The sequence below is a fragment of the Elaeis guineensis genome, chromosome 3, assembly GCF_000442705.2.
Source record: "Elaeis guineensis isolate ETL-2024a chromosome 3, EG11, whole genome shotgun sequence".
Classification (NCBI taxonomy): Eukaryota; Viridiplantae; Streptophyta; class Magnoliopsida; order Arecales; family Arecaceae; genus Elaeis; species Elaeis guineensis.
This window is the reverse complement of record NC_025995.2, coordinates 2619888-2691976: the sequence shown is the minus strand read 5'-3', so window position 1 is coordinate 2691976 and position 72089 is coordinate 2619888. Positions and strand designations below refer to the sequence as shown.

At 37.9% G+C, this 72089-nt stretch overlaps 3 protein-coding genes and 1 pseudogene across 8 annotated transcripts; 2 read left to right on the top strand and 2 right to left on the bottom strand.

Annotated features, from left to right (window-relative positions):
- The first annotated feature begins 20333 nt into the window (after positions 1-20333).
- Positions 20334-38133, top strand: LOC105042378 (uncharacterized ATP-dependent helicase C29A10.10c). 5 transcript variants are annotated; one of them, XM_010919555.4, is made up of 10 exons: positions 20334-20447; positions 22167-22234; positions 22405-22558; positions 23133-24692; positions 25458-25646; positions 33635-33730; positions 33910-34078; positions 34632-34764; positions 34852-36618; positions 36747-38133. In XM_010919555.4, exons 4-10 carry the CDS (start codon positions 23300-23302, stop codon positions 37155-37157), a joined length of 4158 nt encoding a protein of 1385 aa, XP_010917857.1. In that variant the 5' UTR covers positions 20334-20447; positions 22167-22234; positions 22405-22558; positions 23133-23299; the 3' UTR covers positions 37158-38133. The 5 variants fall into 5 exon arrangements, with proteins under 5 accessions (XP_010917857.1, XP_073109644.1, XP_073109645.1 ...); XM_073253543.1 differs by lacking the exon at positions 22405-22558; XM_010919554.4 differs by lacking the exon at positions 22167-22234 and having other exon boundaries at positions 20345-20447.
- Positions 28488-30260, bottom strand: LOC140856003 (uncharacterized; annotated as a pseudogene).
- A 3126-nt stretch (positions 38134-41259) lies between the features above and the next one.
- LOC105042379 (binding partner of ACD11 1) lies at positions 41260-49565 on the top strand. Its single transcript, XM_010919556.4, has 8 exons — positions 41260-41371; positions 41503-41606; positions 41780-41855; positions 43311-43379; positions 43473-43535; positions 43651-43988; positions 44850-44973; positions 49315-49565. Exons 1-8 carry the CDS (start codon positions 41366-41368, stop codon positions 49333-49335), a joined length of 801 nt encoding a protein of 266 aa, XP_010917858.1. The 5' UTR covers positions 41260-41365; the 3' UTR covers positions 49336-49565.
- Positions 49566-52771: 3206 nt separating this feature from the next.
- Positions 52772-63244, bottom strand: LOC105042381 (granule-bound starch synthase 2, chloroplastic/amyloplastic). Of its 2 annotated transcripts, XM_010919557.4 has the most exons (9): positions 62692-63242; positions 61970-62245; positions 60336-60888; positions 60086-60150; positions 59719-59796; positions 59530-59640; positions 59338-59382; positions 56131-56304; positions 52772-54068 (listed from the first exon to the last, which is right to left on the bottom strand). In XM_010919557.4, exons 1-9 carry the CDS (start codon positions 62836-62838, stop codon positions 53112-53114), a joined length of 2406 nt encoding a protein of 801 aa, XP_010917859.1. In that variant the 5' UTR covers positions 62839-63242; the 3' UTR covers positions 52772-53111. The 2 variants fall into 2 exon arrangements, with proteins under 2 accessions (XP_010917859.1, XP_073109643.1); XM_073253542.1 differs by lacking the exon at positions 59530-59640 and having other exon boundaries at positions 62692-63244.
- Positions 63245-72089: the final 8845 nt, after the last annotated feature.

Sequence of the window (72089 nt, the reverse complement as noted above, 5' to 3'; positions counted from 1 at the left end):
GGGGATCAGAATTATCTTAGGAGAAACTTTTTCAGGAAGTTTAAATAAATTGGAAGCAAAGCTATTATCTATTGAGATGAGGGTCCTGCATCAGATTGTAACAAAACTCTTCTTTCCTAGGAGTGGTAGGCAAGATCTACTATCTGACAGAGACGTATGTGTCATGTTTCATATCATCACTCAGACCCCCCTAAACCTCCCTTCACTTATGATAGAGGCCATGAGAGAAACTTTGAACAGATCCAAGGCACACTTGCCTTATGGTATGGCCCTTACTAGAGTATTTAGGAGGTTTGGAGTTAGCTGTGAGGGGGAGACACCTACCAAGCTCTCACATGTGGACACTTTCAACCAACACAGCCTGCACCGAATGGAAATTATAAAGACTATTGGTGGTTGGATCAAGGGCTCTGAAGAAAGAGCTGAGGAGAGAGCTGAGGAAAGAGCTGAAGACAGAACTGAAGGCAGAGTAGAAGAAGAAGGTCCATCTTCTCCTGTACATGACTTCAGGGAAGCATCACCAGATACCCAGTTCATTTCTGATACTGAGGCTGAACCTTCTGAGTTTACTAGGATGCCCACACCAGTGTATCAGCCAGAGAGCAGAGCACCTCATTCAGAGTTCAGACTGGCTGACGATCAGATCGAGCATATATCTCAGCGTGTGGCTTCTTTGCTGTCTAGCCAGTGGGGTAGTACTTCTTTTGCACCTGGAGCTACCTCTTCTGATCAGACCCTCCACTGTGTTTCAGATGATATCAGATCAGTCCATCAGGATCCAGCAGCTTGAGGACACAGTTTGGAGACTTACTGACAGAGTTCTTGACTTGCAGGGGCAAGTCCTTGCATTGGCCCATCCCCAGCCACAGGAGTCTACTATTGAGGTCACAGACCTCACTGCAGAGGCTGGCAGGCTCAGAGGAGCACTAGAAGGTAGATATGAATTACTGAGGAAAGAGATCCGAGGATCGAGTGAGCATGCTACCACCCAGTTCACTGCTCTACTTCAATCTGTTTTCAGAGCACTGAACGTACTTGATTCTATTAGACTCACCCTTTCTGTTCAGTCCCTAGCATCTCAGCGTTCTCAGCCACCCAGTTCATCTCGCTCTCCTGCTCGTGGCAGAGGCAGACGGGGTAGAGGACGCACTTCTGATCCATCATCTCCTCACCCTATATCTGATGACTCCGATCATTGACTTATCTTGATCTTTACTAGATCCTAGGTGTTAGTGTCTTGTTCTAGGATCTATACCTTGGGGCCATGTATTGACATTTAGCTGGTTAAATTTTATGTATTGAGACAATTATGATATTAATGGAATCATCTTTTACCTATATTTCTACCTCTTTGTAATGATATCGATCATATTTTGGTTATATATTTTCTTCTTGTAGAAATATTGTCTTCTCCTTGTTGTTGTTTGCTGTTGATAATTGCTATACTAAGGGGGAGCAAACATCTGTGAAAAACTCTAAAGGGGAAGAAATTAAAGAATATTTTAGAAAAAGGAAGAGTTAACTATGTTTGATGATGTCAAAAAGGGGGAGAAATTAAACAAAAACAAAAATTGAAATTAATTAAAAAAAGGCAAAACCCTAAATTATGAGAAAAAGGGGGAGAAATTAAAGAAAAACAAAGATTGAAAGATTAAACCAAACTTGAGAAATTAAACAAAAAAAAAAAAAAAATTGAAATTAAAAAAGGCAAAACCCTAAATTATGAGAAAAAGGGGGAGAAATTAAAGAAAAACAAAGATTGAAAGATTAAACCAAACTGGAGAAATTAAACAAAAACAAGAATTGAAAGATTAAACCAAACTTGAGAAATTAAACAAAAATTGAAAGATTAAAAAAAAATATATTGGAAAACAAATATTGGAGAAATTAAACAAAACTTTGAGAAATTTGGTATCGAAATTTGGTGTCAGACAGAACTTAAACAAAAAGCCATCCATCAAAAGCAAAATCATAAGTACAATGCAAATAAGTATTTTTTTTTTATGCTCTGATATATTTCAAAATTCAAACTTGCTCTGATACATCTTTTGAAATTTTATTTACCTTGATACAACTTAAGAAATTTGATTTACTCTGATACACCCTAAAATTTCTTTTAACTTGCTCTGATACATGATAAAATTTGATCTGATACAGTGTGAAAGTTTCTCTGATATATTATAACATTTGCTCTGATACAGTGTGAAATTTTCTCTGACATTTGCTCTAATACAGTGTGAAATTTTCTCAGATATATTATAAAATTTTTTTGCTCTGATACATTGTAAAATCTTTTATGATATCATTGTAAAAATTATTTTTCTTGCTCTGATACATTGCAAAAGTTATTTATCTTCTCTTGCTCTGATATATCTTAAACTCAAAATGATCTAATACCCTTTTCAAATCTTTAAGAAAATGGACAAACTATTTTTGCATTTATATTACATGCCAAAAGAATCATACTCTTTTCAAGCATATACACCTATAATGGATTCTTTTGAAATTAATGCATTAACATAAATATTTTTGTTCAAATATTTTGTCATCATCAAAAAGGGGGAGATTGTTGCTCCTAGATTGATTTTGATGATTACAAAGCAGATTGAAGGGATACAAATAATTTTAAAATAAAAAAGTCCTTATGCTCTTCAAGGGCAAAATCATAATTTCACTAAAATTCTGATTTGATAGTATCATTTGATAGAACAAATGATTTGTAAACTATTGATGAAAATTTCATTATATTTGGACTTATATTTTTGAAGTTATGAAGGTTTGAAGTGCATGAGTCGACTCATGAGTCAACTCATGGCACTGTGAGCTGATTGGCACGCAAAAAATTTTCATGGCACGCTAGTTTTCTGGCTTGGCATGACCTGTGAGTCGACTCATGAGTCGACCCACAAGGCATGAGTCGACTCATGAGTCGACCTCTGCTGATTTGAGTCGAAAAATCCAGAAATCAGACCTTCTGGTCTGTGCAACAGAAGTCGACTCATGAGTCGACTCCTGATGCATGAGTCGACTCATGAGTCGACCCCTGCGACGGGAAATATCAGCAACGGCTATTTTTTTGCCCGTTTTAATTGCCATTTATGCTTCCTAAAATTGCTCTAACGGCTCTTTATCTACCTAAATTATTTTCTCTTACTTCTAATGCTACAAAATGCTTAAAATGGTGAAAGAAATTGCAGTTTAAATAGCAGATCAAATTGGAGAGAAAAAGAAGAAGATCAATCGGCAGATCAAAAGAGAAGAACAGAAGAGAGGATCCGAAATTTGCACGAAAAAGCCTGAGATCAACGAAAAATCCAAAAAGAAAAAGAGAGAGGATCCACAATATACCAGAGAGAGTGTGAAAGAGAAAAGCAAGAGCTTTCAAGGAGAGAATCCTTCACGCCTATTGTTTCAACCTTGATCTAGAGATCGTTCAAAGCTTTCAAGAGATCTTCAATCATCAATCAACCTCTTCTCAAGCATTCAAGCGTTCATCCACTTTGAGAAAATTCGAAAAAGGGGTTCTTCATTTGAGTAAAGCTTTTATTGTTATATTCGCTCATTTAAGGAGCTGTTATTGTATTAATCTGTGCTCAAAATTTTCTAACTCTTTGTGAGTTTTTGTTCTTGTTTTTGGAGGATTTCCAAAACAAGGAAAGGTTGATCCGAACCTGAAATCGGAGTGTTTTGGGTTTATTGTACCCGAAAAACAAGTGATCTAGCTTGGGATAGCTAGTGTCGGAGTTTCCGACGTTTTGTATTCGGGTTGAATACAAAGGATAGTGGATTGAAATTCCCAAGTAGGATCTTGGGGAGTGGATGTAGGTGCAAGGTTAGCACCGAACCACTATAAATCCTTGTGTTTGTGGTGTGCTTTATCGCTTTATCTTATTTCTTTATTATATCCTTGCAATACTGCTTTAGGTAATTAATATTGATTTAAAGTATTTGTTTTGTTCTTCATAAGTAATCTGTTGGGCTTAAAATTTTTAGAAACCCAATTCACCCTCCCCTCTTGGGTTGCATAGCTGGGCAACAAATAAATTATATTTAATTTCAATTTTTTTAAATTAATAAATTATATATAGTTTCAAATCTCTTGATATATATTTTTTAGTATTAAATAAGATGAAAATATCAAAAATATTTGAAAACAATCAATTTTTGGAGATTTTAAGTTTTAAGAAATATAAAAATAAAAATTTGAGTTGATTTTGATTTCTATCTTTAAATGAATCAAGCAACAATAATGAAAATTATCCAGTTCAATTTTGATTCTGATCATGAACCAAACTCTTTGGGGGAGTTGGTCATTCTGATTTTTATTCCAATCTATTTCGATTTTGATTTCGATTTTGATTTCGATCACAAACCAAGCACCCCCTTAATATCTTCACAAAAAAATAAAGTTTTTCTTTTTTATTTTCTCTTAGATCCACTTCTCCAATTGATTTCATATCTTAAATATACTTGTTTGGTTAAAGGAGGTGTACTAGCGATTGAAGAGGTCAACTAGCAATTGAAAGTTAGATTTATCTGTTGGAAGTTTGTAGAAAAACTAACCATTAGGCTGTCATCATGGTCAAGTTGATTTGGATTAAGTAGAAGTTGACTTGTATAGATTTAGAGTCCATTTGAGAGAAGTAGGAGTCATCTCGATATCCATGCTAAAAAAATCACTCTCTATCTTTCTAAGAGAGTCGACACATAGTTAACTTGAGGTCGAATCCTCCACTACAAGACTTTCAAAATGCTTCTTCAAATACTTCAAATATTTTTCTAACTTTAGAATTTATTCTTCTAAGCTTCTCGATGCTTCTTTAAATATTCAATCTCATTGTGCTCTCTCTAAAATAAATTAACTACTTCAAAAACATAAAATCATTAGTATGATACTCAAATATTTTGTACTCATCAAAATCAATCCTTAGATCAATAGACATGATCAATGAATTTTGATGGTCTAGTTGATACTCAAAATTAATCATAATGCCATGATGGGTTTCATTGCAAGGGATCATGAGGAGAGGATACTATGTTCTATTGCCATATATCTTTAAGGTATTTTCTATTATTGAGCTTTTAGCTATGTTGGAAGGCCATGTTTGTTTTTAAGAATCCAGAGGCTGGTCATATTTGGTTAAAAAATGATTCATATTTGATTAGAAGGAAAATCAATAAAACTAATATCTTGGACTTACCAATTGTTTACACCACATCCTAACTAACAATGACCGGCCATATGGTAGCACCAAGATGTAGCAATGGTGAAGGGATCTTAAACTACGTACCCAAAATGGATAGGATGAGATGATAGCTTTCCATCCAAGAAACAATTATGCTAAGTGTTGGCTCAACACAAACTACATGATGCCTCATAAGCTGAGTAAAAAAAGAAGGCTAGGATAGGTTGAATAGTTGCCAAATATAGATTAAGTGAAGACCAACTATATCAAGCCTAAGATCGATCGGATATGGTGACTTATGGAGACTTCTCCATCAACCTAGTAGAGGGATTACGATAGAGTATGAGGCATGATGGTCATCAAAATATGAAAAATGGAGAGCAAGGCTTTAGTCACTGAAACCATCAAAGAAAGTGGGGACCAAATATGGACAAACGTCAACTCTAAAAGTAGATAGGAACCAAAAATTTTACAATATAATATATAAATACTAGAATGTAATAAGAAAAAAATTTTGGCTAATCAAATACTTGTCATTTCATTCATTTTATATTTATCCTACATTTATCTATACTTATCTACTTTATTTATCTTACTTTATCCTATCTTATATCTAGCTTGTAATTGATAGCATAGACATAGCCCTGACTACCACCTACCTTCTCCTTTATATAGAAAATGGTGTCTTGATGATAAAAATCCTTGACATTTAATGCATCGAGATCTATGCAACCAACGATTTATTCTCCAATTGGTTTCTAACATCGACGGCATACTCATGCACACGCCATTCCATCTTGTGGAGTTTCTAGTGCCAACACATCTATAATATATTTTTAAACTATATAATATTGCATCTGTATGTATAATATATAATATGCATTCCTCATTTCTATGTATTATTACTTTTTATGTAGTATAGTATTATTTTGGGAAAAAAATTTAATGTTGAATGTGGGTTTTGATTCTATGTTTTTTGATTTTTTATATAATAATATTTTGAGAAAAAAATAATTTTGAATGTGAGGTGATTTTTTATTTTTATATAATATTATTTTGATGGAAAAGTTAATATCAAATTTGGGATAAAGTTTGTATCTTTCATGCGAAAGAATGATTCACATTCTTTTGCATGCATCCATCATTGGATCACGTAATGGTTACTTCGAGATCTTTGCAGGTGAATGACTCAAGAAGTTAGTGCTTTGAGAGCTCTAGTGAGTTCCATCCAGTGATTGACATATTATGAAAGAAGATTAATCATTCTTTTGTGCGAAAGATACAATCTGAACCCTCAATTTTGGGGGTCCACCTTATGCATGCTTGTGCATGGGTTTTCAATTTCCCCCTCTAACCATTGTGACCAACAATCAAGGTTGTCTAAAAAAGACAACTGGTATTATATATAAGTATTTCAAAGTTAAAGATTGAAAAAATGAAACTTGGCCCATCCCAAACCTTCTGACCCTATTCTTTTTTAGCTTCGTTGCTACTTCTTCTAGTTGGTTCCTTCCCCTTTTCCACTCTCTTCCTGTACTACCAAAGCATTTCTCCCCCTGTTCCATTGGTTCATGTTAAATCATAGCTTTGGGAGTCCCCAATCATCGGCTCATTTTCAAATGAAGGCATGTCTCGATTAGGATGAGATAGATATGCTACTGAAATCGATCGAGATCGAAAAATGGACACCTGATCCTCACGCAGGGATGTTGTGCTGGTGCTGGAGCGACTTGCAAAACAAATCTTCAAATCGAAGGTAGTGGCTTCGGCTAGGATCCTTCGACACTTCAGTCAGAAAAGTAGAGAATAAGAGAGCAGCAAGGAATTCTCTGAGAGAGATTTGATTCAACTTATCTGGATCCTCAGGGCTCTGATTATTTATATAGAAGGATATCGAACAGTTGGATTGTTAACTATGAGATGGTACGATCTCAAGATTGTTGGATCGTTGGACATTCCAAACTGAGTGAGATAATTCAGCCCTCAATCATTCTCACGAGATCAGAGGAGGCGGTTGCATCAAATTTTATCTATTCAGGATAGACAGCTGTTACGCACGTTAAAGAGATAAGTCGGCTGAGCAACTCATACATAAGTTAGACCTCGAAGATACCTCGGCTCAGCATGGAGATGGACTACTTAGCTCATACAGTGGCCAGTGATCATGTTGATGATCTGAGAATTTGAGATTTCTTATAATATAGCGCTAATCTGAGGCTTTCATGATAGCCACCATAACACTACCTCCTACTTCTGAGTCTGAGAATCAGATGAAAGAAGTACTCCAAAAGTACCTTGATCTAATGCCATGCACTTTGCCTTCACGTCTGCCTTCTGCATTTAAAACATGTGACGTTAGCCTAACGTGATTGATATGGACAGGCATAACTAATGGGACCACTCAGATGATGGCTTCTTTAAGGTTATGGTAGCTTTTCATTTTCTTTCTCCTTTAAATTTATACTTTAAAGGCACAAGTAGCCACAGATCTTTTTTGTGCTAATTATTCATCGCAATTCCTTAAAGCAAGATAGATTCATAGTGCGTGAAGAGACTTGAGTAAATTCTGGCTCGTAGGAGACAGGTTGTGGTTTCGATTACTGAAATGAGACCCATGGTCAGGAAAGAAGAACATGCCGCCCCTATTGTTGAGCCCACGATCCTGCCATTGGAAGTCATGACACAGGATTCTCTAGGAGAAGGTCTAATCAATGGGGTGTCGATAGAAACGGTACCAAAAATGAGCATCGAGGGATGCTTCAAAAAAGACCCGACTGAGGTAGTATGGATGGAGAAGGTGGTTAACAATCCAGAGATGGATCTGGCGACGATGATGGAGATTGGGAGATCTCTGGAGATGGCGACTCTTGCTGGATGCTTTCTGGTATCTACTTCTCATACGGGACCCTCAAATTTGATTCCTCATGCTCCATCCACAAAAGAGAGCCTCCAATCTGCAATGTAGTATTTGATGAACCTCCTACTGCTAGTCGAGAGGTTGTTCTTTAATAGACAAAGAGGGAGAGGTGATCTACTCATGCTTTAAGATCTCTTGTACATGTGGATCAATGTCTAGCAAGCCTCGCCAGTTCCAACCTTAGTGTTCTGACAATGGAGAAAGAGGAGATTGGCTTATTGAAGTACAGGTTAGAGCACCTGGAGAAAGATAATGCTGAGCTGGTCAAGGAGCTCAGCTTTACAGAGGAGGCTCTTCAGGAGGTCCAGGAGTCGATTCTCCATTGGGACGAAAAACTATGGTAGGTCGAAAGACGAATTGAGACCCTCAAACAACAGAAATCTTATACCAACAAAAAGATTGAGGACCTCGAAGGGAGGATTAAAACCCTTGAAAGAAAGAGATCTGAGGCTGAGAGAAACTACTACCAGACCCGTGATGATCTGGAGCATCTGAGGAGGATACTTGGAGCAGAAAGAGGTTCTCTTTACTTTGAAACTCATTCTCGAAGGAGCCTCAGTGGTGGTCCGTGAGGGCCAGAACTTTTGAAGGGACAAGCTATGGAGAGAGAGCTCCTTGAGGAGATGGACGCTTTGCTGTCAAGGAAGTTCAGGCCGTTCAGGCCTCCCTAGAGCTGCTCTTGGGAGTCCAGAAGATCAGATCGGAGGTGGAGCACCTGAAGAAGAGGTTGGAAGAGAGAAAGGTAAATCATAAGCTTCTCTGGGGTAAATTTATAGATCAGGAGATTTTACTCAAACATGTTGAAAGCAGAAGAAAGTAACTGGAGAAGGAAGGGGCTAAAATCATAGCCCAAGCTTGCAAAGCGGCGTTCTTCACAGGCTTTGAGAAGTGCAAGTCCATTGCCCAGGTGCACCTTCCTCCTGACTTCATCAAGCATCTTCAAATCGATTGTCTAGAAGAAGATTTATAGGCGGTGTCGTTGGAAAACTTATCGAGGTTTATAATATCATCCCACTTTTCGGATGAGATGGACAAGATTGATGCAACCGTCCAGACCAAAAGTATCGACAGCACTCAAGAATACTAGCCTGCAGGCAACCGCCTCGGCAATCTCTCTGAAGAATGATTTATGCCCTCTTCTTTTTTATTTTCTATGATCCGAGGCTCCTAGCTTGTAATAGAATCTCCATAAGAATAGGTGTATCTCTTCTTTTGATGAATACAAATCATATTTTTAAATATGAGAATCAGATTTTTAACATATGCTCGGTCCCTGACTGTAACTATAGAATTTGATTAGAGTAATAGCCCAGACAAATACTTAGCCTGTGTTATGCTTTAAGCAAGGCTCGAGCCGAGCTGAAGTTAGGGCAAAAATTTGAGCTGGCCCTAGCTGTCGTTAGAATTGCAAATACAGTAGAGATTATAATCTTTATTTCGATCTGGGGTGAACTTCCATACATATTGTAATTGCAAATACAGTAGAGATTATAATCTTTATTCCGATCTGGGGTGAACTTCCATACCTATTGTACAGATTTTGAAAAGGCTGAAATTCAATTGCATCCGCATGAGAGTGATTGGTGCACGTCTGCACACATTTCTTCCAAAGTGGCATAAAGTGTGATTCATCTGTCATTGGCATTAACTACCATATCGACGGAAGTGATCATCTCCATTCGTAATTTCCACATGCGCGTATGCTAATCTTCTGTCGATGCACATCTTTTGCAATTAATGCATCGATGGGAGGCAGCTTTTAGAGGTCCCATTCCAGTCTGAGGTTATCTAAAATTTTCAGACAGAACGAGATGCGAACCTCGCCAAGTTCTGGTTATCTTTTCCTTCTATTGTGAGTTCTTCTATTCTTCACCTTTTTGCGGCTTTTCTGCATGAGTGAGAGAGAGAAAGAGAGATGGCCACTATGGAGCCTGACTTTGCTCCGTTGGACTTCAGATCAGAGTTGACAGAGCGGAATATAATCGTGCTGCATAAGCAATATTAAATACCTCCCGCATTCCAGCTTGAAGTCCCAGGACCAGACGATCGAGTCTGCCATCCACCTTTAGGGCGTATGGGCCTTTACGAGGAGTACTTTCAGGCTGAGCTGAGGCTTTCTCTCCATTATTTTTTTGCAACACTCCTCCAGTATTTTGAAATATCGCCATGTACGATTGTACCGAATGTGTGAAGACATATTTACGGCTTCACCGCGATATACGTGCTAGCCAGGATTGTGCTAAATATCGCATTCTTTTATTTTCTTTTCAGCCTCAAGTGGCACCCAAACTCATGCGGATGGTGGTGCATGACTCCATGGAAGAAGAAGAATGGCTTCCGCCTGATATTCCTGAGTATGCCTTCCATCATGCACGATTGGAAATTGAGGTTTCTCTTCTTCTCGCAAACGTCAGGTGAAGACTGGAATTTTACGATCTGGGATGAACCTTGAGAAGCTACACTGAAGGAACCTTCGACAAACGAGAGCCTGAAGCAGGAGATGGTAGCTCTACGAAGCTTCAAAATTCTAAAGTTGAAAGAGCTGTTATCGACTCAGGCACTGTTCAATATCGGTATCAGCCAAGCTGCTCCTCAAGATATGTGAGTCAGCTATCTTGATCTTAAATCTTCTAGCTCTATTCATCTTATAATTTAATTACCATGATGGGAGGCAGCTTTTAGAGGTCCCATTCCAGTCTGAGGTTATCTAAAATTTTCAGACAGAACGAGATGCGAACCTCGCCAAGTTCTGGTTATCTTTTCCTTCTATTGTGAGTTCTTCTATTCTTCACCTTTTTGCGGCTTTTCTGCATGAGTGAGAGAGAGAAAGAGAGATGGCCACTATGGAGCCTGACTTTGCTCCGTTGGACTTCAGATCAGAGTTGACAGAGCAGAATATAATCGTGCTGCATAAGCAATATTAAATACCTCCCGCATTCCAGCTTGAAGTCCCAGGACCAGACGATCGAGTCTGCCATCCACCTTTAGGGCGTATGGGCCTTTACGAGGAGTACTTTCAGGCTGAGCTGAGGCTTTCTCTCCATTATTTTTTTGCAACACTCCTCCAGTATTTTGAAATATCGCCATGTACGATTGTACCGAATGTGTGAAGACATATTTACGGCTTCACCGCGATATACGTGCTAGCCAGGATTGTGCTAAATATCGCATTCTTTTATTTTCTTTTCAGCCTCAAGTGGCACCCAAACTCATGCGGATGGTGGTGCATGACTCCATGGAAGAAGAAGAATGGCTTCCGCCTGATATTCCTGAGTATGCCTTCCATCATGCACGATTGGAAATTGAGGTTTCTCTTCTTCTCGCAAACGTCAGGTGAAGACTGGAATTTTACGATCTGGGATGAACCTTGAGAAGCTACACTGAAGGAACCTTCGACAAACGAGAGCCTGAAGCAGGAGATGGTAGCTCTACGAAGCTTCAAAATTCTAAAGTTGAAAGAGCTGTTATCGACTCAGGCACTGTTCAATATCGGTATCAGCCAAGCTGCTCCTCAAGATATGTGAGTCAGCTATCTTGATCTTAAATCTTCTAGCTCTATTCATCTTATAATTTAATTACCATGACTGCAAAGTTGGATGTTAGGAAGAGCTCGAGCCCACTAAAGGAGAAGTAAAAAATTCTATGAAAAAGAGGTGCCAAGTCTACCACCGGATGGAACCTCCAGACCAGAGTCGGAGATTCTGCACAACCAACTTTGGAGGCCAGAGAATCTGAATCTTCTCATCTGGAAGGCCATGAGATTACACAGGTGAGAAGCAGCTCGCCTACCACCTCAGCTACTGCAGGCGATTGGATGAGCCATGCAGATCAAGGTCTGGAGGAATTGATTCTGAGTTTTTCCACTCCTCTCAGCTTACTGACCCAACCAGCTTCACCCACAGTCAAATCTTCCTCGGATGAGGCACCAGCCAAGGTTGTCAGTACATCTAGAACTACGTCAGTCGGGCTGAAGCTTGAGGCCTCATTGCTGAAGGATCCCATGTTGGCGAGCGAGCTACTTTCTGGACTGCTCCTCCTTGCCGATGCGAACAAGCTGCTGGGTGTTCCTCGGAGGGAGATGAAGAGAGAAGCTATGGATTACCTCATCTAGGTATGTTGGGGCTTTTTCTTTTAGCACTTACTGTATGCTTATTCATTATTTATAAAATTTTTTTCACTTACCAGCTCGCCCATTACTTGAATGGGTACATCAAAAACTCCTACGAGCTGGCCAAAGAGGTGAAGAAGTCTAAGCTCAAAGTCAAGATGCTCAAAAGAGCAAAAGAGAGGGCCGAGAAGAAGGGTGGAGAAACCTCTATGAAAGCCGATGCCACCGAGAGAAGAGCTGAAGATGCTGAGGCGGTGTTAAGGAAGGCTGTTGAAAAGAATTCATGACTGCTAGATAAGACAATGGAGTTCGAGGCTCAGGCAAAGAGAAACACAGCCACTAGTGAGGAGAACTCTCGCCTGCAAAAAGAAATAAAAGAACTGAAGGCCTGATTGGGGGTGGAGGAGAAGCGAATAGTCGAGGCTGCTGCTAAGGCTATGGAGGACTTCTGAGCTTTAGAAGAATATGAGGAGAAAAGAGCAGAGTATTCCTTCGACACCTATGATGCTGGGAGGCAGTCTATCCAAATTTGAGTCGCTGCCAAATATCCGGGTCTAGATCTGAATTTCTTAAATGAAATTTGGGATCTTACTACAGCGGATGTCTCAGTGGCCGGCACCTCAGCTCCAGGCGCTACCCTATAATTTTTGTACTTTTTTTTCATATTTTAGGGTCATTGTAAGAAAATTTTGAAAGAAATAAAATGAGTAGAATTTTTTGTCATACTTTTGCTATGTAAGCTTACTCATACCGATCTGAGATAATTTAATTGGATGGTAATTTTATTCTGTTCCCTTAAATGCAGACGAGTATGGAGAATGACGATCGATAACTCTCCCGATAAGGCCATGTCTGAAAAATGACATGGGGCTTATAGAGATGCGCCACGTGACCACATTCTATTTTGTGAAGCATCGTAGAAATTTATTCCCACTCTGGAGAATGTGTGTCATTAACTGCTTGGCCATTAACTCCTGGGAAGCATCTATTGGTGGTTGACGTGCCTGCTAGCGCTTATAAATAAGGAGCTAGAGAGCAAAGAGATCTTCACTTCTCCTTCTATAGTAAGAAGTCCCCTTCTTCGTCTGTTGCCATGTCATCACCTTCGAATCTACCACCCTTGGAGTTAATTAAGAGATGAGTGAGAGAGCGGAATGCTATTACAAGCAATGCCCGTCGGAGGTACTTAGTCCTGAAAGGGAGAGAGCCAGACGGGCTGGTGCATCTACTTCTCATGGGGCTTTTTCTCCTTTGCCTCCTGCGATCAGGCTCCCCCCTCAGCTTGAGCACATCTCGCCCATAGTTTGGAAGTACTGCATGGCAAAGTTTCGAGATTCTATAGTGTTTAGGAGGAAAATGCTCGACATTGCGGCCGCCACCTTCATCCAAGACTTTGATGATTGTAAGGTCCATCTATTGAGGATAATGCCGTATCGAGAACTTCACGGCATACAGGCTGGCAGTACCGATGAAGAGATGGAGACCTCGATGGATGAAGATTGAATCACCTCACCCGGATGGTGAGGAGGTGAAGTCTTCGATGGACGAAGATCGAACCAGCTCACCTGGCCGATTCGATGCTCCATCAATTGTAGCGGGACATCCCTTCTCATCTTCTCCTCTTATTTTTCTCTCCTTCTTCTGCCATCCTCCTCTTCTTCTTCTACTATCCTCCTCTTCTTCTTATCTTTCTTATTTTTTTCTCTTGTTCGCAAGATGGTGCCTGGAGCAACCTGTCCTCTAAAGTGTTTGAAACACCAGCTTTTTCTTTGTAAAGTGTTTGGAGCACCGATTTTTTCTTTGTAAAGACTTTAGTGAATAAAAAGAACAGCTTTGTTTTGGAAGTCGTTGCTTCATTTTCAGCTTTAAATTTGTATCTGTGGATTTCGAATTTTGCTCGGCTTGTAGAGATCAGTACAAATAGGCACTCAGATCACTGTGAGAAAATATTTAGTACTCAGCTCAGCACGAATAAGATTATAGGTTGCTCAGTTTTAGCATAGATATACTTAGGACAACTTCAATTGAAGTGAATATATTTAGAGTAATTTAGAATAACTTGAATATAATCCGACTGTTTATGAGTCTGAGGCATCATAATAATTATCTCAATACTACCCCCTACTCCTGAGTCTGAGACAATGTCTCAGGCTGAAGGAGTATTTGTTGAGGTAATACCTTTGATCGTATGTTATCCATCTTTTATCCTTCTTCTAAAGAGGCTATGTGTGCCAGTGGTGAGCTTGTACCTATGGCATCTAGGGCTTTTCAGTGATGTTCTGAGGGTCTGATTAGTTATCCCTCTAGAGATTTCTTAAGAGTTTTCCTCCACTTCTCATGTGACTCGAACTCTGTAGGGGTCTGGTAAGTTAGCTCTACCTCGAAGTCACTGAAGTCTTCTCGAAAGTCTGGTAAGTTAGCCCTCCGGAGGTTTCCTAAGGGTCTCCCTCCGCTTCTTATTCGACTCGGGCTCTCCAAGGGTCTGATAAATTAGCCCCACCTCAAAGTCATCAAGTTATTTTCGAAGATCTGGTAAGTTAGCCCTCTGAAGGTTTTCTAAGAATCTTCCTCCGCTTCTCGTGCGACTCGGGCTCTGCAGGGATCTGATAAGTTAGCTCCATCTCGAAATCATCGAGATCTTCTTGAGGGTCTGGTAAGTTAGCCCTCGCGAGTGGCATTATGTACCTATGACGATCTTATACCTACGACATCTAGCACTTTTCATCTTCATGCGAGATGCAGTGTGTCAGCGATGAGCTTGTGCCTATGACATCTTGCACTCTCGACAGCCTTCTAAGGATCTGATTAGTTATCCCTTCAGAGATTTTCTAAGGATCTCCATCCACTTCTCATGTGACTCAGGCTCTGCAGGAGTCTGGTAAGTTAGCCCCATCTCGAAGTCATCGAGGTCTTCTCAAGGGTCTTGTAAGTTAGCCCTCCAAAGGTTCTCTAAGGGTCTCCCTCTGCTTCTCATGCGACTCGGGCTCTACAGGGATCTGGTAAGTTAGCTCCACCTAAAAATCATCGAGATATTCTCAAGGGTCTGATAAGTTAGCCCTCACGAGTGACATTGTGTGCCTGCGGCGATCTAGCACTTCTTGTCTTCACACAAGATGCAGTGTGTGCCAGTGGTAAGCTTGTGCCTATGGTATCTTGCATTCTCAGTGGCCTTTTGAAGGTTTGATTAGTTATCTCTCTGGATATTTTCTAAGTGTCTCCCTCTACTTCTCGTGTAACTCGGGCTCTGCAGGAGTCTAATAAGTTAGCCCCACCTCGAAGTTGCCAAGATCTTCTCGAGGTTCTATTACGTTAGCTCTCTAGTGGTTTCCTAAGGGTCTCCCTCCGCTTCTCGTGTGACTTGAGCTCTGTAGGGATCTGGTAAGTTAGCTCTGCCTCGAAGTCACCGAGATCTTCTTGAGGATCTGGTAAGTTAGTCTTTGCGAGTAGCATTGTGTGCCTGCGGCAATCTTGTGCCTACGGCATCTAGCATTTCTCATCTTTGCATGAGATGCAGTGTGTGCTAGCGACGAGCTTGTGTCTACAACATCTTGCACTCTCGATGATCTTTTGAGGATCCGATTAGTTATCCCTTCAGAGGTTTCCTGAGGATCTTCCTTCACTTCTTATGCGACTCGGGCTTTGCAGGGGTCTGATAAGTTAACCCCATCTCAAAGTCATCGAGATTTTCTCAAGGATCTGATAAGTTAGCCTCCAGAGGTTCCTTAAATGTCTCCCTCCACTTCTCGTGCGACTCGAGCTCTGTAGGGGTTTGTTAAGTTAGCCATGTCTCGAAGTTATTGAGGTCTTCTTAAGGATCTGATAAGTTAGCCCTCACGAGTGGCATTGTATGCCCGTGACGATCTTGTACCTACGATATCTAGCACTTCTCATCTTCATGCGAGATGCAGTGTGTGCTAGGACGAGCTTGTGCCTACGGTATCTTGCACTCTCGGTGGCTTTTTAAGGGTCTGATTAGCTATCCCTCTAGAGGTTCCCTAAGGATCTCTCTCCACTTCTCGTATGACTCGAGCTTTGCAGGAGTCTAGTAAGTTAGTCCCATCTCGAAGTCACCGAGGTCTTCTCGAGGGTCTGGTAAGTTAGTCCTTTTATTAGTTGACTGTAGTTATAGTTCGGGATCTTAAGTGGAAGAAGGAGACAACTCTTGAAGAATTTGGGTGCCCATCATGAATTGATGGCTCTACAAATTTTATTTTCATGAAAAATATTATTACATCATTAGTAATATATGCGGAGATCTGCTGAGCTCTATGGCCTAAAAATTGGAGTTCCGTCGAGCTACTTTAGCCGATAAGCTCCTGGGCGTACCACTTCATTCATTTGATAAGGACCTTCCTAGTTAGACGATAGCCTTCCTTCTAGCGCCTGCCTGATAGGCTATGAGATTTTGGTTCGCCATAGCATCAGATTATCAGCTTGGAACTCTTTAAGTCAATTGCCAAATCACCAGATCACCAGATCAAAGTTGATCATCAGGTGTAAAGATCTATATTTTTCTGTGAAAAATTAATTAGTCAGCATTTGGTTACCTCATCTAGATATGAGCTAATTTTTATCATCCGATTCGGATTCTCCTTCCTCAGCAGGATATTTAGAAAGTCCTCGATTGGTCAAAAACTTTCAAAGTTTAGAGGTCGGGATGATCGAAGACGACATTGTAAGCCAAGAGACTCCCCTGATCCAGACGACCCCTTAATAATCATGTGGATTTCTCCTCGGATGGGTCGTTCTTCTTCTGCCATTTGTCCTCCAACCTGCTGTTGTTCCTGCCATGCTGGTGTTTGCTGCAGCTGAGATTGAGGGAGAGGCTACTGAGGTAAAGGGAGTGGCTGCTGAACTCTCGGAGCTCAACACTGAGGGGCCACTCTTCGAACAAAATGATTCAGACACCCCTGTCTGAGAAGCCTTTCGATCTCATCACGAAACTGGTGGTAGTCTTTAGTATCGTAACCATGGTCACAATGATAAAAGTAGTATTTATTCGGATCTTGATGGCATTCCGACTTTGTTCTCATTAGTCAAGGCTAAAGTAACTCAAGCCCCACTTGTAACAACACATCTCTCCGAGGAACAGTCAGAGGCTTCTAGCTATCGTACAGTCAAAGAGGTGATGGTTACCGAACTCTTCTCAGAGGACTCCAAAATTGACGATTTCGATCCCCATTATTCTACCTCGGGGGTAAGGATCGGGAGTGCTGGCATCTTTTCTCTTCTCACCACGAATGGCGCTCCTTACTAGATCCCACCATAGCTGAACTAGTAGAAGTATCATTGACAAAGACTTCTTCCATACAGGCATACTTCTCCATACGAGCAAGCATATCCAGAAGATCCCGAGAATAAGTCTTAATGAACTACTTTTTTAAGTCGTTCTTCAGCAAATTGCTTATTATTGTGACGATCGCGGTCGACTGGTCCAGGTTTTGGACCTCCAGCATCACCACATTGAATCTATTTATGAAAGAGTAGATTGACTCGTCCTCCTTCTGTTTGATGATATGGAGGCAGTCGGACCGCTTCTACTGTCGTTGGTTGCTGATGAAATGATCGACAAAAGATTGATATAAGTCTTCAAAGGAATAGATAGATGCCGGCCTCAAACTCGAGTACCACTGTCGAGCAGTCCCCTTGAGGGTTGGAGGGAATGCTCGATAGAGGATTGCATATGATGTTTCCTGAAGGAGCATGGCAGCCTTAAAGGTCTCTACATGATCGATGGGATTGGTGGTCCTATCATAGACCTCCAACTGAGATAGTTTGAAGTACAAGGAGAGTAGTTCTTACACAATTCTCGAGACGAAGGGTGGCTAGTTGTTATACTCTTCGTAGGGCAGCATCGAGGAGCTATTATTATTAAGGGTCTTTTCTATTTTCTGACCCAACTGCTGGCCAAACTCCTGAAACCGCCTTTTAAAATCAATTTCACAGACAGTACCAATCTTGGAACACAGAGGAGATCGATGTTCGAGGGTTGATCATGGCCTGACTATGGGCTTGGAGATCACCACATGACCGACTGCTGGGTCCTAAGGTGACTTTAATGAGTTAGCCTCCTCTCCGAACTTTGAAGAGACGTCTGTGGCTCTGATTGAGGTAGTGGTTGTGGAACTGCAGTTAAAACAAGATTTTGTGGGGGCACCGCTGTGGAAAGTATAGGCGATACCATCGAGAAAACTGTATGATGCATAGGAACAGTCTGAGGAGGCTGTGACGCCACCTGAAAGGGCATGAGAAAGGCCTGGATCGTCTGGATTATGGTCGTTAGATGTTCAACTTGCTGGAAGAGCTGACCGAATTGGTCGGTCGTGACCGACGCTGGTTGGACTGGTTGAACCGATGGAGGGACGATCGGTTGAACTGGCGGAGAAATTTTCAGTGCCAGTGGTTGAACCTAATTGTCAGCTTGTCTGGTCGTTTGTCAGAAAGCGACGGTATTAAAAAATCGAGAAGATGTCCATCTTGGAGCCATGAATGCGAATGTAGACCGTTCCTCTATCTGTTGCTGCTGAAATTGATCGAGATCGGAAGATGGACACCTGATCCTCGTGCAGGAATACTGGTGCTGGAGCGATCTGCAAAATAAGTCTCCAAACTGGAGGTTGTAGCTCCGATGAGGATCCTTCGATGCTCAAATCAGAAAAATAAAGAACAAAGGAGCAGTAACAGATTCTCTGAAAGGGATCTGATTTGACTTACCTGAGTCCTCGGGGCTCTGATTATTTATGTAGAAGGATGTCGGACAGCTGGGTTGTTAGCTGTGAGATTGCACGATTTTGAGATTGTCAGATCGTTGGACATTCCAAACTGGGTGAGATAATTCAACCCTCAATCGCTCTCACGAGATCAAAAGAGACGGTTGCACCAAATCTTATCTATTGGGGATAGACAGCTGTTGCGTACGTTGAAGAAATAAATCGACTGAGCAGCTCATATACAGGTTAGACCTCGAGGATGCCTTAGCTCAGCATGGAGATGGACTCCTCAGCTCATACGGCGGTCAGCAGCCGTGTTGATGATCCAAGAACTTGAGATTCTTTGTGATATAGCGTTGATTTGAGACTCTCACGATAACCATTGTAATAGGTACAAAGTTGTGAGTCATTCATACCTTGCGAAAGCCTCTGCTTGGGAGGGCTTAGAAGGACCTAATAGGTTGGTGAGTTACGTCTCTCAGCATTGAAGTGCTTGGAGGGGCTTGTGGAGTCCTTAGGCCCTCAATCACTGGATTATCCTCGGATGACAATGTTTCCTATCCAAGATGGTTTTGTTGTTGAGTATTTTAGCTACGATAAAGACAAGAAAGGTTGTGAAGGTGGATTTTAGTAACTCGCACCTATCCCAAGTTTTGTTATCTCACATAAACAAAATGAGATGACCTGAATGCCCCCTCTTGACTTCAACCCTTGGATAGAATTATCCTCTTGACTCAAAAAAGAAGAAAAAGAAGAAGATAGATCCTTAAAGTCATCCTTACCATTGTGGTGTTGACTATCAAGTTTAAATTTAGTGACATCCAACAGAGGTCTATGTAAGGTGTCTTTATTATTGTGGTATTGACTATAAGTTTTAGATTTAGTGGTATCCAGGGGAGATGCATATTGAGTCCTTGTTTGATTGTTATTTCATCCTTGTTTTCATTCGTAAAACATGGACTTAAAACACGGCCCATCAAAACCTAAGGTCTGGGAGTTAACTTTGTAGAAACCCACATAAACAATTGGGAAAGTTCTAGGGGTCAAAAATTAATTTCCTATTTGCATAAGTATTTTTAATGCTCATCCTGAATTCTTTTGATAAATAAGCTCCCATTTAATAAGATCACAATAAATATTTTTAATGCTTATCCTGAATTCTTTTGATAAATTAACTCCTATTTAACAAGATGCACTCCTCGATCCGCTTTCTTATACGAGACAGTCAAAGGAGGGTTCGTCAAGACGAACAGGGAGGGTACGTGTAACCTGCTCACGTCACCAAGGGAGTAACGAATCCTCGGGTGTGATCTCGGCCGTTCATCAAGAGCACGTGCACTATCACGTGCCCCGGCGCCAGTTTTGGCTGCCGAGTAGTCTATAAATACCAGCGGATCCGGCCCTCTCTCTCCGCCCCATTGCGACTTCTGAGAAGAGAGGGCCAACGAGAGATCTCTACATTACTCGAAGACGGCCGCCTCGATCCCACCCTCATCGCTATTACCCTCTCTCTTCGTTCCATTTGGGTGAGATCTCTTCTCCTCGATCTCTTTTTTTTTTTCCTCTCTTGTAAACCCTAGATTCCGTTCTTTCTTAACCTTCGTGAAACCCTAAGTCTCCCCGATTTTTTTCTTGATACCTGGATGCTGTCTTTCTGATAAACCCTAGAATCGGCGTCAAAATTGGGTTTTTGTGGTTGATTTAGGAAGAGGGAGCCTCGTATCTGTTATCTGATCTCTGTGATCAGCCATGGGACTCGATGATCTCGTCGTCTGATGAGCAGGATAGAACGGGTGTTATCGGTCAGGAGTAAATTTGCCAGCTTGAAGTAAGAGCGTGAAAAGATGGGTAAATTATGTTTTTTTGTTGGATTGGATCGATTGTAGTGGTAGGTGTGGTTGATTTCTTGGATTTTAAGGGCGTCTAGTCATGGATGTACTGCGGAGTTGGAATGGTAGATTAAGGTGCTGATTAGTTCCATCGAACAGATCACGTGCATATTTTGTGGAGTTGGACTTATGCTATTATTTTGAGATTTAAATGGGTATTATTGGATAAAAGTAAATCTGCAATTTTTTCTAGAGAACCTTTCTTGTAGATGAGTAAGAGCCAAAAATGAATAAAAGAATTTGGATTTTTCGTGGAAGGCATGGATAGTTTCTTTGATTATGGTTATTTGCTCTTTCAGAGACATTTTTGATGGTTTTCGCGAGCTGAATGGTAGATTAATGTGGAGATTATTTTATTAAACAGATCTTGTGCGTGATTTGAGGGTGAGCCCTTGGCGCAATGGTAAGGTTGCTCCGTTGTGATCGGGAGGTCATGGGTTTAAAATATGGAAACAATCTCTCTGTATGCTTGAGTAGGTTGCATACATCTGATCCTCCCCGAAACACCACAATAGTGGGAGTGCAGTAGGCCATCCTTTTTGTTAGATCCTATGCATTATTTTAGATAAAATGTGGTAAGTCTGTGAGGTACTGAGCTAGTGATGAGTGATGTGTATGGTTTTGTGTCTTGTGCTGCTAAAACCAGTTTACATTTACGGAAAATGTTGGTTAGAAAATACATACTTCTACATTTGTTTTTGATTTCTAAAGTATAAACACCCAAAGATCATAAATATAACCCCTGTTGCATTTCTTTGTATTTTAAGTATTTATTGAGGTACTTGAATGCACATGTGTAAACAGTATTAAAAAGATTACTCGTCTCACTTAGTGGTCATTTTCCCCTGATAATTACAGGATCATGCTCAAGATACCACACTTGCTTCATAGCATGCTAGATATTGTTCTTATGTGCTGTTGATTTATCTTTGCAAGTGTGTTAGCATAAGCATGCTGTGATTTTAGGTCATAATGTTGACAAAATTGTGGGCTTCTCAACAAGTGATGCCTTGTTTGAGATGGATAGCTAGAGTTCTCATAATAGCAATGTCATCAAGTATTGCATATCATCATTAATTAAATGTCAAAAAGATTAAATGGCATTAGTGATTCATGTATCATACTTTGTGTCATCCTAAAGGAAACCTAGATTGACCACATTTATAGATATCTTTTGTGGTTGTGATGATAATTTATGGACTAGGTATGTCATATGACACCCGTGTATATGATGTAAAAATTAATGCTAAATGATAATTACAGTTATATGGAGTTATTTTTCTAAGCATTCTCTCAGTTTTTAAGTCTTTTCATAAGTACAATTGTACTGATAGTGGTATTTTCTTTTTAAATTAGGGTTTCAAGAGGGATCTGGTGGTGCGGAATGTTGTTTTTTTTTTGTGTCTACACTTATGATATAGGAGGTAGTGTATATATTACACATGCTTAGACGGGTCAACTTTCATCTTGAATGCTTTCCTTTTTACTCGTTCTTCAAATGCATCTCCACTTACACTTTGTTAGACATCACTGTTATTTATCGATGCAACTTATCTGAGGGGTGTGTATGTGTGTATCTTTTTCAATGAACCAGGAAGGGAATTTGATTCAGTTCTTTGAGAATAGAACTGTGAAATAAATGAGACATTCCTATTTCAGTGTTGAGATCCTCTGTTCATCAAATGAACCTGCTTGATTATAACTTATTGATCTATGAGGCAACTGACTCAAATGCCCTATCATCAAAGGTATTCTTTGCTTATTTTTGGGTACTGCTATGATGCTGCAAGAACTTAACAGTCTACTAATTTTCTGTTCCTGATTGATGTCTTGTCTTAGGTTTGTATAGTTAAAATTTGCCGGTATAATTTGCCAGTAGCTATACATATGACCTTGATAAAATAAAGAATCTGATAGAAGTGGATGGAATCCAAAAAATCTTGGCTGGCTGAAATTTGAGAGTGGTTTGTTTGTGTCCCTTCTCTGGCTTATGAGATGGGAGATGTGAAAATTAAGCCTATTGAATAACAATGCATGCAAGATGTGATAGTCCTTGCATTTTTTTTTTGTTCATTGATGAACTTGGTTTCAAATATATGTCCAGTTAAAATAGGATGTCAGAATTTTTTTATTATTACTACCTCATCCTATAGATGTGCATGTATTATGTTCTTACGGTGTCCATGCTTATGTTTTTGCACCTTTCTATCCACCTTTTGGTTCAAATACACAGCTTTAGATTTTGTTATGATGTTGCCTCTTATTTATTAAATTTCTTGTATACTTTTAGCATTTTGTAATTTTTATCGTTCTGAACTGAAGTTGCAGAAATCAATCACCTGGGAAGTCCAGTAGGAAGTTTTTTCCAGGTAATGGTCAATTGATCTATAGCATGGACATGACATAGATCTTTTCATCTGAAGGAAATTCAGGAAGATTATTGTGGATATTAAAATTGAATTGTCAATTTATATGCGTTTACACATGAAATGGGGTGTCGCGGAAGGCCATTATTTGACCTTAATGAACTCCCAACTGAAGAGGAAGATGAGAACGATAGTGTTGTCCTTCTCCAGCCCCAAAAGTCCATTCCTATTTCAAATCCTCGCACCTCAGGCTTTTTTCCACCATCAGATGGTTGTCAGAGGATAGTGAATAACCATGCATTCACACATGCTTCTTCGGGTTCAGGTTTTCAACCTTTTATAAGGAATAAAGACCAACAGAACTCAAAGGAGGGCTACAAACATAAGCCCGATGCCGATTATTTAAATAACCAAGCCTCCACATCAATGCCTACAATTCATTGCGAGGATAATAAAGTTTCAGCATTGGTGTCATTAGGTAATCAGGCTGCTCAAGCTGTTGAAAGGGAAGAAGGGGAATGGTCTGATATGGAGGGCAACGTTTATGTGGTTGAAAGCAATGCTAGCAATAAGCAAGAGGATGTTAATTCTGAAATGTCACAGATGCAAAGGACAACTGAAGAAAGTAAGGCTGTACCTATTAAGGCTGACGAGAATAGTTGCAGTGATTCTAGTCTCCTCGGACCTAGCAATAATGAAGTTGGAGTTGCTTCTAAAGATGCAAAGGTTCAAGGCCCCTTAGGATCAGAGAATAACAGAGCTTCAGACTGTAATTCTAAAGGAGATGTAGTGAGCGATGGCTTGCTAGAATCTTCTTCAATTGCAAAGCCCAAAGAGGTCAAAGGAGTTGAGGCCAATTATGCATTAAGATTTGTAAATAATCCTGCAAAGAGACCGAAGCTTGATGAGCATAAGGAGGCAATGTTAGGTAAGAAAAGGGCAAGGCAGACTGTTTTTATTAATGTGGAGGATGCTAAGCAAGCTGGTCCTATAAAATCTTCAACACCTCGGAGGCCAACTTCTTTTCCAACACCTATTATTACTCGTACTGTGAAAGACATGACTCGTGCTAGCCCTGCTGCTGTTGAAAGGGCTGTGGAAAGACAGAGTCAGCCAATGAACAGGGATCAGAAACAAGCTGATGTAGCAAGCAGTGAAGGAAGTAATCCTGTGGAGTCAAGTGACCAAAAAGCTGATTCTAATGGTGATGTTAATCCAGGATCAATATTTTGCTCTAAGAAGATGAATAACAATGAGTTTTCTTCAGAAGCTTGCCTTCCACCGATTCCAAGGCAGGGTTCATGGAAGCAGCCTGTAGACTCCAGGCAGTATAAGAATCCACCCGTTTCATCCCGAAAACCTTCTGTCACAGGTCAGAGCACTTCAGATCAAAAGTTGGGAACCAAAAAACATCTTACCTCTAAGAAGCAGACTTCCAACAATTTTCAATACCAAGATACATCAGTGGAACGGCTTCTAAGGGAGGTGACGAATGAGAAGTTTTGGCATCATCCAGGTTTGGGACATTCCTTTCTAATTGCAAGTTGTGGTATAGGTGTGTTTCTTTATATGTTAGTTTGCTAGCACCTGAATTCTTTTGGTGAATGATTCAAAATCCTGAATACATGTATCATGATAGGAGTAACATGTGCATATGATGAGAGGGAGACAGAGCTGAGGAGAGGGTCAGGATTTGAAGGTTTCATTTTATGAATTTATCGAATGAATTTGCTTAATGTGTAGAGTAGCAGCCACTCTTGTTTTGTAGCCAAGAGGTAGTTAAGTATATGGTGTGGTTTTGAATCCACCAATTTGCACAGATGTTTTTTGTGAGCAATACAAGGGATACTGCTTTTAAGGCCAGTTCAGTTGAAGAATCCTTGTGGGTAGAAAGAGATCTGTTTTCTTTTTGGGAGTTGATTAGACCTCAACCTGATATTTTGCTTAGATATTTGGCAGGACACTATCTGAAGCTATCTGAAGATAATAGTATATTTAATTATAAAACTAACCATTGAAATAGAGTTACTGTGCCTTCATTTATTGGTTCATAACTGTTTACTCACCAGATGTGTACACTTTGTCAAGATGCTTCAAGGACTCCTTAAACCCTGGTCATCCTAGCAGTTAGCCATAACTTTTACCTTAACTGAGGTTCTTCTGTGTGTTTTAGTTGCTAATCTTTGTGATGCCTCATCTTATACTTGCTCCTGCTTTATATTTTGTTGTCATTTGCATTGTATTGATCTTGAAGATAACACAAGCATCTGACAATTATCAGAGGAGACAGAGCTTCAGCGTGTGCCTGGACGCTTTGAGTCTGTCGAGGAGTATGTGAGAGTTTTTGAACCCTTGCTCTTCGAGGAATGCCGAGCACAGCTCTACAGCACCTATGAGGAGCTTACAGAGACTGTAGCTAGGGATGCACATATAATGGTTCGTGTAAAAATTGTGGAAAGACGAGAAAGAGGTAAAGACCTTGAGTTTGTTATTTTGAGGTTTATTATCCTTTTTAGAAGTAACACAGAATAGTAGCAAGCAGACAGTGGATTGTAGTATGAATTTGTAGATGTTAATCTACATAATAAAGTAATCAATATCAGCAATACACTTGTCACCTGATAAAAATGGTATTTGGCTTTCTTGCTATATATTTTGGTTGTTCCTAAGGTTCCTTGATTATTGTATGCATATCTGTAATGGTGCCTTGTATGACTTTTATGGTATTTATGCTTAGCAAAAGCACTTTCATTCTTTAGCTCACAGTTTTTTTTTTTTCATTAATTTTCTTATAATCTATAATAGTTTTTGTTGTGTTATGGACAAATTTGGAGACTTAAGATATTATGCATTTGATGCTGTTAAATGTGTAATTATCTAGTTCTTTGGTAGTTCAAAATCTTTACTCCTCACCTTTCATGTGATCTATGTTTGATAAATGAGCTTAGATAACAATTTTTTGGAATGTTGTTACCCATGTTTGATCCTTGACTACATGAAGCTTCTGAATGTTGATAAGTTAGCTCTACTAATTAATGAAGAAATAAATTTGGGGGGAGGGAATATTTTAGAGGTACTTTAATCTTTGTGAACAAGTGTTATCCAATGTATCAAGAGGAATTCTTTTATATAACATGAAAATATGGAAGATTATTTTTATAGGAATGAAACCATAAACAGTTTTTGCTGATATTTTCTTGTACTTTACTTTTGGAGGAGGGTCATGCCTTTTACAATTTTAAAGGGGAAGGAAAGGTAAAAGGTAGAAACGATAGGTTATGATGGTATTAAAATTATGGAATGTTGTTGATTACTATTCATTTGACTCAAGGTTTGCTGTACCGGTACCGGACGGTGTGCCGGTGCCGGATCGGTATGGTACGGTACCGGTATCGTACCGTATCGACACACGATACACCCAGATGTATCGGTCCGGTACTGATACATAAATTTTTTTTCGATTTTCAATTTTTTTTTGGATTTTTAAAGTTAATAATTGATAAATACAATCTCAATATGGCATTATATTGCACATTATTAACATATTTGGGTTCAATTTGGAGTTAGGTTGCGGTACAAAGATTCTTGATCCAAAATTTTAAACATATATTTATTTACATTATATTTCAACTATGTCATCTTAAAACTAAAGAAAAAATATATAAAATATGCATTAAAATGTATCTAAATATTTAAGTACAAAGCGCAATAACTGATATACGAACCTTAAGATGTACTCTGCATTTAATTTTTTGTCGAGTGTCTGTGACGTTCGTAGATGTCTGGATCATTAAAATAATCTGAAGGAACATCAGTCCAACCTTTTAGCCAAGCTGCACCGTACTCTCGAATATTCATCATCCCATAAGGCATCATCTCTGGATTGTAAGACATCTCAGACCTCTCGCTAAAATTCCGACTCTGAGAAGTATCCTCGAGATGATAGTACGATTGTGGAGGAGTCCATCCAAATATGCCAGTAGTAAAATCTGATCCGTAAGATGCTCCAGACTGCATAGGGTAGTAACCACTGGAAGATGATATCTCGGATGCACTATATGCATATGGATCATAAGGTGGTTGTGGATAATAGGATCCATAATGCGAGGATGATCCAGATACATCCATGGACCCTACACGTGCAAGATCGTCCGCAGCTGCATCATGTGCTGGACAACCTCTAGGAGCCCGTCGTCTATATGAAATCGGCTCCCCACGATCTCTACCGATTCGTCCACCATGATCCCTATCCTGTGTGACATGCATAAACTGAGACTCATCGATGAATCGAATATCACCCTGTGGCTGTCTCATAAACGGTGGTCTCCTGTTTTTCAGTTTCTCCCTGATCATCAGATCCATGGCTACTACTACGAGTATCATCATCACTCTCCCTGGTGTCCGTATCTGAACCAAATAGCTCCTGTACTCTCGAGAGTGGTGCACGTACAACTGTCTTTTCTTTTTTTCCCTTTGTGTCCCTCTGTGACTGAGTTTCCTATGATTGGAAGGATGGATGCCTTCTTGTTGGCTGTCGGGAGGATCGTCTATACATCTCTCGCTCGAATCTCTGGAAAGATGTATCAGATAGCAAGTCGTGTGATGAATGAGTCCCTTGTGTCTCCTCAGACTGTGGCTGATCAGCTGGAATCCTATGTGGAATATTTTTTTCTGTCCATTGTCCTGGATCCACCCTGATCTCCCTCGCCACCACACTGGCTGATCGTGGAGGAGATCTTGGCTCATCAAGCTCTGGCTCCTGCTGCTGACCTGCAAGCCATCCGATGATCGGATTGTCATCCTCGTCGGCATAATCATCCAGCGTCGGATCAGTGTACTTCAACTGAACTTCCTCCTGAATACATTTTAGCCTCAACTTCAGATTGTAGTGAACATATACAAGATCGTCGAGGCATTTTTGTGTCAGACGATTTCTCTGTTTGCTGTGGATAAGGGCGAAAGTGGACTAATTACGCTCACAGCCACTAGCAGAGACCGTCTGAGAAAGAATACGGACAGTCATATGTCTCAAATTTTCTGCTGACGTTCCAAAATGAATCCACCATTCAGCTATAAAAGCAAAATTACATATCAAATTTGATGATATTATTAAGCAAAATTACATATCAACCTACATTGCTCATTATTGATATGTAATTTATCTGGATTCATCTGCTTTTTGCTTACGACCGCTGATGGGACTCCAAAACTGTCTGATCCCTCTCTAAACTGTTTCGTCTGAAATAAAATATATTTATTATTTATAAATATATCAGATCAAATTTAGTTGAATAATTACATCTGTTTTAAACTAGCATATCTCTTGCAGACACAACGACGCGATTTTTGGATCGGACACCATCTTATATATGACATTGCGAAGAGCAGCAAGAAGCTCGCCATCCATATCTATCCCAGGAATAGTATACTGAAATCTCGGATTCAAGTAATAAGCTGCAGATAAATTTCAAGACTGATTAAGCACAATTTTAATTTCATACTTCGAAAAAATATTTTAAAACATTCTTGAATCCAAATTTACCAGCTAGATGCAAATCTCTGCCCATTAAATAGTTCCAACGGCGCTCAATAATGTTAATAAATTCTTGAGTATGCTTGGGATCATTCTCACTGATCTGTTTCTTTGCCCTCTCTATTATGTAATATAGGAAGCCCATCTGGGGTATCTCTCGCTGTCCACGGCGCGAAGCACCTCATATAAAAGCTTGATAGCCTTCACTATCTTCTTTGCCCACTGTCAAAATGACTGACTCGTCATCAAGTTCTCCACATGACTTCCATCAGTGCTGGTCCTCGCATATCTGCTCTCCTGCCACTCGGCACTGACAAACATCTGACGTAGGACTGTTTTCTTCTGAAGAAGACTATCAAGTGCTATGTAGTTGGTAGCAAACCGTGTGATACCCGATCGTAAGATCTCCCCCCCAGTATACGTCCGCATCAATGAAAGAACCCATGTGTGGTTGTAGATGAATCTAGTAATGGTCTGGGCAATCTCCACTATCTGCTGCATCCTGCGAATCTTTCTGATATCCATCAATATAAGATCAATGCAATGTGCAGCACATGGGGTCCAGTATATCTGCGGTCGCTGCTCCATCAGCAACTCTCCGGCAGCCTTATATTGTGGTCCGTTATCTGTGATGACCTGCACGACATGCTGCTCACCCACTGAATCAATCACCTCCTCCATCAGATCAAGGATATATGTGGCATCGTGCATCTTATCTGAAGCATCGATTGATTTGTGAAAAAATATTTTTCCATCACAGTATGTCAAAAAATTAATGATGCTCCGTCTAGTAGGATCTGTCCAACCATCACACATCACTGTCAGACCGTATGTAGGCCATTTATTTTTGTAAGAAGCAATCCATCTCTGCAGATCCTCCTTATTGCTGTCAAGAAGCTAACCATAGATGTCCTTAGGTCCTGGAGGATCTACACCCTGGCCGGCAGCTTCTATGGCTGAAATAGTAGATCGGTAGTAAGGATTGGCTGCTGCATTTGCTGGAATATGGCTAAAATGAAATCATGATCCAATAGCTCGCCACATATCTTTTTTCTTATCTTTTTTCAGCATAATGTCAATTCTCTGCTGCTTTGAATCCTTACTGGGCAAAGCATGTGGATCCAAATCTTGAATGTTGGCTCCTGCTGGAATATCTTTGGAGGACCTCCTCCTATTGTCAAAAGCTCCCAACAAAGAAGACATGTTGCGTCTGCTCCCTCTACCACCAGGCTCTTTGACTGAGGTAGTCCTCTTTAACTCGAATTCTCCCCAATCAGTCGCTGATCCAGATCCTGATTCGTAGTATGATGGTCCGAATCGCTCTCTGTACCGGGCCATCTCCTCCTGCTGGTACTGATCCGCCAAGCTCGTCTGAATGGCAGCCTCAATCTGTACCTCCTCATTATCTTGAGCAGAAGTCTCCTCTGACTCTCTAGAGTGATAAGAAGGTGGCTCTGCAGTTCGACGGTATACTTCGGTCTTTTTCTGCTTTGCTCTTTTCTTCACTGCTTTCGAATCAGCAAAATATTTTTTCATCAATTGTCAGATCTCTTGCGGACATTTCCGACACATGGACACATCGGGATAACCACTAGCCAGATGCTGCTTCAACCTAGTCACCCCTCCTTCCTTGAACTCTGTGTTGCACCATTTGCATCTCCAATGATGTCGAGCCGAGAGCATCTCGCCATGATCCCAACCGATGTTACGCTCTAGATTTTTCTTCTTATTCATTTCTGCAGGTATAATAAAATATTAATTATTTCGAATTACCTGTAATATAACACTAATTACATATATTTTTTATTTGATAATATTTTTTACTATTTAAATATTTACAAAAAAAATTTCAAAAAAATCTCAAGTTAGATTCAAATATTTCAATTGTTTTGAATCATTCTAAACATTATTCTCAATTTCTAAACTAACACTGATTTTTTATTTTTTTAATTTTTTAATAATTTTTATATAAATAAATATATACTATAAAATAGCTGATTAATTAAAGTGAATGAACGTCATGCTCTAAATTTTTTTCTTATAAATATATGCAAGTACAACAAAACACGGTAGTTTAACGATAATTAAAATAATTATATATAATTTAAAATAATTTTAATAATTATTGTAAAATTTATAAATTAAAAATAAATATGTTATATATTTCAAATAATATTTTTAAATTAACTAAAATATAACACTATTTTTATATATTTTTTATTTTAAATAATTAAAAAAATAATTTTTTTATTTCAAATATTTGAAAAAAAATTGAAATTAGATTTAAGTAGCTTGAATCATTCTAAACATGATTCTCAAACTCTATTTTTTTCTCTAAAATTTAATTTTTTTACTTTTAAATAAATAAATATTTAAAAATATTTAAAAAATATATAATTAACAAAAATTAACAATTTTGGTGTCATCGTGTAGATCTTCCAAAAATCTATCACATATAATTAAATCATACCAAAATCACAAGATTTTGGCATGATTTTCTCTTATTTTCATTCTTTCTCATTCTTATCCTTATTTTTAACAACAAAAATAAAAAAAAATATTTACTAAGAAAATAACATATTATCTTACTTCCGGCCAAAGATTAGCCTCTCCTCGAACCACTCCTGCAATTTGACGGAGTTTTTTCCTTTTTTTCTAATTTTTCGGAGGTCTCAACGGTTTCGTTGAGATCTTCACAAACTTCGGATCTTCGGGAGTTCTCTAAGAAGTTCTCAGAGAACTCTTAAGCCACTCAATGATTTAAGTCTCCGACCCCACCCCCCTCCCCCCCCTCCCCACTTTATTCATGTGGGCATGTCGGTACGGTTCGGTTCACACCAAACCAGACCGAACCGATCCATACCATCCGGTTTTGGGCGGTATGGATGCGAACCGGACCGAACCGAGCGGTTCGGGACGGTTCGAAAAATATTTCGAAAAAAAGGTCCGAACCAGACCGATAAAGTATCGGTCCGGCTCGGTACTCCTTGTATCGGGCGGTTCGGTCCGGTACGGCGAACCCTGATTTGACTCATGTCAGATGCCAATTCCAGTGAGTTTGGAATCCATCTGTACATTCTTTTACTTGCATTGGGTTTAAGTCTGTCGCTAATTTAATAGGAGGAGAATTTGCATTGGCAATATGTTATTTGAATTTTTGAATGTTCATTTTGCATTGGCAATATGTTATTTGAATTTTTGAATGTTCATTTTGGATGTGCATTGGACATACTTCTTAGATAGGTATTTTGAAGTGTAGAATGGATTTAAACATTAGGAATCTTGTAGGTCAGACACTTGGAGACCTTTATGAATTGGTTCTGGTTGTTGATTTTTTGTTTTTGCCACCCATTTCTGCAAAAGTAAAGGCGGTCTGGTAGGTCTTTCTGAAAAGCTAGTGTTTGCAGTCGTATCTGTAGATGCCTATAGGCATCAGTGTTTGGTTTCATTACTTGTAAAATCAACTGCTTTTTCAAGTTTTGGGTCCTAGGGATCAATGATCCCTTTCTGCAATGTTTTGGGCATAATTTCAATATTCTTATGGCACCGTTGACTGGTTTTCATGGTTTTTAGGGCTCTTAATTTTTTTGGTTTTTTACCTACTTACCTCTACCACCATTTTAAATAAGCATGACAGTTGTAAGAGGGAAGTTTTACAAATTGAAAATATTATATGAAGTGGGAATATCCTGGTTATTTGTTAGGTAATACTGGGTTGATGTTTCTTTGTCAGAATGAAATTTGTCCGGAATATATAATGGCTTTGGTAATTTTGGCTTTGAACTCTTGTCCAGCATTGCAGAGCTGGATACATTTGGCTGTTCCAGTAACTTGTGTGCTTGAGTGCCCACCCCATCATATTTGTAAAATGAACCCAGTTATTGAAGTTAATATAATTCTTCATTGAGGACTTGTGTCCTGCTGAGGTTTAATATGATTGCAAAGGGCATTATATCATTTTATACTGAATGCCTGCAGACCTTCCGCACATCAAAATGTAATGAAATCTCTCCAAACTTCTGCTTGAGTGATTTGGCAAGGGCTTAGATTGGACCTTGGAGGTCCTTTGGGAATCTAAGATTCAATCATGATATGGAATGAAGTCTGGCAGACTGGCAGAATGAGTCAGTTGATTTGTATTTGCAATATTTGAGTCCTGTAGGGATAAATGTAGTTCATTTTTAAGATTTTTTAGAGTCTTCATAAACTTTTTTTTTTTTGAAGAATTGCTCTTTCTAATAATTCAACCGTCATTGGAGAAGGCTTTATCCCTGTTGCATATAATGGTGCTCAAAGTAACCAGCAGCTGATTGTTACGTGAAGGGGATTTTTTTTTTACCCATGCATTATATGCTGATTTTTTTGGATTCTGAATATTCCTTTATGGTGGTATTGCTGGTATTCTCGGAACTGGATGTTTGGCAGGACCATTTGAAGGATACATAAGGGAATTGGATTAAGCACTGAGTTTCTGCAGAATACTGCAACACTTGCTTGAAAGATAATTTGCCTGTTTTGTGCAGGTCAAGCTAGCCAATGATATCTTTGAAAGTATATGTTCTACAAAGGAACAATACTTGCTGCTACAGTGGCTGGCTGAATAATTTTCATTCCTTCCAGAGATTGTTGACTGGTAAACTAGTTTTATGTCTGAAAATTCATTAGTTTTGATTCTTAGTTCTTGCTGCTACTTGGAAGCAAATGATTTATCGAACTGGTATCTTAGTAGTGCGCTATTATGTTTATTGTCTGGCTTGCATTGTTATTTGTTTCCACTTTCCAATGTTCAATCTCATTGCCGTTGATAAGAATAAGGCCATTTTCCAGTTATAGACATTCTGTTGGTGCTCATGTTTGGAAACTGATTCCTAAGGGCGAGTGTCTGTATGCTGCAACCTAATGGCATTTCGCATTTCTAAATCCAGGATGGTATGATATCATAGTTCTTCCAGTGCATGATTGCAAATGGACTTTCAAGGAGGGTGATGTTGCAGTTTTATCAACGCCTCGGCCTGGTACAGGTGTGCATTGAGCCTATATGTACTTGTTCATTTCAGTGGTTCAATCAATTTTGCATGCACCTTCATGTTATTTCCATTTGTTAAACCAAATTATGCACAAAAGCATATGTGCTCTTTCTTTTGGTTAGGTTGAACTTTCCATGTGGTTTAAAGTCATGTGCTTATGTTTGTGCAAGCAGCTAGGTCTAACAAGAGAACTATCAATGCTGGTGCAAATGATGTTGATGTCGAATCAGAGGTTACTGGACGGGTTGTTGGTACTGTTAGGCGACATCAACCTGTTGATACGCGTGATCCTTCTGGGGCAATTCTTCATTTTTATGTGGGGGATTCATATGATTCTAGTAGGTAATGTGGTTTTAGCTTTCATAATGTGTGCATGCTCAGAGACCAGCATATACACTCGATACAAAGTGCAGACTGAACTGTTATAGTGCATCCCATTGGGCTGATGTTTGATTAGCAGGCAAGATTTTGAGTGTTGTCATTATTTGACTAAACTATAATGAGGCAATTTGGGATTTTGTTTAACGTGTGCAAATTTACTGGGTTAGATTTAAATTTGGCTTGGGTGGATCAATGTGTTAAGTAAATTTGATTTACCAAATATCTTGGAGATTTTTTAAATCACCGAGGGTTTGTGTATACTTTTTCTAAAAATATGAACATGTTTTTTCTCTTTCTTTTTTATTTTCAAAGGAGAAAAGCTGTCTTGGCTTGTCTGGATCAAGTGTATTATGATTTTTCTCCTACCAAAGTTATATATACTCTTTGAATGCCATTGGTCCTATTAGATGCCTCTGCTATCATGCGTATTGTTCTCAGCCTTTTCTTTTATCTTTTCTTTTTTTTTTTTAGGAGACTAATGTTATGTAGTATTTACACCATTTTTAACTTTCAGCAAATTGGATGATGATCATATTCTAAGGAAGCTTCAACCCAAGGGCATTTGGTATTTAACTGTTCTTGGGTCCCTTGCAACTACTCAGCGTGAATACATTGCTCTTCATGCATTTCGCCGTCTTAACTTGCAGGTGACCTATAATGTTCTACTTAATGGAAGGGTACCTTTTTACCTGTAATTCTTGCATGAATAGTGCTGATGACATTTCTGTGTGCAGATGCAAACTGCAATTCTGAAGCCTAGCCCTGAACACTTCCCCAAGTGCGAAGAGCAGCCTCCTGCCATGCCTGAGTGTTTCACCCAGAATTTCGTTGATCATCTTCATAGGACTTTTAATGGTCCTCAGTTGGCTGCCATACAATGGGCTGCAATGCATACAGCCGCAGGCACGAGCAGTGGAGCAGCTAAAAGGCAAGATCCATGGCCTTTCACACTTGTTCAAGGCCCTCCTGGTACTGGGAAGACACATACAGTGTGGGGCATGTTAAATGTCATTCATCTCGTCCAATATCAGCATTACTACACTGCTCTGCTCAAGAAACTTGCTCCAGAGAGCTACAAGCAAACTAGCGAGATTAATTCTGAGTGTGTGGGTACAGGATCAATTGATGAAGTTTTGCAGGGTATGGACCAGAACCTCTTTCGTACTTTGCCAAAACTTTGCCCCAAGCCCAGAATGCTTGTCTGTGCTCCATCAAATGCTGCCACAGATGAGCTGCTAGCACGTGTCCTTGATCGTGGCTTCATCGATGGAGAGATGAAGGTCTACCGCCCTGATGTTGCTCGTGTTGGAGTGGATTCACAAACACGTGCAGCTCAGGCAGTTTCTGTTGAGCGAAGAACAGAACAGCTTTTGCTGAAGGCCCGTGATGAGATTATTGGGTGGATGCATCAGCTGAAAATTCGTGAACAGCAGTTCTCACAACAGATAGCTCATTTTCAGAGAGAACTCAACGTTGCAGCTGCAGCAGGTCGATCTCAAGGATCTGTTGGTGTTGATCCTGATGTTCTTGCTGCCCGGGATCATAGCCGTGATGTACTACTTCAGAACCTTGCTGCAGCTGTGGAGGGCAGGGATAAAGTTTTGGTTGAGATGTCACGTCTTCTTATTTTAGAAAGCAGGTTTCGTGCTGGAAGCAGCTTTAACATGGAAGATGCACGGGCCAGCCTTGAAGCAAGTTTTGCTAATGAAGCTGAAATTGTTTTCACTACTGTTTCAAGCAGTGGCCGTAAGCTATTCTCTCGTCTCACTCATGGCTTTGATATGGTGGTTATTGATGAGGCAGCCCAGGCCAGTGAAATGGCAGTCCTGCCTCCCCTTTCACTGGGTGCTGCAAGATGCGTGCTGGTTGGTGATCCCCAGCAACTCCCTGCTACAGTCATTAGTAAAGCAGCTGGAACCTTGTTATATAGTAGAAGCCTTTTTGAGAGATTTCAACAAGCAGGTTGCCCTACCATGTTATTGTCTGTGCAGTACAGAATGCACCCTCAGATTCGTGATTTTCCATCTAGATACTTCTATCAAGGTCGTCTGACAGACAGTGAGAGTGTGGCCAATCTTCCTGATGAAATTTATTACAAAGACACTTTGTTGCAGCCTTACATTTTTTATGACATCATGCATGGACGTGAGTCGCACAGAGGGGGATCAGTATCATACCAGAATATTCATGAAGCACAGTTTTCTCTGCGGTTATATGAGCATCTTCAGAAGTTTCTGAAGGCCAATGGCGTGAAAAAAGTCACTGTTGGCATAATCACACCATACAAGCTGCAGCTGAAGTGTCTCCAACGAGAATTCGAGGAAGTTCTGAATTCAGAGGAAGGAAAGGATATCTACATCAACACTGTTGATGCATTCCAGGGTCAGGAACGTGATGTAATTATCATGTCTTGTGTCCGTGCCTCGAACCATGGTGTGGGATTTGTTGCTGACATTCGCCGCATGAATGTTGCTCTTACTCGAGCTCGGAGGGCATTATGGGTATGTTTTGCTCTCTCTCTCTCTCTCTGAGTGTGTGTGTGGGTGGGTGCATGTGCGTGTGTGATTTTAGAGTGCCAATATGAAAAGGACATAAAATTGTTGTGATGTCAAAATTTATTTTCTTCCAGGTTGTGGGCAATGCCAATGCTCTCGTGCAGTCTGATGACTGGGCTGCATTGATTGAGGATGCCAAGGTGAGGAAATGTTTCATGGGCATGGATAGCATCCCTAGAGAACTCTTGGTTCTGAAGGGGTCTGCAAGCACTCCAGGAAAACTTTCCTCAAATAACATGAGGAGCTTGAGATCGGGTGGGAGGCAGAGACATCTGGAGATGCTCCCAGAACCCAAGTCTGGGACACCATCTGAAGATGACGAGAAGACAAACACATATATTCCACGGAATGGTAGTTATAGGAATCTTAAGTTGAATGAAGCTTCTTTGGATGATTTGGGGCAATCAGGTGACAGGTCTCGAGATGCTTTGCAGTATGGCATTGCTAAGAGGCAAAATTCTTCTGCGTCATCTAGGAGAGATTGATGCTTTCATTTCTATCTGGGGCTTTATACAAATCCATTTCAATCAGCAGGCTCTAACATGTTAGAGTAGCTCTATTCATGCAGAAGTCATGATGCGATTCCTCAGGCATTTGTGCAATGAAAGACAGCCTTTCCAAATGCTGATGTGCCTGATAGATTGGGTGGCTGAGCTTGAAACACCTGTGACTATAGTGATGGTCAGGACAGCCAGGATTGTTCGAGATTAACCATCATCAAGGATGTGTGTCAGGTAGGGCAGCCAAGATTACTTAGAAGAGAGCCATCATGAGGGATGTACCTCCGGTCTTGAAGATGGTTTGAGGAGGTGCTGGTGTTTTGGAAAGCTGACTGGTCAAGACGCAAACCCGTGATATTAGAAATGCTCCGCCAAACATACTCTGCTCCATCTTTCTGGAGATTTCCTTTCACCAGTTGTGTTTGGAAGGCAAGATTCGAAAGAAGTTCCCATTTGGATCAAATGCCATGCTCAGTGTCGAGTGGCATGTGGTGTTCCAGGAACTTTGAAAGCTGAAAGACTACCCAAAGGCTAGGCAAGTGCTCCATTAAATTTAGTAGAGCTTGGATGTGGTGCTATGTGTGGTTCTATAATCTTTAGACATTTGGCACCACTTGCTGATTTGTGTCACCTGCAGCAAAGTCTAAACTTCATGCTTGAAGTAGCATGTGTATATGGTTGAAACAGAGGCCATGCCCTATAAATTATTGGGAAGGACTTTAATGGATGCATCGATCCGGATTTGATCGATCCTGGACTCACAATCTTCTAGAGTGCGATCCCGGCTGTCGGTGGGGTGATATGATCAAAAGCAAGCCTCAAAGATGATGGACATTTGAGGATGCTGGATTACTTGTATGTTGCATGGAAACAGGCTAACAGGTCGTCACCCTTCTTTTGTAACATAGAGCAACATCCATAGTAAAAGAAAGAAAAAGAGAAGAAGAAAGTTGATTCTTTATTTTCTCTTATGCCTTATTTTGATGATAAATATAGAGTTTGCGACTCATCTCAGGTTTGATGGTGCAAAACCCCGTTTCGAGTAGTTTGTTTTCCGGAAACCTATTGCATTGTTGCGTTTATGTCTCCTTGGGAACCCGGTACTTCTTGCTGCAGATTATTGAGATAACATATGTCTTCGAAGAAGGGGATTTAATTTGCGAGCTAGATTGGTGGCATATTCTGTCTTTGAGAGTGGTTTTTGGCTTGTGAGATACAGCGGAATTCTGGAATTGTTCCAAAAGGAGATAACCCTTTGTCCGAGCGGGCTGGAAACCAAGGAATCCTGGTCAAACGCCCTGACCGGCAGCGCATTATTTTTTTAGTTCCTTCCCTCCTTGGCACTCGTTACAAGGAGGTCGCTTTGAAAGCTGTGCGAACGGTGGGTTCGCGTGGAGAAAGCCGAATCCGCGCTGTGCTTCTAAAACATCTAGGTTATTTTACAATTAAATTTAAAAAATCAAAAGAGTTGTATCGGGCGCTGTTCCGTCTTGTTCGTTTTTCTTCTTGCATTTTTGAAAATGAAAACAAAAGATAACGCCAACACCGAGTTGGACTTTAGATTTTTTTTTTTTTTTTTTCCTCTCTCTTTTGCCGATATATCCAATTCTCAAAGGTGCTTTTGTGATTGGTTGGGACATGCAAATAGATCTTCCTGACACAAAGTGGGTAGTCGGTCAAATTAGGTCATCTTATATTTGAAAATACACCTTGGAGGAGTTCGACTGGGAACATCCACCAAGGAGAGACCTTCCCAAGGAAAGAAGAGGGCGTGACTATTTTAAGTGCTAAATGATAGCAAGTTATCTGGACTTGTCTCGACCAGGTGGCACCTTTCTCTCTTCAATTGAGTGATCCCAAGCTTCGATTTTAGATTGTGGCAATATGGTGGCACTCTCGCCATATTTTTTTCTGATTGCAAGAACTAAACTGGAGTGCAGGTTTTTAGTCCCACGTCAACAATGCAGGAAATGAGATTTAGAAGGGAGGTTAATAAAAAGAGAATGTTAGGAAATACCATGTCATGTACACCTTACAAGGCATCAATGGTGATTAAGAAGATTCAGCACTGGCTTTTCATTTCCTCTGGTTGGAGAGTGCATATGTCATCACCTATGATAGAGGGGGTTTGCACATTCATGTCCACCGATTCGATTATCTAAGTATTTTATCAATTGATTTCATGTAACTATTGCTTGTATATAGAAGTTCTTGTATTTGGTTGGGTGTTGAGTTCCGGGGAAAAAAAAAAAAAAGGTTTGTTTCTAATGCTTTAGCTAGGTTACTACACCTAAAATTTAGCGTACTAAGCAGTATTGGTTTTTTAAAAAAAATAAGAGTTGGGAGGAAAGTAATATCAGACATTTGGGCTTGTGTTGATTTCGGTGTGGTCCCATCTTGGGCCGGACTAAATAATGCCAAGCCTCGGTTCTATGATTCGTTAAACTTGCTTGATTTGCTTATTGAATATGAAGTAGAATTCTTATAGGACAAACTTACAGAAAAATAAAAGAAAGGCAATGAAAACAAAATATGATTAGATCTCCTAGAAAAATAATTTCATACAAATTAAGCATCTGAAAAATTTTGGGTCAAGTTAGGAGTACACCATTCAGCACACGTCAAATTTGAGAATCTATTTCATAAAAAATTTGGTGCAGAAGGCACATCACAATAGCTTATTCACCATACACACAAACATGATTACAAAATGGTCAAAGGACTGCATCGAGACAACCACCAATGTACTTTTAACTTTGTGTGTGTGTGTGTGTGTATATATATATATTAACTTTGTATTTTGTCCTGCTTTATATATATTAACTTTGTATTTTGTCCTGCTTTACAGCTATACAAATAGAGTAAAATGCTTGTCTTTTAGGCAGCTCATCACGCCCTTCCACCAAAGTTTTAAGACAAAAGGTCTTACCATCGTACCGATCCTCCCAGCAGCTTTGGTGGTGTCATACTCTGTTATCTACGTAAATAACTACTTAAAGTTGTTGCTAACAGCTTGCATTGTTATATGTAACAAAAGTACTGAACCTGAATTATATAGTTTTCAAATCAATTATACTTGTAAGCAGCAAAAGTTAAGCATTTATCAGTTGAAGAATAATGATATGCATAGAAAGATAATATTTTATTTTAAAAAAAATTATTAATTTTAGGGGTGGCAATTTTAATTGATTCTTTAATGAGGTAAATTTTACTAAATTCGGTTGAAATTTGAAATGAATATGAGTTTTAAAAAAAAATATTCAAAACTGGTTTGGATCGAATATAAATAATGATATACGATGATTCAAATCTAATAAAATATAATTTTAATATATAATTTTTTTTAAATTATAATAATTTTATATTATATATATCTTATACAAATTAATTTTTTTTATCTATTTGATCCGACTATATCTGCATTTTTATTTGATCTAATACGCGGCTGATACAGGACGAAAATGAATATAAAATTTTTACTTATAGATATGAAAATAGATTTATTATTTTTTATAATAATTAATACATATTATCTAAATAAATATATTGGTGCAAATAATAGATATTATCTTTTCATCGTAATGAGATATAATGATTTCGAAAATTAGAAGGTGGCTCCACCTAAGTGAGAGTGGGTGGGTGTTTGGGTGTCCAAAGTTGGTGCGGCTACTATTACTCAAAATACAAAATATACGCTCAGCCGCCACATGTTTCCATCTAGGATGGAATGTAAGTATTCTTTAGGTTCAGGTAATTGACTTCAGCAAATCAAATCAAGTGGGACCCAACATAACCATTTAATCTCTGCCGTCGAAATCAAATCTGAGGGTCCAGATTTTTCCATCTCTTTCTGGAAATCAAAGACATGGGAATTCCACTAGGACAGGATTACAGGTCAGCGAAGTCGCCATCGCGAAGCAAAGGTTCCGAGTACTCATCATTTAACTACCCTCGACTTTAATAAAAATAACAATGATACCATTCAAGGATTTTTCCCATTCTAGGAGGCAGGGTATTTCCGATATAGAATCAAATATCGAGGGCTTTTAGTTCCATGTTCCTTCTTCTTCCTCCTTTTATAACGCTTCACGGAGTAGGCGAGAAGGTACTGCTATTTGGCGGAGATCGAATTGAACCGTAAAAAAGATTTTTTTTTATTTTTTTCCATTTCTTTGAGTTCCTTTTAAAAAGAGATGCAGGTAAGAAGGAGCGAATAAGCCTGAAATTTTGTGATTTTTTGCGAGATTATCGTTTCATCTGTGCTTCTTTTTGATTTGTTTATGAGGAAATTTTTATTGTTGTTATGGATTTTTTGTGAATTTTTGGGCAGACAAGAACGGTTCAGGTGGGGAATATCTCAGATCTGGCTGGGGAGAGGGAGATTCGGGAGTTCTTCTCATTTTCCGGTGACATCGATCACGTCGAGATCCGGTGGTCAGATTTTTCAGTTCTTCTTTTACTTTTCTCCTCTGTTTTGGAAAATTTTTCGTTGAGTATCTGGATGCAAGTGGGGATTCGGCTAGTTTTTGTGTTTGATTAGGGTTAAGGTTTAGATGCCTTATAATGAATTAAGATTCTTCTAACCTTGTGGGTTTTAATTGGAGCAGTGATGCTGGAAGTCGGAGGATTGCTTTCGTTACGTTCAAAGATCCGAAAGCACTCGAGATCGCATTGCTGTTATCGGTAATTCCACTCTTTTTATTGATTTACTGGTTCCCATTAATGTCTATTATTGTTATATTATTTATTTATTTATTGAATGAACGTAAGGACAGCTAAAGAAGATTTTTTTTTTTCTTCTTTTGACATATTAATGAGTAAACGTTTGATATTCTGACTACTTATTGTGAACAATGTGATTGCATCCCTTTTGTAATCTGCATACTTTTAGCTGCATTTTTCGATACATTTGTGTTGTATTTTCTTATGCGAGGGAGAAGGCTGCTGTCTTGTATTTATTTTTTGTTCTATTCTTGCTATGGTTATCATCATGGAGTGATGTTTGTTATTGGTTATGTATTGCATCTGAAGTATTTGATGGGCCTGGAGGAAATGCCTGGTGTCATTGTGAGTGTTTTATCCAAAATAAAATAATTGGCTTAACACTTTCCTCAAAAATTTTGCGTGTTCTCATGAAGCTAATAATATATTCTCAGGAAAGGAGTGAGTGATAGTGTTATCAGTATATGTAGGAAAATGCCTGGCTCTATCTATGATGTATTAACCCTTCTGATGGGGCAGCAGATGTAGGTTTTCTGCATTTGTATAAATATATAAAAAATGTATTTGTGCAGAATTGGAGGCATTGAATCTGTAAGTCATTCTATTATGAGATTATCTGTTATCTTTTTGAATCCAGGCATCATTATTTTGTAGATTGTAAGCTATATATTTTAACTTCGAGAAAAGAAGCGGAAAGTGTAATGATGGTATGAAGAGTACATTAGTTTTATGATGTGCTGCCTGATAAATGGTCATGAAATCTTTGTAATGATTAAGTAGATTTTTGGCAAAATAGTGTCTTTATAAAACATTACATAGATTGTGGGGAATGGAAATGTTTGCTCATTTCCTTCTTGGTATTTCAATTTGGGGGCATGCTGTGGAAAGCAAAGAGGGCTTTGACATGAGAATCTGTTTCCTTATGAGAAGGAAGATCAAAGAAACAGATATATGGCGAGGGAATACACCTTATGAGGAAATGGATAGTTGGAAGAAGCTTATCATGTTACCTGTTTTACAGTCTTCCTGAATGTGGAGGAAATCCAAGGTGGTTTGTCTGATATAGGTGGCACCTTGTTGATGTGACGTGTCTCTCATCCCTTTGAGATAACTAAGAACTGCAGGGTAATAGGCTGTGATTCCATTTCTCTGAGTTTAATTTTTTCTAGTTCTTGAACTATGAGGCTACCTCCACATTTCATTATCCTGCATGATTTGTAATAGTTTGCTTGGATTGCCTGTTATAATCAACGTGTTGATTAGCGACACCTTATCAATCTTCTCACACATTAGTATATTCAACTGACTAAAGATATTTCCTAATTGATGGTTGGAACTGCCTTCAGAATAATGTCATTTAAGGGCTTGATTGGTTTCTTCGAAGTGATATTTACATTCTCATTGTGTCTTCTACAGGGAGCTACGATAGTAGATCGGATTGTGAGTGTAAGTCCTGTCGAAAGTTATGTCCCTAGAGTCGAGGAGGTATGATATACCTATTTTAATGATATTCAATTTTCCAGCTAAGTTGCTTTAGTTGTTTCACTTGTTGTATGATCTTTATTGGAATTCATGCAGCAAGTTATGGTTAATGAGATGACAAGTGCAGCTTCCGTTGGAAATGGTGCAGCAACTGTTGAGGTGTCTGTAAACTCCAGTATAATTTTTACTCAAACCCTGCAATCTTGTATAGGTTACTTTCTGTACTTATGATCTTTTGGTTGGAGGAAAATAATGACCTTTCTCATCTATGCAGACTAACAGTAGTCCTACTGGCGGACGGATTTATGTCAGTAAAGCTCATGATGTTGTGACAAATATGCTAGCAAAGGGTTCAGCAATCAGACAAGATGCTTTGAATAAAGCTAAAGCATTTGATGAGAAGCATCAGTTGACGGCCAGTGCATCAGCAAAGGTGATTTCCTTTGATAGGCGGGTTGGCATTTCAGAGAAAATAACAGTTGGGTTCTCAGTTGTAAATGAGAAAGTGAAATCTGTGGATCAAAAGCTGCATGTGTCTGATAAAACAATGGCAGCCTTAACTGTAGCGGAGCGAAAGTTGAATGATACCGGCACAGCTGTAAAAACTAGCAGGTACTTCATTATTCCCTCATAAAGAAACATTTGAACCATGTCGCAGAATAATTTAAAATAAAATGCTGAAAGAAGGGGAATGGCCAGTCTGCTTACTCAGGTATTATTCTATGAGGAGAATAGACTGTGAAAATTAGCATGGTGTTCAAGGCTGTCATATGTGCAGTAAACAAGAGTCTTTGGGAAACAGATCCTGTTAGGTCTGTCCAAAGTGGAAATGCCAGCGAGAAATGCTCGGGGAACCCAAATAAGCTAGAAAAACTTATCGTGCATATATAAAATTACTAAGAAACCGCTTCTGGTTGGTTTCTTTTGTGGTGTGCTGTGGTTCCCATACATTTCCCACAAGTTTCACTCATATTTTAAGCTATCATTTTCTTTCCTTTTCTGTGATTTATTTCTGGCACCTGTTTCCTGCATCCTGTTTATGTATTGTTTCCCCCACTTTATGTTGCAACTCTCTTTTGTGCACTTGAAGATTAATTTACCAGCAATTCTTGATTTGAGGCTTTTTATGGTGAATCTTCCAATAGGTCAGGTAGCAACAGTCATTGAACTGTGTTGATTTGTTTGCCAACTGAGTAAGTTTGATTTTTTGAATTGTTTACTTCATATTGCAAGCAATTTTTTGTCTGGAAAGTGATTTATCTAACTGATATTATTAGTATTTTGTTAAGGGCTTCACTAAAATTATCTTGGTAACTTATGACATTTTCTTTTGGTCTGAATTGCTATACCATATTCTGTTCTGTTGTTTTCTACCTTCTATTGTTGCATTTTTATCCATAATGCACAATGAACAGAACTCCTCAGCATGGATCATGGGGTGAATTTCTGATCTGGTGTGATTTGGATGTATAGGTATGTAACTGCTGGAACAGCTTGGTTAAATGGTGCTTTCAGCAAGGTGGCAAAGGCTGGTCATGTTGCGAGTACAAAAACAAGAGAGAAGTTCCAGCTGGCAGTGTCAAATTTAACTGCAAAGGTGAGATAATAATTTATAGATGACGATGCTTGAGTTACACTTGCAGAACTTGCAGATGTTTTTTTGAGATTCAAAAACCTGAAGTTTTCAACATCGCATATTGACAGAAGATTGTTATCTTTTCCTTTTGGGGCATACCAGTATTAATTGTGTATAGCTCAAGTTACAAAGAATAATAACTTGATGTTTTTTGAATTTTGTCAAAGAGCAAGAACTGCCTTGCAGACAGATAACAGATGACTATAAATGATTGACTCTCACATAAAAACCCAAGCCATGCTACTTCATCATCATCAACTTGAGGTCAAGCCATCTCGTAATTTTTATGCTTTTGTCATTTTAGAATCTATAAGTCATACATTTTTTCATAGTCTTTTGAAGTAAAGGTATAGGACAATGGCAGTTACAAAACCTGTATTCTAAAATACAAACTACAACTTTTTAACATCTATTTTTTTTCAAATGCATCTTAGAAATATATCAATACGTTGCAAATCCAATCCTAGTGGAATCTTGCATGAGCGTAAGGGCATAGCCAACAAGTTGGCAGTTGGCTTCTAGGTTTCATGGTAAGTACTTGTTTGAAGTTATTTTGACAGTCAATTGACATTGATTAGTAGGTTGATGTCATGTACGGAGTCAATGGTGCAGCATCAGTGTACTCTGATGGATCATACCTCAATCAATGAAGCAGATCCATATATAGAACTGATTAGCTTCTTGATTAAGATAATGTTTCTCCACAAGTGGTAGAAATTCATGTGACAAAACTAATCACAAAATTTTCAAAAAGATTTAAAGATGACCAAAAAATTGTCTACAAAAGCCTATAGGTGATTGAAAGAAACCACTTCCAGAGCTAATTACTGACATATAATTGTAGGTCCCCTCCTGTCTCTCTCCCTGATTCTCTAGTTTAAGGGGCATACAAGGATGGGAGTTTAGAGAGTTCCGTGTACCTTAATTGATTGTAGGTTTGAGTGTTGAATGTGCTTGACCTGACTTTTAATGTGACAACTCCCAAAAGTAGGGCTGAAAGTGGGTTGGATGTAATCATATTGTATCTGTTTCCTAATTCAGTTCAGTTCAGATATGGGTAGCCTTTCTAATATCTCATCAGATCTGGATCTGAATTCGGATATCAGCTTATAAATCTTGCCAGATTCGGATCCAAATATCCAGTAAGAATTCTCTATAATAAGCCACAAGTCCTACGATTGAACCATTGGCCTTTGATTCATTTGTCAAGTGTGCAATCTCCGAGCTACAACATGCTTTCTACCTCACATTGATTGTTTATTTGACTCATTCATGTGAATTCGGGTGATCAAATAACCAATTTGATGTATATTGCAATATTTTATGTTTTGATCATTATTTCTATAAAAATAAATCCTTCTCTTTGATGGAAAATAAAAAACTGGATACACTTTGTTTTATTCTATATAATATTATTTACTCATGAGAAGAGTTCAAAAGACTTTGATTTCTCTTTCAACAACCATTATCATAGGAGTTGCACATGTGAAGTCAAATTGATCAATAAATTGTTTAGTATTTCAATATTGATTCAATTTATTTATTTAGTATGAAATAATTCAAGTATTTATTCAATATGAAAAATATTTATTATTCAATTAAATTAATTCAATTCCAAATATATGTACATATTTTTATATTATAGTAATATAATAATAAATAAAATAAAATAAAATTTTAAATAAAAATAAAAATTATAATTGAATAATATTAAATAAAATATTGGTTGTTATATAATGTATCATATACTAATATGATAATTGTAATAAAATATCGATAATAACAGAGCATGTTGATTCCGAAAATTAGATTAGAATAAATTTTGATTCTATATAAAATATCAATTTATTCAAAGCCTTACTGTTAAAAATATTTAAAATATTAATAACTTCTATGTTCCTATATTTATATATGATTTGTCTCACAAGTTTTTGAAAAATATATAATTCATGGTTATTTTATTTGTGATATAATTAAAGAGTAATGATGGTGTTTGATGTAAAAAATTATTAATATTTTTATATAATATTTTATTTTAAATATTTTTGATTTTCAATATTTTAATTCAAACTTGGTCGAAATAGTGATTTGAACGATCAGGTCCATCTCAAATCAGGTTTAATAAATATTCCTTAGATCCTTCGGTATTATATGTTGCATGCAATCTGCATAATAAATTCTGTTCCTGTCCTTATTATTATGTAATTAATGCTAATTTTTATCATTGAATTCCACTAAAATGCATAATATATCTGAATAATATCCGACTAATATCCTTATATGGATAAAAAAAAAAATATAGATACAACTAGTATCTAACTTGTTTTTTTATCCTTTCAGAACAAATATGGATATGGTCAATGTCCATATTGGAACAAGTATGGATACTAATTTTGATATCCATTTAATATCCGTGTCTACATTTGTATTTGTAAAAGAAAAAAAAATGGTTACAAATATGGATATACCAATATCCGATCCATTTTTCAGCCCTACCTAAAAGTATTTGGGACATGACTGGTTCTTATTTATGCAACATTTGCTACTAATGATTTTAGAAGAACAAATTGATACTTATCTAAAACTTATTGACCCATACATGGGGTGTATAGGTGTTTGGTATGTATGAGCAATGGAATTGGCTACTCTAGGGTAGCACCATCCTTTGTAGATGCACAAATTCTCTTATTCTAGATTAATGCAGTGAAGAATGTGGAAACAAGATCATTTTCAATGGAACTGATAAGATCATGATATTTTCAATTCCCAGATGGATAGATTCCTTATTCTAAATTTACGAAGTGAAGAATAGGGAAACAAGATCACCATCGATAGAAATAAGATCATGACATCTTTGAGTTCATGGCACAGCTCAGAAATGGATTCCCATGAATTCATAAGAGCTTGTCCTTTTCCTCTTTGATGGAAAGTGAGGAGAAGTATTTTACTGATAGAAGTTTTCTCCTCATTGTGGCCCTTTTACCTCCTTTAATAGACTTTCAGATCCTAGTTCCACTCAAGTTACGAAGGGAACACTTTTCTATCTGGGTGATAAAAGAATATCTAACACTGATCCCAATTCTATTGGATTTCTACACTGAACTGTTCACAATTAGTTACTGACTTATGGCAACCTCCTCCTGCAAGGGAAATAATGACCTGAAGATATCTGTGACCTGACTCCAAAACTTTCAAGCAGCAATGCTGTAATTTGAGAAAGCTTGCAAACTACACTATTCATAATTGATCTACTTAACAGTCCCTATATGGTCTAATTTTGCTGATGTAATGCCTCTCAAACTCATTGTTGAATGCATGTTACATCGTAGATCTTTCCAAAAGTGCCTGAATGTCTAATGAGCAAGTGCATCTGTTAAAGGAGTTGGTAACATAAATGCTTTGAGGTTATTTTCGCTGGCTTTGCTTTTTATACCACAGGTATATTAACCCATTGCCCATGCCACAAGAATATGATGAATCTCAGTGGTTTTGTGAAATGGTACGTCTGGGTGCACAGAATTTTAGTCAATGCAATATATTTTTTTAAATTTTATTATTGAATCACTAATTTTCCATTTAACAAACCAAAAGAAATTGGTGAAACAATTTCTACCGCATTATAATCTCTTATTTGTGTATCTTCACCCATTTAAAATGGAGTTTCATTATGCTTGCTGGCCTTCACAGGTCAATCACGTCAAGCAATCTTTTCATAAAAAGGAAAGCATGTGTTCCAATTTATGGCCGGCATGTTATGTCCTATAAATTCTACTTTCTTCTCAAATGCAGATTTATCACCTTTTTCTGTTTGTGCAATTATATTTACTAGCTTGAGTATTTAATTTCCTCTTAGTATCTTACAGTTAAATTGTTTTGTGATGTGTACATGTACTTGCATGCTAGACGTAACAAATAGCAATTATCCTGTGTTTTATTGGTATTCATTCAGATCAGTTTTCCTTGGGTACTGTAGTCTCTTCTTCTTTATCTGGAAAATATCTTTAATGAATTTTGCCTTTTTTTACCCGGTTGCTTGTTGGGGTTTAAGCATGTATCTCCGTGTACCATTGTCTACTTTGATTCTAAAGCAGACTCTTATCATTGACTGTTTGGATATAAGTGCTCGCCAAGTGATCTGTAGTGAAAAGTTGATACAGTGCATTGTTGTCAAAGACCAAATAGGATTATTAGATCTTTGCACAGTTTATGTGATGTATTTCTAATAGTGTTTTGCTGTTGACCACCACTGTTCTCTCTCTCTCTCACATATATTTATATATTTGACTGTTTTTAACAACACAGGATCCAGCTGTTGCTGCATAAGCTAGATAATTTGGCGTGGCAGAAAACTTCATCACTCCCAAAGGGAATTATTGGAGGATCTTTTTAGTATGTGTCAGTTGGCCTATGGCTCAGATCCCCAATCCTGGTGGTTGCAAGATGAGTGCTGTTATCCCTCATTGTTGTTGATTGCCTTACATAAGTGTCTGTTTAGCTATGTAACTGTCTCCTTCTTTTTCTTTTTTATTTTTCTCTTATTAATTTTTTCCCCCTGTATTAATTTCGTTTTTAGTGCCATATTTTGAGTAAATCAAACTGCTTGTATTGTGTTGTAACAGTGGAATGCATTCTTTCTGGAAAATGATGACACAAGAAGCCCCGTGTCTTCTTTTTCTCCAAAATCGCATGTTATGTTTGTTCACAGGGTCTACTTAATGAATCATGTGATCTATCATCTTGTATGCTAACGAAAAGGTTGAAATTCATATTAAATGTGTGTGCTTTCATATTAAATGTTTCCATTCTATATTATGAGTAGCTGTTATTCTAATCCAGTTCAGAGCGTAATGATATTGGCATGCTAATAAAAGCATCAATATTTGGATTAGTATAGGAAAATTGAAACACCACCTGAACATGTTGTAGTTATTATACTTTCTTCCCCTGCACTAGTTGAGATATCTACTAATTCCTAATTGTCCTCAGTGCCTGCTTTGGAAATATTCAGAGTTTGTGAGGGTTGAAATGAGGGCCCACAATCCAGTCTTTGTTAGCTGACCTTGTGGGGTCAGGATGCAGGCTAAAACCCCAGCAAGGTCCCAGGACGAGAACCCATCTTCTTATTGTTGTGTCCTGAGGCATGTGGCACGGTCCGTAGAATCTCTGTGAAGGTGATGTCCATTTCAAGTTGGACTCAATGACAAGGGTGAAAGTACTGGGTTGATGCAGAAGAGATGATGATCCTGCTGCAGTAATAGCCAATTTGGATGATGCAATGCATGAGGCCGACAACTCGAGTTGGCTCAGAGATGCAATCTCTTGAAAGGTCTTCTTCATGGATACTGTTTTCCATTCATTTTGGCACCTACCCACTAAAGCGGACGATGATTTTCTCAGGTAAATAAAAAAGAAAAGAAAAGATTACACAGCAGTAAACAAAGAATAAAAATTAAATGGGGCAGGCAGTATAAAATATCAAATATCATATGGGATGATCTTCATAGTATGCCATATTTTGTTTAGTATTAATTTTAAAAAATAAATTTAAAAGTCAGACTTTTCTACTAACAAAATTAATAATTTGGTGATTAAAGTATTTTTTTTTTTTTTTTACATTTTCAGCACGTAGGTATATATATTATATCATCATATGATACATATTAAATATATAATCAGATAATATATACTATAATTTTTTTTGAAAATATATCGATTCAATACATATCTATAGTTAAATTGATTAATAATTTATAAAAATTTAGTTTCATCACTACAGAATATAACTAGTTCATACATATCTAGTAAAATATTTATCTAAGTTTCAATACATATTTTTAAATAAAATGATATATAATTTTTAAAATATAACATTTATTAGTGTACAGCACATCAGCAAATGATACACATTATATGACTTGTTAATATATACTGAGTTTTTTCGATACACACTGAGCAACGATTCAATACACATCTACAGATAAATTGATACATAATTTATCAAATTTAGTATTCATTACAATATAGTATATATTCAGTTGATACATACTTAGCAAAATATTCATCCGATGTCTTAATACACATCTTTAGGTAAAATGATATGTACTTTTCGTGAACTTTTAGACGCAAAGATCTTAAAAAAGAAGAAGAATTTGAAAAAGAAGAAAGGACCTCGAGATATATATTGGATCATTGCTGGGTGTGTATTAAAAAAGCCTAGAGTATATATCAATAAACCATTTAGTGTATCATTTGCTCATATATTGTGTGCTGATGAATGCTATATTTTGAAAACTATGTATCGCTTTATCTAGAGATGCTGGATGAATATTTTGCTAAGTGTATATTAACTAGTCATATACTATGTATTAGTGAATACTAAGTTCGGTAAACTATGTATCAATTTAAGTGTAAGTGTGCATTGAGTCATTGTTGGATGTGTATCAAAAAAATTTATAATATGTATCACGTAGTTATATATTTAATGTGTATCATATGGTTATATAGTATGTATTGCTATATACTGAAAATAAGGAAGAAAGAGAATGTTTTAATCATGGGATTAATAACTCTGTCAATAGAAAAAAATTTTAATTTTTAGATTTATTCTTTAAATTTAATATTAAAAGACACGTGGCACGTTATAAAGCCCATCCCATATGATATTTTATAGTGCCAGCTCGATATGATTTTTGTTTAAAAACAAGGGCTTACCTTTTGCCATGAGTTATGGTCAGTGCATCTATTAATCAAGTCCACACCTAGGGTGCACCATAAAGTGCCACAAACAAGAGATGTTTTATTTGAAGACCAAAATTTTAAGATCACACGATAGATGCCTTTGCATTGTTCTTTACGGCTAACTAATGAAATGGTCTTTTAAATAGAATATAATGAAGTTTCGACCTAGTGAGGACCGATGTAGATATGTGTTCAATTCTATATTAATTACATCTTAAGAGAGATTTTGGATATTTACATAGGATAGAGAAAATCCAAAAAATTATTTTCAGTTAATATTGTTACAAACCCTTAACCTTTTTTTCCTTCCCAACTTAATCCTAGATTTGAAGCACAAAGATATACCATGTCAGAAACAATCAATGGTTTCTCTTTTAATATTAAACCAATCCTTCATCAACTCAAAAAAAGAAAACAGGAGGCAAGAAAAGAACACATTTATGAAGTATGAATAAGTGGATTTTGCAACGCAAGTCCATCGCATTATTGATTTTGCAAAAAGAGAAATAGATTTATCATTGCTGCATAATGATATATGTCTAGGAGTCCCCTGACGATTTTAGGTCCGTAGGTCAAGAGCGTAGCCATCTAAACAAATATGTACTGGATTTTAGAATATATGTTTTGAGCATGCAATAAATATGCATCACACTCGCTAAATATGTATCATGTATTTTAAATTTGTATAGCACTGTCTCACACATAGATGGCTCATGCCAACAAATTATTAATCAACAATTAACTAGATCTGTTTCTATGCAAAATTCACTATGAATAAATACATGCAAAACGACCAACTGCCATCATACAACACTTTATGAACCTCCGTCAAAATGGCGTTTGCATTGCCTTAAAGTTAAGGTGGAGGCTGGTTCGGCTCCTAAAAGCTAATGGCCAAGATAACTTCTACGTTTAGGTGCCATATAAGCAGAAAAGGAATGCCACCAGCAAACTTTCCCATCAACACATACCCAAGTACACAGCTCAAACAGATAGAATATTTTACTAAGTACACGACTCAAACAGTTTAATGCAAGTTTTATTGAAACAAAATGGATCCACCATCAAGTCCACGCATGGTTGAACAATGGGTTTTTACAATCTTCAGACAATTTTACAGTCACAATTACAGAGAATTGATTTTTACCAAAAAAATTGAGGAAATAAATTATCAGACATCTAAGCAGGTGGTGAATTCCCCCTTGCTCATAATGAAAGAAGAGAGGCAAAAAAGATGGCCAACCTGCAAACTTCACCTGCAACAGTGCGACTGGCTGGTGGCATCCCTTTTAACATCCGAATCAGTGGCAGATAGGTGCAGACCGAGAAGCCGAGAACCAGAGAAAACATGCTTTGTTGAATCACCATTGATGCTTGGCAGCCACAAGTATTTCCTCGTAACGATAAGCAGCATTATCCCAACTGAGATCCTGCATCATCCCTCGCTTCTGAAGCCCCTCCCAACTGCTCTTATAATTTCTGTATGTCTTTAAACAATTTCCCAGTGCATCGATCAGTCTATTTGCCTCGGCCCTCTCAAAGGCCCACCCAAGACCTGTCTCCGCGTAAGGATCAAACTGATGTACAGTATCTCTAAGGCCACCAACCGCATGCACCACAGGGACTGTCCCATACATCATGGCATAGAGCTGGTTCAGACCACAAGGCTCAAATCTTGATGGCATCAGTAGGACATCAGCACCTGCTGTGATTCGGTGTGCCATCTTCACAGAAAATCCAACCCATCCTCTAACCTTGTCATAGTGTTGCCTCTCAAAATTCCTCAGCATATCTTCAAGGTCTGGTCTTCCGGTGCCCAGCAAAACCAACTGCACATCCTGACCAGCAATCCAATGCATGGCCTCTGCAATCAGGTCGACACCTTTCTGATGGTCCAACCTCCCAATGAAAGCGAGGACAGGAATATTGTCACGGACCGGCAGGCCGAGCTCTCGCTGCAGAGCAGCCTTACATCGGGCCTTGCCAGTTTGCAGAGATTCGAGTGAATAGTTGGTGTAACCATCAGATTTTAGATGTACATCAAATTTAGGGTTCCAACCTTTGGTATCGATTCCATTTACAATGCCCTGGAATTTCCAGTCAATCTCATTAATGATCCCATGCAAGCCCCAACCACCTTCTGGTGTTTTCAGCTCCCAAGCATAACCATGGCTAACCGTGACCACCCTGTCAGCAGTTTTCAGACCAGCCGCAAAAATATTGAAATGGTCACCTCCAATAGGATCATGTAGTTTAAAAAAGTCCATGTAGTTACCCGGTAAATCCACATAGAAGAAGTCATCTACCGGACCACGTCCCTGGATAAGAAATCTGAATTAACATAATATATCTAGGGCAAAATTAGTTAACATCTTGACAATTAAAACCTATCTTAAAGCTTCTCGTTTGGATGTTCTATTAGCTATAATAGTTCTTTAGTAATTTTTATATATGACAGCAATAATAAAGAGAATAATACATAGAACAGCTAAGAAGCAACACACAGGATGCCAGAAAACATATTAACCATCATAATGACAATGATCAAATTTTTGTTATTTATTGGTGGTGGCTTCCATTTTGAGCATCCATAGCACGGTTTTCAGAATACTGTTATATCACTTGTCTCTTACAAAAGCAACTTAAAAAGTATTTCTTTTGGAATCCTACTTATGTAATATTATTTCTATATCCATGAACTCATGCTAATAAAAGATTGATCTGTTCACTATCATGTTAGACCAAGCAGCTAGGTCGGAAAGTTTCCACGGGTGGCATGTTTACCCTCATATAGCTAGCCCAATGTTTAACTAACCAAAGAATGAGAATGTTAAAAATTCTAATAGATCATAGGTAAAGACAGATTTTTTTCCAATGGACGGATTGGTTGACAAACAGATGAAGTTCTTGTTAGGACAAAATGACTTGCTACTCAAAGTCCAAATTAAATGACCATTCAACAAGAACTTCACATTTTAAGGATATGTAGATGCTTTATCTACATGAAAAAAAAAGGTCTAAAAATGTGTATAACCGTAGGGTGTCCATTATGAAACTGTCTTAAGAACTAAGTCAAGAAGTGTTTTAAGAGAACCAAAGGAAAAATTGCATGTGATTCTTGGCCGTGACACAAGGAAAAAGAGAAGGAAAGAAGAAAGGAAGAAGAAGAATTAAAAGATGCTGCAACGCCCAAATTGCAGAAAGACGATCCAAAACATTACAGAAACAACATTAGCGGTAAAACGTCAGTACTAGGAAACCTACTGGGTCTTCCCCAAAAATGAAGAACGATGATCCTTTGATTGGATGACTTCTGATGGAACACTAATGAAATCTGAGCAGGCACTTAGATGACAGAGGAAATACTTATTTTGGTATTCTTTGTGCTATGCTGCTGAGCTAGGCAGCTGGCAGTGAAGGGTTCATGCTCCACATTGTGGTGTGTCAATCCGTGAAAGTCCCATCTGTAAGAATAAAGCACGTCTGAGTAAGAGTTCATTATGTGCTTCAGCAATATTCTGGTGGATTCTTAGGATGTCTACTATAGATAATTTCTTTCCATTGATGAGTAAAGAGTTGCACTTCCTTTTGACCAACCCTGCTGGCCTTCTGAGGCCATTCTGACCATAATCCTATATTTTAGAAATCAAAGGGATGAGCTGGGTCTAAGGTCTTCAGATTTCAATATATATCATTCTAAGTTTGGCAGAACAAAGAATGGATTAGAGCCCGATATAAGGTGAATTTGGAGGGCACTTGACCAGCAGATTCTTTTTGGGATATGTGAAAAGAACTATGTTTATGTTTTTAAGGTGCATGTAGGTTGATTTAAGTGAGTTGATCAGCTAAAATGTTAGCCACGTATTCTTCTGAAGGGGTCATGGATAAGGGCAGCACCACCCACAAATTTAATGTCATTCCTAAGAGAGTTATAAATAAACAATTTCTATAATGGCACTGTTAGTAATCATTCTGATGGAACCTTAACACATCCTCTGTCTTCATTATCCATATTGCAGGATGGGTTTGCTAGTTAGGCTCCTTGCTTTAGTTAGATGACTGCATATATGGGACACTTATATCCATGCATTCAATGTATATTATGTGAAATCTAACATTTTACTTTCCTATGCAGAACTCAGTGGACTATTGAAATACAATCATCACCATTATTATTTTTTTTTTTTTTTTGCATTAATTATTTTTTGCTTTCCTTATTCAGTTTTAACCGTTGGCTTGATTAGCAAGCATATGTTTTAAGAGCTGTTTTAATGGCTTCACATGAAGAGATGACCATGCTCATGAATAAAACACAGAAATTCCAGAAATGATATACAGTTTGATTTGATGATGAAAACCATTGAGGATTAGGAGACATACCTGGTGTGCTATGTTGTGTATCACCAGAATAGATCGGGCATAAATCATCAGTCCGTGGTCACGATAATATGCCTTCAGATAAACAGGTAACAGTGCAGTGTGCCAATCATTTGCAATGAAAACCAGATTTCCATCTCCATAGCAGACACCACCACATGGAACATGCCAACAGACCTGAAACAATTGGTTTATCTTTTTCAGATGACAAATTAACAATTAAAAAGATTAAATGATCCATATCCCATATTTTTAGACTACCATCATCCTAAACAGCAACATTTTAAACTCGGTTTTGGTCCTCCAGGTAGGGTTTTGGTTTTAGCAGTTTTGGTGGTTTCAGCAGATCTGCTCCAAGTTTCAGAGTTTCAGTCAAAATAATCAGGACAAAATCCAAACAATTATAAAAGTAAGAAAAACGCAATTTATCATACTATTTCATTGTGTTTCAGGTTATTCAGGATCAAACTTTCAGTAGTTTGGGCATTTTCAGGTTGAAACTGAACTGCTTTAAAGCTTAATGCATAAGTTACATAATCATTTTAGCTGATTTTCATAATCATCCTACACTTTCTATAAAATTTCATATTTTTTGTACACTTTTCTCTTTTGTTTATAATTTCCATATTTTCTCTAATTTTTGCATTTGATTAAACATTTTCTAAGTGCTTGTCATTTTATTTTATTTTAATAACTCATCTGAGAATGTTTCATTATCATCCATATTAACAATCTATTTTATAAAGAAAAAGATTCATCCAAATAAAAACTTATTTTATTTCACATATTCATTTTCATATATCAAGTTATTCTAAAAGATGATAAAGAAAAACTCATTTAAATAGAAAAACAAGCATGGAAACATATAATACTTCATAACCAACAAAGAGACTATAATGTTGCATCTAGCCCATCATGACGACAAAATTTAGCCAAAAATAATTTAAATTAAATCATTAGATCCTTGGTTAGATGTGATATTGAATAATTTAATAAATTCTAGAGAAATATTAGAAATTTTTTGACAAATATACCTACTAAACAAAAAATTAAAAAAAGAAAAGCAGTTTTGGTCGGTATCAGCCAAAATTGTTGACACTCGATCAAAAGCAGAAATGGATCCATTTCAGCTGAAACTTCGAACCTTGCTAGATAGAAGCATAACTAGTAGACAAACGCAATTTACATATTTAATGAGAAAAGAAAGACAAAATTGGTCATAATATAAAACTCCTGGAAAGGCATACTGGTTATTTTGTTTATAAGGAACAAATTATGAAAGCAATCAATTTGTAAAGAGAAGTGCCATTTGACGAAAAATGAGTAAATAAGTAAAAAACACCCATGCCTCAGCCAATGGTAAGCAACCATTGACAAGGTGACAAAACAAAAGTCATAGAAGGTATTTGGTACCATGGGAGAAGGATGACAAATGAACTAGAAAGGTTAAACAAAAGAACAAAAATTCCCAAACTCCATTACTAAAACTGTGAACAACGTATGCGCAAAAGCCCAGGACCTCCCTCAAAAAGACAGCCAGATAGTATTATTTGGTTCCTTGGCCCTACATCCAAAATCTCCTCAGCACACAATTGATGTAGGATCCAACACATGCTTGGCAAGCCCTCACTTACTTTCCTGTTTAAGCCCAGCCTAAGGGTCCAAGCTCAAATACAATCACATCTCAAACACAGCCGCGCACCATGATCAGTTCATGGTCAGCCCCAAGAGATCCTATGCTGCAATAATCCCTAGCCAATATCGGCCATGGGCAAAATCTGCTTTGATATCATTTAAAACAACCCCGGACTTCATCCCAAAAGCTAGCTAAAAGGTATATTTTGGGTTTCTTGGTCCTATATAGGTATCCAAGACCTCCCCAGCACACAACCAATATGGGAATAAGCACATGCCTGCACAAGTCCTCATAGTATGGTTGTTTAAAAGGGTCTTACTTGTTAGAACTTGAAAATTGTAAATTTTGTCTTAGTATAGTTAATAATAAAAATGGAAAAATGTTTATTCTATGAGGTTCAGATGGATAGGTATAAACACTGAATCCATTCAAACAGGTCTAGAACAAGCCTTCTAATTCAACATTCAAGCATCAAGGCTCCTGACATAAGGCATGGAAGATAAAAGTTTGGTTTCTACACTGTATGAATATCAGCAAGTGTAATAGAGAGATAAACATGTTTTGAAGAATATCAATTTGGAATGTATTTAAAATTCAACACGGAGTTACCAGCCTAATCTATTAAGGAAACAATAACTTTTAGGAATATCGATTCAATTCAATGTTATTCAACTGATTTACATGCATATTTAAAGGTAACTAAAGAATCATAGATTGAGGATGGCTTTGTCATAGAGGACATTGGTGTATCCATGCTTTCCTTGAGGATACTAGTGCATGCTAACAGGATTTGGTTCCATTGGTTGTCATAAGGCACCCCTTCTCTTTTAAACATGCACTTGGGAGAGACTCTAGGTTTAAACCCTGCACGTGACATTCCTACTGTGTCCACATAAGCACAGATATATATATATATATATATATATATATATATATATATATATATATAGAGAGAGAGAGAGAGAGAGAGAGAGAGAGAGAGAGAGAGAGAGAGAGATTACTAGCTTCATGAGGATTATCCTGAGAATACAACTCCATAAGGGATAATGGGTAAAAATCCTATTCTAGATTCTTAACCCTTAGGTTCCATTGGTTGTCATTAAGCCCGCTCTCCTTTGAGCATGCACTTGGGAGAGATTTTGTGCTTAAACCTGGAGGTGACATTTTTATCATGTTCACACAAACACAGAGAGATTACTGGCTTCAGGAGGATTATTCTAAGAACACAACTCCATATGGGTAATGTGTGAAAATCCTATTCTTGATCCTTACCCTTTAAGCTATCCAATCTTAACCATATCTCCAGGGAAGCATCATTAAGAATGTCTCATCAATGGCTAAGTCTTGCTTTGACTTCTAGAATGCATGAAGTCCAACATAAGTGGATAACTTATAGGAAGAATGCTTTATACTTGGAGCTTAGTTTTTTTAAACAATTTTACATACAATTGTTTCACAAAATCCTTAATGTTTGATCTTCACTGAATTTTTGACACCATTATCATCTGCAAGGATATTAGATATTTCACAGAATATGATGACTGATGATGACCGTCCAAAGATTAGGAATATACCTCCACAGCTGCCTTGCAGAATAGAACCATCCGTTTCAAAATGTCCTGCATTCAATATATAAATTGAGATAATTTTTGGGATGACAATTGGCTAGCGCAGTTTAATACAGCATGTGTATTTCAAAGTAATATTTGGTAGAGGAACTTGGGTGAATATCTTATAGGATCATAAAAGGATGGATGAAGATTTACCATTCTGTTTCCACCATAAATATCATTTTCAATGTGACGAAAAACAGGGCTATCTAAGAAAACAAAATCCACACGATCAATGTAGGCATGAAAATAGGTTACCTCCATGTCCTGTATGACAAGATATTAGAGCAATATAAATAATATGAGGCAGTTTAACTACAACATCATGATGGCACAAATATCTACCTGCCCATAAACCTTGTACCTTTTCCGTACTCCTACTTCTTGGGCTTCAGCATAGTTCCCATACCTTGGTGCCACTACCTATAAGGCAATACCTAGTTCATTAATTGTCCAAAAATGTTAACATAATCAATAAGCTATTCATTCTTCACAACAAGCTTTAACATCAAAAAGCACAAGACCAGCAAGTCCAGTTACTTCAAGTATCCAGAAAACCAAGTTAGAATTATTCTGAACTTAGTGTTCAGATTCATAAATTTCTGATATAGCTGCAAACCCCTATCGGACTAAAGGATAGTAAAGGAAAAAATTTTGCATCATGCCATAAAAAATTTGAAATGAAGAGATGATATATGATGGCAATATATACCATAACACGATGTCCTCTCCGAGCCAAAGCCTTTGGTAGAGCCCCAACAACATCACCAAGCCCACCTATACAAAATTGTCGGTAATCACTAGTACAGATAGAGAGGTATGAATTTTTCTAGGCAAAATGACTTCACCAAAAAGAGAGAGAGAGAGAGATTACAAAACAGAAGAAAGACATCTGATCAAGAAAGTTGCATACAATACCAAAAGATTGACGAATTCATCAAGTTAAAGTGAAATGTAAATGCCTGTTTTGGACCAAGGAGCACATTCTGCAGCTACTACAATGACATTCATGACATTTGCCCCAGCCAAAGGAGGAGAATCCAAGTATTCTTTCTCAGGTGCCACCTCTTGTTCTTCACTTAAAACATCTACATTTGCTTCCGCCACATCCTCATGCTTCTTGTCTTTGACATTATAAGATTCAGAGGCCTCAGGGAGAACTGGTGCCATAATTTCAGACTGAGGTGTTTCCAAATTACCTTCTCTTAATAATCCACGAACTTCCAAACTATCTTTGGGTTCCTCCTCCTCATAAAATGATTCTTCACTAGGAGTAGTAGGTTGACTTTCACTTCTACCAACTTCAGCTGATTGGGTGAAACGGTCTGAAGAACTACCAGTGTTGTATGTTCTATGAAGCTCTGCACCAGCCGAATCTATATTAAGATTTGAGAAAGAACCACCTACATCTGCATCTGGTAAAGAATTATCACTCCAACTATTAGAATCTGGTTCCTGTTTTGTGTTAACAACACTATCCTTTATAGATGAAACAAGTTTCCTTCTTTCTACAATCTGCACCATGTAGAGAAGACTAACATCCATCACAAATCTGAAACTCTCTTGTTCTGATAAAGAACAAGAGATAAGATTTAAAATGCAAGAAAGGTTGCAACTAATGCAAAATGAAACAAAGAAAATAAATAATTTCAGATTTTTGTAGGTAGAAAAATGTCAGATTTAACAGATAAAAATAATGCAGTGACATCAATAAGGAATTAAGAACCTTATTTGGATAAAAGAATTAGCATTATTTCATCAATCGAAAATAAGTTATATTGGGTTTATGTGTGGCATTTTTGTTTACATTCATGAAACTCAGATGTGAGAGAATTGTATGACAAGATAATGAATGATCAGGGATTATTTTTTGAAGAAGCTAAGTGACAATAGGCAATTCTAAATATTAAGGTGCATATAGTTTTATTAATTGGTGGAATTTTTCTTAAGAATTTATCATATATCTAGTGTCACAGTTTCTCACCCATTGCTGTTAGGCACTTTCTTAAGTTCATCACTATTGGCATTCTCCCCTTTCAGCCTGTCCTGATCTTACTTGACTATGCTTTTATGTTGCATAGGTTTTAGCTGTTATATATTAGCTTTACAAATTTGGTTGTTGGTTTCAATGAACATTATCGAAGAAGTCTTAGAAATTGATAAAAAACATGCTATGGCAGGTTTTGAGTTGATTTCCTTGAGCGTCGACATTATCATGACTACATCCAAGATTTCTTGACCTTACTAGTTATTAATTTGAATCGGGTATCCTAGGAAGCCATTGGTGATTTAGTTCAACCATCTTTAAGAATTTCTTCCTAGGATTAAGCCACAACTAATAGGGAATTATAGTCACAGTCATGGCTTACTCCAAATTATTTTATATTATAAAATTTCAAATAGGCAAGATCTGGGCAACCGCAAGCATGAGCCCTGTTGCATCATGATACACAGCAAATATCAAAATCCAGATTTCCAAGCAAAACAATCACATGTGAAAGAGAATTCTTAATTCATCTCGATATCAAACCTATGCAAAACTTTAGCTACAGATTTTTTTTTTTTTTGGTGAAAAGCCACATGTTCGAAACAAGACCTGCCGAAGTAGGTTCCGCTGCATTGCCAAAACCTTCTTGCTTTTTCTGATTGTAGCCCGAAGTGCATCATCAGTGATATCCTCAACATCTTCATCACCACTTTCCTCTTGTCCTTCATCATCATTGCTTCCTCCCACTGCTCGCAGAGCCTCTCCCCTCTCTCGGTTGCTCGAGCTTAAACTGATCCATAATTTACAGCCACCAGCCCTCCAAAACGTCATCTTGCACGCATTAGCATTGGCATCGGCATCAACACAACGAAGTCCAGTTTGAATCTAAAAAAGAATGGAACCATTATTTTTCCGATCCACAAAAGCCTGCCAATTTTAGAAAGAAAGATAACCCCTGTGCATACGATGTTTTTATTTTTCCAAAAAGGACCGTCATTTTTGACAAAGATTGTCAGTCTAATCTATTCGTGCTTGCTGTTTCTTTCCACAAGGAGAGACTTTTCTTATTACTCATCACAAAGTTGGTTGCTTCTCTTTCCAGAAAGGTGAGGTTTTTTTGGGGCTGGGAGGGTTGTATTAAAAATAGCTCATGCACCCAAAAGGACACCACCCTCAGAGTGGAACCGCTCCACGCCCTAGCTGGATTTCCGGTAACTGGTGTGTCTTTTTAGGGGCTACTTTTGCAGGTTCGTTCTAAACGTCTCTCCTTTTTATCCGCAACGGGAGAGAGAGAGAGAGAGAGAGAAGAGGAGGAGGAGGAGAGAACTCACATTAGCCCTGGCGATCGGCGGAGAGCGCGTTGAAGAAGAGAGGAGAGGCTGCCGTCGAGCGGCGGTGAGGCGGGTGAGGGCGCCGCAGAGAAGTGGCGGAGGCGGTGGCGCCGGCGGCGAAGAGGAGAGGAGAGAAGAAGAGGACATAGAGCGGTCGGACAGAAGGGAGACGAGAGGGCCGGCTGAGTGGCGTCCGAGATGGGATTTTTTTTTTTTATTGTTTTTTTACTTTTTATTTCCAAAAATACCCCGTCCGAAATTGCACGGCCACTTAAGCCTGCTTCAAGCCCACCGGATGAGGTAGATAGGACTGAAATCACCACTTGAACCGGTGGTTTCAGTGAAATCGCCCTGTGGACCCACGATTTCACTGGACTCACGAGCCCACCCGCAATTTCCTTTTTCTCCTCCACGCTGGGTGCAAGGGGAGCGATACGGGTGGTCAGGGGGCCGCATAGGCGACCGGCGGGCAGTGCATGTGGCTAGAAGGCAGCGCAGGGGGTCACGGGAGTGGGTTGCGGGGGACTGGTGGGGTGGGTGAGGGAGGCGGTGCTGGTGGATGGGGGCGGCGATGGAGACGGCCACGGAGGGCACGGGGTGCGGGTTCGCCGGAGGGCCAGGGGGTGGTGCAGGGGGTGGCGCAGATGGTCGGGGGGGCGGGAGTGGTGCCGGAGATGCAACGGGCGGGGTGCGGTGGGGGGTAGGGTGCGCGGAGCAGCCGGGGTTTGCCGGGGGGGGGGGGGGTGTGGTTGGCGTGCCGGGGAAGGAGGAGGAGAGGAAAAAAAAAATAAAATAAAGATAATAATAATAAAAATAATAATAAATATTAAATAATAATAATAATAATAAATTATAAAAAATAAAAATAAAAGGTATTTTGTAATAAAAAAGATTTTTAAAATAATAATAAAATATTATTTTTGTAAAAGTTTTTAAAAAATAATTATAAAATATTAATGTCAAAAAATAATTTTGAAAAATACGTGAAAAAAAGAAAGAAAGAAAATTTTTAAAAAATAATAAAATTTTATTTTTAAAATTGTCTAGCCAAAAGAGCGCAGGAGGGGGTGTTGGGCGTACAGAGGGGAGGAAAAGAAAAAAAAATAATAATAATAATATAATAATAATAATAATAATAAAATATTAATATTAAAAAATAATTTTAAAATATATATGAAAAAAATAAAAAAATTAATAAAATTTTATTTTTAAAAAATAATTTGAAAAAATAAAAAGAAAATTGCGAGGCCCTCCACTCACTCTTGCTACATAGCCTTTTTTTTTTTTTATTTTGAAAAATAATTTTAATAAAATAAGGAAGGATAGAAAAAAAAATTTCAAAATAATAATAAAATTATTAAAAAATTTAAAATAGAAGATTTTTTTAATAAAAAATAGATTTTTAAAATAATGATGAAATATTATTTTTAAAAATAATTTGAAAAACTAATTATAATAATAATTAATTTTAAAAGATAAGAAAGAAGGAAGGTTTTTAAAAAATAATAAAATTTTATTTTTAAAATTGCCTAACCAAAAGAGTGCAGGAGGAGAAGGGAAAAAAAGAAATATTTTTAAAGTATTATTCTAAAAATAAATATTATTTTTAACATAAAATATTATTTTTTAAAAAAATTTAAAAATTATTTTTTAAATTATTTTTTTAAAAAATATTTTTAAAAATTAATAATTTATTATTATTTTAAAAATCTATTTTGAAATAAAAGAGAAGGAAGAAATAAATAATTTTTTAAAATAGTAATAAAATATTACTTTTAAAAATAATTTTTAAAAAATGCTTAAAAATAAAAAAAATAAGAATAAATAAAAATAAAAAATAAATAAAATAATGAAAAAAGAAATAAAATAAAATTTTTAAAAATATTTAAAAATAAATTATTTTTGTAATGAAAAAAATTAGGTTTTTAAAATAATGATAGAATATTATTTTAAATAAATGATTTTGAAAATGTGTTGTTTCCAAATTATTTTCTAAAATTAATATTTTATTATTTTTATTATTTTTATTTTTATTTTTTTTTGGGTTGCTTCTCCTCCGTGCCCCCCCACCCCCTCGGCCCCCCACACGCCAGCTGCTGCTCCGCGCACCCCCCTAACCCCCTGCACGCCGACAGTCTCTCCCCACCCGGCATGCCCGCCGGTCCTTCGCCCGTGCCAACCCTCCTTTTGTCGGTGGATTCTCCGCACCACCCCCCTTCTGGCACCATCCATGGCTTGTCTGCCCACCGCCCGCCGCTCTTCCTGTCACACCCCCGACCCGAGATTTGAATCGAGGGTCATAGCAACCGCCACATACTCATAGAATCTTTTCCCATAAGCATGCAAGGCATCTCATCATGATATCTTCACACAAAGTAAATAATTTTTTTTTAATATTTAATAATCAAACCTTAGTTCAAATAACAAATCAAAACTCAGTGTTCAAAAGAAAATAACTGTCTGACAAAGTCAACACTAAAAAAACTAAAAGTCTTGAATCAATTCTGAGAAAATCCTAAATCAATGAGCTAACTCCATCTCTAATCGCTCTCCCAACCAAAATCCCGCAGCAAGCTAATTTTCTGGATCTATAAGAAAAACATAAAACTCATCATGAGCTAAACAGCCCAGTAAGCAGTGTATACCTTTAACTGAATAAATCAGGCAAATAATACAATACATATCGATTTACTGATATAACAAAATCAATATGTAATTTCATGAAATCATAATCATACTATCAATCATATATAAAAATCAATTTATCATAATTTCAAATTATGTTTTTCATCTTAAATTCATCAATTTCTTAAGTTCTTCTTACCAACCATGACTATGACCATATTATCCCTGTGGCAGGGTCATAATACCGCGTATCTGCTTGCGGTGGGCTGCGAATCATCTGGCAGCCAAGTCCTTTGGAACCGCTGGTCTCGCTGGCGGTTTGTCGTTGGTCTCTCTGGCGACATGTCGCTGGTCTCGCTGGCGACATAAATCCTTAGGACAGTCAATTGCCAACGTATATGCCCCCATTGGCGGGGTCCTCAACACAGTCAAGTTGTCAATTTCATATTATCTTTTCAATTCATATATTATTATTTTTTAAATAATATAAATAAATAAAATTTGAGTCAAATCAATCATGTCATTCTTTATGATCATACACCATCATAATAATTTTTCAACAAATAACTTTAATCATAAATAATCTCTACAATTAACTTTCGTCATAATCAATTATTTCAATAATTTCAATCATAAGCATGCATAAATTTATTTAATTCATAATTTACCAGATAAATTCAGTAAAAGTAAACACTACTTACCTCAAAAGAAAATCCAAACTAGGGATTCTAAAAATCTCGAAAATCTTTCTCTGAACCTGATACGTCAAATATCATGTTTTTAATCAAAATTTCATCGAATTAAAAATAACTAAAATTATTAAAATCTAATGTCCCCATGAGGATCAGCTTGACGACAGCATCCAGGATTTTCGGACTAATCCATGGACATCCTAATTATATTTATTTTATTATTATTTTTATTTTATTTTATTTTTATTTATTATTTTTTTAATTAATTTCATAAATCCTAAAAATCTAAAAGAGAGAGAGAGAGAGAGAGTTCCTTTCTCTCCTTTCTTTCTTTTTTTTTTCTTATTTTTTTGTTCTTCTTTTTCTTTTCTTTTTCTTCTTTTTCTCATCTCTTTCCACGCCGGAACAGGGGACTGGCGTCCCCTCCTTTTGCCAGGCCCTTCAGGCCACGACCGCTGCGGCGGAGGCCGGCGGCAGAGGGGGGCCACTCCCCCGGTTCCGGAGGAGCATGGTCGGCTGTCGATTGCGATCGCCGGCACCGAAAAATCCAAAGAAAAAGAGGCCCAAAACAGGGGTCTCTTTTCCAACCGAAAATCGGCGACACTCGTCGCCGGCCGTCACGCTCAAGGGTATGGGAGGAAAGGGAAGGAAGAGAAGAAGGAGAGGAAGACTCACCTCGGCCTCTGGTGACCCCAACAGCGAGCAATCACGGCGAGAATCAAGACGGTGTCTGCGGCTCCGATCGAGAAAAACAGGGAGAAAGAGAGAGGAAAGGGGCCGATGGTCGATTTCTAAGGAGAGGGGAGGTCTTCTTATAGAGGGTCCTAGGACTTCGAGAGGTCCTAGGACTCCCAAATTGCTGGGGTCTCGCCGGAGAAGAAGACTCCTATCGGGAGTCTTCTTCCCGATTTTCCTCTGTTTCTTTTTTTTTTTTTGTGGGCTTGGGTCTTGACATTATGGGCTTGGGCTATGACATTCTTCATCCCTAAAAAGAAATTTCGTCCTCGAAATTTTTCATACCTGTAGTCTCGAAGAGCTGGGGATATTTTTGCTTCATTTCTTCCTCTAGCTCCCAAGTAGCTTCTCTTTCCAAATGTCGACTCCATTGTACCTTGACATAAGGAATGTTGCGACGTCTCAGCACCTGTTCTTTACGATCCACGATCCGTATTGGATATTCTTCATATGATAGATCTTTTCTGGCTTGTACTGGTTCAAGTTCTACGATGTGACTTGGGTCTGGTAAATATTTTTTTAACATAGAAACATGAAAAATATTATGTACTCCTGCAAGTGAAGGTGGTAAGGCAAGTCTATAAGCCACCTCACCAATTCTTTCCAAAATCTCAAACGGACCCACATATCTAGGATTCAATTTGCCACGAATGCCAAATCTTGAGATTCCTTTTAAAGGAGATACTTTGAGAAATACATGGTCACCGACTTGAAATTCTAATTTTCGTCTCCTGTTATCTGCATATCTTTTCTGTCTGCTTTGTGCTGCCCGAAGTCGTTCTTTAATTAATTGAATCTTCTCGACTGCTTGTTGAACAAGTTTGGGACCCAATATTCTTCGCTCACCAACATCATCCCAGTGAATCGGCGATCGACATCTTCTACCATATAATGCTTCATAAGGTGCCATACCAATGCTAGCCTGATAACTGTTATTATAAGCGAACTCAATCAAAGGTAGATGCTCATCCCATGAACTTTTCATATCCAAAATACAGGTTCTCAACATATCTTCTAAGATCTGAATAGTTCTCTCTGACTGACCATCAGTCTATGGATGAAAAGCTGTACTGAAGTTCAATTTTGTTCCTAATGCCTTGTGTAAGCTCTTCCAAAATTGTGATACAAATCTGGTGTCTCGATCCGATATGATGGTCACTGAAATTTCATGTAGCCTTACAATTTCTTTCATATATAACTTTGCTAGTCTTTCCAAAGTAAATCCAACTCTAATTGGTAGAAAATGTGCAGACTTTGTCAATCGGTCCACAATCACCCAGGCTGCATCATTTTTACTTGGAGTCTTAGGTAGTCCAGTTACAAAATCCATAGTGATATGTTCCCACTTCCATACTGGAATATCAAGAGGTTGAAGTAGTCCTGCAGTTCTCTGATGTTTAGCTTTAACTTGTTGACACACCAAACATTGAGCCATGAATTGAGCGATCTCTCTCTTCATATTATTTCATCAGTATATTTTCTTTAAGTCTCTATACATCTTAGTACCTCCCGGATGAACTGTATAATCGGTCCGATGTGCCTCCTGAAGCATTTCATGCTTGAGTGCTGAATTATTGGGTACGCAAATCCTATTTTTGAACCTCAACGAACCGTCTTCATGTATCTTGAATTCAGATTGAACACCAGCTTCCACTGAGTTTCTTATTTTTATTAGTTGTGGATCTTCATTCTGGGCAACTGAAATTCTTTCAATGAGTGTTGGCTGAACTCTCATGTTGGCTAACCGTACTGTTGAGTCATATATTCGGATGTCTAATTCTAGTTTTCTTATATCCTCCAATAATTGGCTTTGATATGTAATTAAAACTGCCAAATTTTCCACAGATTTTCTACTAAGGGCATCAGCAATAACATTAGCTTTTTTCGGATGATAATGGATTGTTAAATCATAATCCTTTAATAGTTCTAACCACCTTCTCTGTCTCATGTTTAATTCTTTTTGCGTAAAAATATACTTCAAACTCTTATGATCTGTAAACACTTCACACTGCGCACCGTATAAGTGATGTCTCCAAATTTTTAGGACAAAAATCACTGCAGTTAATTCCAAATCATGTGTCGGATAATTCTGTTCATATGGTTTCAATTGTCTTGAGGCATAGGCTACTACCTTACCATGTTGCATTAATACACAGTCGAGTCCCTTTTTAAATGCATCACTATATATTGTGAAACATTCATCTCTTGTTGGTATAGTAAAGATAGGAGCTGAAACTAATCGTTGTTTTAATTCTTGAAAACTCTGTTCACAATCTTCGATCCACTCAAATTTAACCCCTTTTTGAGTAAGACGAGTCAAAGGTGCAGCTATGCGGGAGAATCCTTCTACAAATTGTCTGTAATATCCTGCCATTCTCAGAAAACTTCGAATCTCAGAAATATTTGTAGGTCTGTTCCACTGCATCACAGCTTCCACTTTTGCTGGATCCACAGAAATTTCATCTTTAGATACGATGTGTCCTAAAAAGACTATTTTGTCCAGCCAAAATTCACACTTCTTAAATTTGGCATAAAGCTTTTCTTTCCTCAATATTTGTAGTACACACCGTAAATGTTTTTCATGCTCCAATTTACTTCTTGAATATATCAAGATATCGTCAATAAATACGACAACAAACTTATCAAGATAGGATCTGAATATTCTGTTCATTAAATCCATAAAAGCTACTGGAGCATTGGTGAACCCAAAAGGCATTACTAGAAATTCATAATATCCATAACGAGTTCTAAATGCAGTCTTTGGTATGTCTTCTGTTTTAATTTTTAACTGATGATATCCTGAATGAAGATCAATTTTAGAAAAGACTTGTGCACCTTGCAACTGATCAAACAAATCATCAATTCGAGGTAGAGGATACTTATTTCTGATAGTATTTTTATTCAACTCTCTATAGTCGATACAAAGTCTCATAGTACCATCCTTCTTCTTCACAAATAAGACTGGAGCTCCCCAAGGAGATACACTAGGCCTTATAAAACCTTTATCCAATAAATCTTGTAATTGATCTTTTAACTCCTTCAACTCTATTGGGGCCATTCTATAAGGAGCTTTAGAAATCGGACTGGTATTGGATGCCAACTCAATGGTAAATTCAATTTCTCTGTCTGGTGGTAGTCCGACTAAATCATCAATGAATACATCCGAAAATTCATTTACGATAGGAATATCCTGTAACTTCAATTCATCATGTTCTTTATTCTTTATTGATACTAGGTAACCTCTACATCCCTTTCTTAGCATCTGTCTAGCTTGCACAAATAAAATAATACGTGGAGGGGTGGTTCCTGTACTTTCATCAAAACTGAAAGTTAATTCTCCCGATATGTGAAAGTTCACTCTCTTTCCATGACAATCCACAGAGGCATGATAAGTAGCCAGCCAATCCATTCCTAGAATAACATCGAAATCTTGCATATCCAGGACTACCAAGTCTGTCGGTAATTCTCTTTCTCCTATTCTGATACTATATGACTTGCACACACTTTCGGTACTCAAAATATCACCTACTGGTGTCTCAACATATAATTTGGTTTTCATAGGTTCACATACTATATCATGTTGCCTAATAAAAGTAGTAGATATAAAGGAGGTGTAGCACCAGAATCAAACAAAACTGAAGCATGAATACCAGATACAGGAATGATACCTGTCACCACAGCATTAGAGGCCTGAGCATCCTGTTGTGTGAGTGCATAGATCCTTCCTTGAGTTTTCGGCCTTTGACCTCCGTCCTTTGTTTGTGTGGGTCTATTCTCATCCATCTAGGGGCAATCTGCAATCTTATGTCCTTTTTGTCCACATCTGAAATAAGAACCAGTATTTCATGGGCAATTAGAAGACTCATGCTCTCTTCGGCCACATCTCGTACATCTAGCTGCCTCATTCTCACGATTCTTATCAATTGCTGGCTTCTTTGCTGGATCCTTATTGTTCTGATTTCGTCCTTGAGTTCCACCAAATCTATTTCTCTTCTTCTAATTCCATTCTCTCTCCGCATGAGCTTCATTAACTTCTCTCTCAATTATTAGAGCTTTATTCACCACTGAGGCATAGGTAGTTAGCTCATAGGGTACAACTTGTTTTCTGATTTCTGTCTTCAGTCTCATTTCAAATTTGTGTACTCTGTCTTGCTCAATCTCAACTAATCTTGGAACAAACTTGGCTAACTCCGTGAATTTAGCTTCATATTCTGCAACGGATCTGTTTCCCTATTTCAGATGAATGAACTCCTGCTCTTTCTGTATTCTGACACTTCGGGGGAAGTACTTGTCAAAGAATTCATCTCGAAAACTCTCCCAAGTGAGTGGTATCCTATCGTGCTCATATTTTTATTCCAGTATACGCCACCAGTTGTATGCCTCGCCTTGTAACAGATATGCTGTATAGCGGATCTTCTCTTCATCGTGGCATTCTTGCACGGCGAAGGCCTTCTCCATTTTCATAATCCAGTTATCTGCTTCCAGTGGCTCGATGGTCCCTTTGAAGGCTGGAGGAACTAGCTTCTTAAATTCGACGATATTGTTTCTCTGCACCGGATGTTCTCCATGTTCAGGTGTCGGTGAAAAATGCTGACGTGGCTGTGCATGTTGTTGTTGAAGTAACTGTTGCTGTGTTTGAACTACTCCGATCAGAGTTTGCATTAGTTGAGTCATGTTCGGCTCCTCCTGTACTGTCGGAGTATCTTCGGTAGGATCAAGGATTCCCTCCAGCTGAGTTGTATCGCTATTTAATTGAGGAGTGTTATTGTCAAGTGGATTTGATGTCCCTCCTACCGCTCCTTGAGTATTCTTCGCTCGTTGTGGAGGCATATTGACCTATGATAGATTTGAGATAATAACTTATCCTTAATAAGGTTATAACTTACTTGTGACAGGTCAAATCATAATCATCATAACTAATCTATCAATTTCCTAATATCTACCCATCACTCACTCACTCTATTCTACATGTCTCTATCTATCTACTTATGCTCTGATACCATATTAATTGTCACGCCCCCGACCCGAGATTTGAATCGAGGGTCATGGCAACCGCCGCATACTCATAGAATACTTTTTCCATAAGCATGCAAGGCATCTCATCATGATATCTTCACACAAAGTAAATATTTTTTTTTAATATTTAATAATCAAACTTTAGTTTAAATAACAAATCAAAACTCAGTGTTCAAAAGAAAATAACTGTCTGACAAAGTCAACACTAAAAAAATTAAAAGTCTTGAATCAATTCTGAGAAAATCCTAAATCAATGAGCTAACTCCATCTCTAATCGCTCTCCCAACCGAAATCCTGTAGCAAGCTAATTTTCTGGATCTGTAAGAAAAA

Coding starts and splice junctions, on each gene's coding strand:
- LOC105042378 (XM_073253544.1), top strand. CDS start 23,300: ATGGGGTGTCGCGGAAGGCCATTATTTGACCTTAATGAACTCCCAACT. Junction 24,693..25,457: donor GAAGTTTTGGCATCATCCAG/GTTTGGGACATT, acceptor GACAATTATCAG/AGGAGACAGAGCTTCAGCGT. Junction 34,765..34,851: donor TTCGCCGTCTTAACTTGCAG/GTGACCTATAAT, acceptor TTCTGTGTGCAG/ATGCAAACTGCAATTCTGAA.
- LOC105042379 (XM_010919556.4), top strand. Junction 43,536..43,650: donor ATGGTGCAGCAACTGTTGAG/GTGTCTGTAAAC, acceptor TCATCTATGCAG/ACTAACAGTAGTCCTACTGG. Junction 44,974..49,314: donor TGTCAAATTTAACTGCAAAG/GTGAGATAATAA, acceptor TTAACAACACAG/GATCCAGCTGTTGCTGCATA.
- LOC105042381 (XM_010919557.4), bottom strand. CDS start 62,838: ATGTCCTCTTCTTCTCTCCTCTCCTCTTCGCCGCCGGCGCCACCGCCT. Junction 59,641..59,718: donor GGTACAAGGTTTATGGGCAG/GTAGATATTTGT, acceptor CTTGTCATACAG/GACATGGAGGTAACCTATTT. Junction 54,069..56,130: donor TACACAACATAGCACACCAG/GTATGTCTCCTA, acceptor TTTCTTATCCAG/GGACGTGGTCCGGTAGATGA.